This window comes from Corvus moneduloides, chromosome 5 (assembly GCF_009650955.1).
Source record: "Corvus moneduloides isolate bCorMon1 chromosome 5, bCorMon1.pri, whole genome shotgun sequence".
In the NCBI taxonomy this organism is placed as follows: Eukaryota; Metazoa; Chordata; class Aves; order Passeriformes; family Corvidae; genus Corvus; species Corvus moneduloides.
Window position 1 is genome coordinate 21,830,783 of NC_045480.1, and position 72,089 is coordinate 21,902,871.

The following is a 72,089-nucleotide window of genomic DNA, read 5'->3' on the forward strand; positions in this document are numbered from 1 at the left end:
GTGAGTAATAATAAAAATGAATGTGTGGCTTTCAAATGTGCTAACCATCAGAGTAAAATCATTCCAGACTATGGTACATATATAACTGGCTAATATACATTAATGATGATAACATTGTGTCTGCACTGCTTGAACTTAAAATAATAGTGTATTTACTGAGAAGACTCCTATAAGCCCTACAAGCACTGGCCAATGTTAGTTTTGGCATAGCTTCTAGGGCTGCACAGTAAATAAGCTTCACTCTGATTGCATTTAAATGTGATACTGCAATTCAACAATAATAAAATGCATAAAAGCATGTATATATGCACATGTAAGTATGAACCGTGTTATGGGCATGTATTGGATCTGACTAAGAGTACATTTTTCCTTAGCAGTGCTGTGCTTTGCACTGGAAGCTGGAAGGGTGTTGATGACTGTCCCGTCCCACTGTAAAAGGGGAGTCGGGGAGGATTCTTTTTGATAGATTTCTCGGGCAAAGTTAAAGCGCAAACGTGTCAATAATTTGTCTGAGAACTGTTTATTGATAAAGAAAGATAAGTGCTCCTACCAAAGGGGGGATGGAAAGGGAGCAAAGAGGAGAAAAGAGAGGCCGAAGCAGAACACCGGGGCAGAACACCGGGGCAGATCGGTACCGCTGTACCCCGGGCGCGCCGGCAGCTCGGCAGACGGAGCGTGTGCGCCGCAAGCTGGGATGAGTCTGCGCGGCTGCCGGGCCGGGCGGGCGCGGTTCCCAGCCAGCAGCCGGCCGCGTGTCCCTCCCGTCGGGAAGAACAGGCTGCCGTGGCCACGGGCGCGCTCCTGCAGCAGCTGCGGCTCTCGGGGTCGGGGCACGGCGGCCGCGGCCGCTCCGTCGGGGAAACAGCGGAGCACTGGGGTGCCGTGGGGTCGAGCTGCCTCGGGGAAACGGCGAAGCAGGGCAGGACACGTGCGGACAGGACAGACAGCCAGGGAAGAAGCAGGACCGCAGGGAGAAAAAGGCGAGGGGGGCCAAGCTGAGCCTCTGGGCAAGCCCCCGCTCCCTCCGAGAAACCCAAATGAAATGACCCCGGGTTGTGGTGCAGCTCCCTGCTTTTGTGTGCTAAAGCCGCTCCCAGAGCCCAGTTTCCTGGGCATTTTTTCCCGGGCAGCCGGGGATCAGCCCCACCAGCAAGGCGGGGTCGCTCGCAGCCCGATCGCGGAAGCTTTCTCTGCCCTGGGGGCTGCCAGGCGAAGCCTCCCCGGGGACAGGGCTCCCAGCACGTGTGCAGCCCCTGGAGTCATTTTCACCTCATGTATAACACATGTTGAGGCATAAAGAAAAATCAGATTGGTCCCTCTCAATGACACACAAGTGTTTTGGTTACTGTGAGCAGCTCTGTCCCTCTAACATGCTTTCCCCCCCACATCAAGGGGCTTGGAATGTGCAAGATCCTGGGAGGGGACACAACCAGGCCAGCTGACACAAATTAACCAAAGGGATAGTCCATACCAAGTGATGTCTGCTCAGATACAAAAGCTAAGGGAGAGAGGAGGAACTGAGGGGTATTTGTTACTCTACAATATTTGTCTTGTGGAGCAACCACTGCGTGCAGAGGCCCTGCTTCCTGGGAAGTGTCTGAATGTCGATTGATGATGTGAAGTGGAGAATAACTTTTCCCTTTGTTTATGTACACGTAGACTTTCGCTTGTCTTTTTTTGGTTTAGCAAACTGCCTTATCTCAGCCTACTAGTCATTTTCCACCTTGCAGTCTCCCCTGTCTTTCTGGGAGGGAAGTGATAAAGTGGCTTCGTGGGCACCTGAGACCAAGCTGAGGTTAAACCACTACAGGGTGATTTTTTTTTTTCCCTCTCTTGAGAATAGAAAATTTTTCACAATGCAACAGGTTGCATAGAGTTGTCGAATCTCCATTCTTGGAGGTATTGAAAAATTGACTGAATATGACCCCTGAGAAACCTATCTCACTTGACTCAGATTTTTGCGGAAGACTGGACCAGATGACATCCAAAGTTCCCTTCCAAATTAAGCCTAGAAAGCTTGGGGTATATGCAAATTAATGAATATTTTTCCGTATTTGGGATCTACTGTGGTAATGTCAGTCTCTGATGTGAAAAAGGAAGGTGAAAATCAGCGCCTGCTACAAAACACTCAAGTAAATTTAGCCTTCCTTCGTTATATCCTGAGTCACTAAATCAGATGATCTGGTAAAATTGTGCCCCATTCCATTGTAGAGAAGAATTTGGTGGGAACATAAAAATTAAATTATACAGAGATTTATGGGTTTAGTAATTTAGAAATTAAACAGAGGTGAATAGAACTTTGAAACAGGTTCATATTTGAGACTGGAGGGGAAAATCAGGATGATTGCATCGAAAATAAATCAATAGATGTTAACTGAGAGCAACTTACATCCCTATCCCACTGAAGTAATCACTACTCTCATTAGCTGTTCTTTGTATAATGCTTATACTGTGGTTTCATTAATTTGTGTATTTGCCTGTAATCTAAAACTTTAATGCTAAAATTGTGAAATCTAAATTGTGTTTTACCTCTGTTCTTATTTTGACATAAAATTTTGGAGCAGGAATATTCTAGCTGTATCTATAAAATCAGAAATCTGTCTCACACAACATATTCTGAATTAATAGTGTTCTTCACTCCTTGGCCACACCTCTGCCCTAATCATATCCTAACAGAGATGTTGCCTTCCATTCACTTTCATATAACCTAGTTTCAAACAGTTTGGGAATTATGCCAGAAACCATTGATTCTTAGTGCCACTTTTTGAAGTCAAATTGTTCTTTATGATAGAATGCCAGATTAAATCCCATTGGACCCTGTATTTCTTGCCATCAAATTTCTATTTTGACTCTGCTCCCTGCTAATTCCTCTAAAATAATTCATTACTTATTTCTGAATGAGTTTGTGGATGTACATGCAAATGTATGTATAGCTGTTCCATCTTAAATGATTTATCTTCATCATTTATCTCTAATTGTTTGGATTTGTACTCTGAATCTGAAGTGCTCTCTATGCACTGTTTCTTACAAAAGTACCCCTCAGTTAAGCGCTGTGTTCTCATATTCATCACTGTCTTAATTGTTTTTAGATGTACTCTATCATCATAGTGTAATGTGATCCAAAAGCTCAAATACTAATCTACTCTATACTCCAGTACAAAACACAGTTTAACAGTTTGAGCTGACTCTAATTCCCAAAGACATTTTATAATCCCTGGTGTTCAAACTGAATTATGTGTAATACCATAGTATTTTAGTTGTACAGCACATGTATATTAGTTAATTTTTAAATATAAAATGTGTAAAACATTTTAAAATAAGAAAGAATTGCAAAAATGGATATGTTGAACATACACTGGACTATATTTAATACAGTGTAATAAACCAGATTGATATAATGCTATGATATCTTATAGTATGGCTGTGAAATTCTGGAAATCCCTTAGTTATGCCAAAACAAATTCTAAAAATATTTTTAAAATTATGTTTGAGAAATAAAAAATTTAAAAATCAACCATTCAAATGTTTTATTGTATTTACAATATTTGGTTTTACAATGTTCTTGCTATTTATTTACACATAATTCTGTGGCTAATTTTTTTTTTTTTTTTTTTAGTTTACTTTGATTGAATTATTCCATACCACTGTTTCCAGAATCCACAGCATGAGTTTCTTCATCCCAAAGGAAACAGAGCCACTAATTGGAAGAGTTAGAAGCCAAAGACAGTCAGTTCTATAGTAGGTCTTCATTCTAAAAATGGTGCACTTTTACATAGATATCCTCATAGAGCCTAAAAGTAAAATTCTGTGGTTGTTTTTTGTTGTTTCAAAACAATTCTGTTTCAGAGCAAATATGAAATACCCTCACCACCACTTAGTTAATTTAACTCATCTAGAACTGACCCATCAATGAAGCAATTTGTTAAAATACAAAATATGATCCTCCACATTGGAAGACAGTTTTTTCCTGAACAGAGCAATTCCACAGCAGCAAGCTGTCTAGAAAATAGCTGCACCTCAGGGTCTCTTTCTTCATGCTTTCTCTCTTTTTTAGGCTAAAGATTACCCAAAGCCCTGACGTGATTTCCTTGACAGATGTACAGCTCTTGATGGAAGTTGCACACAACCTCAACACTTTAGTTTCATTCCTGCTGAAAACCACACAGAAAAAGCACATGGGATTTTAGTTTATACGACAAGTTGTACTTATTTTCAATAAATACTATTTAAAGACCTTTGGAAATAAACTTTTTTTTCAGTTAATGTTCATTGGCTATGAATAATGGGATTCATAAGTGTGACTTAAATAAATAAATGAGTTTAAAGTGCAAGAATATTCATAAACATTGCTTCCAGCTCTATTTAAACTACTTATGTCTATAGGCAACTTCAATGTATTGTTATTATAGATGGAGCACCTAGACTTCAAAGGTGTTTTGCAATAACACTTCAGTATGATATATAGATTAAAAAGAGCAATTCGGTCTTTAATATGTGAACTAAGTATTGTAACAATGAATCCATGGTGACCATTCAAAATGAATTTCAAGAAGAAGAACAGTTTATTTGCTTCATAAAAACCTGTGAAGCATTCAGACTGGATAACATAAGCAGAATGCCGAAATATAAATCTTCTTAATTTACATTCAGGGTTTCATTATGCACATTTTATAGCACTCCACAGAACTTTAATTTACAGATTTTTGGAACTTTACCAACCCCAAAGGAGTGCTAAACATGCCTGTTGGAGCATTTAACCAAAGTAAGTCACAGGAGATTTCCTTAATGAGTGCAGAATTATCATTTATTTGCATTCTTAGTAGATTTAGAGCAGTAAGGCCTATTAACAAGATAATGGTAAATGCTATTTGAATGTTAGTCTTCAGCAAACTATTCACTAAAATGAATAACTCAATGTACAAATTTCATAGTATGTAGCTAAATTGAGCCAGCATTTGCTCAGCTCATTTAGGTAGGTAATTTGACTCAAAATGGCCAGTTACTGAACAATGTGCAGCTGAACAGACTCAAGCAAATAACTCAAATAAAACCTCTGGAATGCATCTCCAGTCTTCATTGACCTTTACTGTTAATTTTCCTAAATATCTAGCAGTATATACGGAATGAACTTGTCATTAAAACCTCTGAATATAATTTGAAATATTTTTGCTCCTTATGACATATCAGTGTATTTAATAATTCTTTTACAAAACTGCCCACAGAAAAAATTATAGTCTAATTGTGCATTCTAATTCTACAGATCAGAAATGCTCACTTTTCATTTCAGGACTAGAAGCTACAATGTTTTCAAGGGCTTGGGACAAAGAAAAACATTAGGAACATAAAACCTGATATCTGTTGATAAGACAATAGTTATTTCTATAACAATATTTAACACTAGCATATGTCTTAGTGAAATAAGCAACTTCTCTGAGCACACGGGTACTGGACTGACTAGTGTTTCTTATGCCACACGTAGCTGAGTAAGTCATTTTCATTAGGAGCTGAAGAAGAGATTTATCAAAGCAAAACAGCAGTTGCTCAGAAAACTGTTAAAATCAGAATTAACTGGGCAGCATTATCATAGAATCATAGAAATTTGGGTTGGAACTGACCTTAAACCTCATGTAGTTCTAATGCCCTGCAATGAGCAGGGACACCATAGAACAGGTTGCTCAAAGCTCTCTCCAACCTGGCCTTGAACACTTCCAGAGATGGGCCATCCATTGCTTCTCTGGGCAATCTGATCCAGTGCCTCACCACTTTCACAGTACAGGATTTTTTAATTTCTTCCTAATAGACAATAATTAATTATTAATGTTTCTTCCTTCTCAGAAGAGTAAGTTTTATATTATACTGAAAGGTAGGATGACACAAAACATCTGGCAGTCTGGTCCCAGTGTGTTCCACAATATCATGGAAATGAAAATGTAAATAGTATTGTTTGGATTTTAGTTGTTATTATGGTTTTTTGCCCTTTTTTTCAGACTTCACCTTTTGCTGTACTGAAACCATTGGCTCTCAATCTCTCTACAGTGCAAATCCAGATGACAAGTTCAAGGAACTGGGGGAAAAAGGGATTTGGTTCTCGTTTTTCTACATGTCTTCAAAGAAGGCAATAAAGATCCTAAAGACCGCCTCATCAACAGAGTCATCATCTAATTTAGGAAAGATTTCTTTGTGTTGATTTATCCAATTGCACTATAGCTTTGGATCTGAGGTGGCACAAGTTAAATTTGTACTCCACAGTAGCTGCAGTCTGGTATTTAGGTACAGCTTGATTATAAAACAACACAACTCCTTTTCTATTTATACAACACAAGATATCTTTACATGAAGGGAGGAAATTGTAGACATGTTCTACTCTTATATGCAGTTGGGACAAGGCCAACGTCTGGATATCAGGTTGCAAAAGGTCCCACAAAATGTACAGGCTATTCAGTATATACCCGGTCACTGTACCAAACACTCAGGCCCCATGCCAATACTGAAACAGCTAAATTCCAAAACAGACATTAGTTTTGAAAATTCTATAACTCTACATCCATTATATATCTAAACACATACCTAAAACCCAGCAAAAGTAATGCAAGAAGATTTTCTTACTGATTTAAGGATATTTAGCATCTGGCATGTTTTAACTTATTTTAAAAATAGCTCATTTTGGCAGTGTAGATGAACTTGAATGCAATGATGCTTGGAAATTTTATCATGACATATTTTGCTGGACCAGTCTATGAAGCTATGTCATGTAGAGGTTAGAATTTGCATAAAGATATAGATAGCTTTAAAAAAAACCCCAAATCAAAAAGCATTAACAACTAGATCAGCTACATTATATACTGAACATTTGCAATTTATTTTTAAACTGTTGCTATCTGTAAACAGTGGGGAATTTATGAAATATTTATACAGTTTATAATGAGCGACCTCTAAAACTCCTGATTATCATTTTGTTGCTCAATAACCCTATTACTGTCTTCAAAGACAAATGCTGAAACATGATCACATGCTTAAAGCTTTAGTATACATTTAGTTACAAGGACCACATACTAATATGAAGGTTAAGTTGATGCAGAGAGTATAAAAGTTAGTGAAATGCTCCTAACTTTCACTATTATGGACTGGACCAGATATATACAATTTAAAAGTAGGCAAGGACATAGAATGAAGAAAATGCAAATGCAAAAAAGTACCTCTAATAAAGGACCAGAAAAATATGTGCAATTCCTTATTCAAGTATGTAAAAATAATCACTATGAATAAAATTTTAAAAATGTGACCAATAAAAATGAGAAAAAAGATGAAGATACCCTGTGAAGCCTAAATTAATTTTGTCAATGTGTTAACTCCAAACTTTTATACACAAGTGTATATTTTTCATCTTAAAAAATTAATAGATGTGTGAAATTGTTAACTGTCAAGCAGTTATTCTGAGATACAAATTAGGTTGTTCTTTTACTTTTTAAGATTTTCCCCAAAAATCTTAGTATTTAATCTGCATAATCTTACATCTAACTCAGAAGATCAGAAAATAAAAATATGACTAGAAAAACAGAAGAAAGAGGAGGAATTATTTAAAAGAATATAGTGTTGGGAGAATAACTGGCAACATGAATGGGGAATGTTATTCCCATTACTTCTTTTATCTGTTTGGGTATGTGGCTGTATATGCATGCATATGTACTGCCTGTCTACCTCATGACATTTCTAGAGCTTTTTCATCTACGACTGTAACAAGTTAATAAACATTTCTGCCCTGTATTGGTGGATAGGACATTCTTCAGTTACATACTAAATTCACAGTGTTTTATGCTCCTCTACAAAGCAGTTACTGATTTTCCTTCTTGCTGGATACACTTTTGGAAGCTAAAGAATTCCAATACAATCAAGGGTCTAAATGACAAGTACCTTTGTATAAGGTGTTCAATTCTTTTGTAGCATGTACCATTGGATTTATCTTATGTTGTCAGAGGCAGCAGCAGGCAGTAAGTTTTACTCACCATTAAAAATAATATATAAGATATTCTTATATAATATAAAAGAATGCTGCTTTTTTCTTTTAATCTGACATTGTGTTACCAGGAGAAATTATGTCAATATATGTTTCCCAGGCCCAGAATAGCTGTAAAATAAATAAATCCATGCTATCAATAACTCTTGCACTACTGCTGCTACAGACAGATACAAACACATACAATGCTAGGTCCCTGAGTCAGCATTAATAAATAGTGCAGCTTACCACACTTGGTTTCCAGACAGATAAGGTTTTAATTATCCAGCATCAATCACATAGTGTACAGCACCACTGTACTTAGGAGATCCACTAAGATTACTGAAGAGAATGTAATATGAGAACCCCAGGGACAGTGACAGGTGTTTAGACTTTTGAAGATATTTTTAGTCAAATGAAAGGTTTTGTCACTACCTTCAGAAGGATCCATTGACGTAGTGTATTTACTGACATAATGTCATATATGTCGTAGTGTCATATGTCCTCAAGGTGTAATCAGGACTATTCAGGAGACAAGCAGAAAACACAAATTACCTTCCAATCTGAAATTTTAAGTGGAACATACGTAGGGTGTCATCCTTTGAATAAGGATGCATTACACAACAGAGAATTTCTTGGGCTCATTTTTTTGCTGAAGAACTGCATGTCTAATTCTCCTGAAAGAGGTTTTATTTTCTTTTCATTTTGAAAATCATAGTTTAATGTAAAATTAACTTCCAGGGAATGTTATATTTATGTAATTCTCCATTTCAAGCCAAGAGTGGTGGAACGCTGAAATGTGTCTTTCTGATTCCACCCATAGCTGCATTCTGCAAAAAGCATTTGTCTCATGCACAAACTGTTAGAGAATATGTTGAGATTCAGGAAATTTCTAGGAAGACAATGGATTCATTATAATTTTTTGAGAATATTACTCTTTATAATATCCCATGGACTTGGTAGCAAATTGGAATTCTAATTTCTTTTTTTATCCCCAAAATCCTTTTTGTACTCTCTCTATGGGACAGCGCTTAAGCACATAATGAGGGTTATACAAACATACATATTTTGCCATATTGCTAACACACAGTGCTGCAGTCTTCTGCATCTTACTGTAGAACCTATTAGCTTGTTAGAAAAACCTCAACAGAAGGGAAAGACATGGGGAAAAAAGGTGTGTCACAAAGCTGAAACAGGTAGAAGGTCCATTGGCAGTGGAAGACAATCCATCTGGATCCATTATTTTTCCCACAAAGATTATTTTGTGATAGGTATAGAGGGGGAAAAAAAAAGAAAGAAAAAAATTAGGATATAATCTTAAAAGTGTTGTAAGAAAATCTTGATTTAGTAGTTTAATCCTGAATTTGTTGGGAAATAGGGTGCATAATATACTTATAAAGCTGCCTATAGTCTTACAGAATCAGACCCTGACAGATCAATTGTGTAAGATATAGTATGAATTTAAGAATCAAGCCGGACCTCGGAATCCTTTAGTCTGCAACATATTCAACTATGGCCTTTGCTGTACATTCCTGTTAAAAATTACTATATGCGCATCCTCAGATGTTGTAGATATTTTGGTGAGTGGCAAATACTTACTGCATTCTTTAGTCATTATCTGTGATCACTAGAAAAGCCTACAGTATCATGGACTATATAAGCAGGGTTTGCTTCCCATTATGGTGCACAAAGATTTCTTGGAAAGTAACAGCAATAAGGAAGTAGGAAAAAAATTCAAAGAGCAGTAAAGATCATAAACCAAGTGTTTTTCCATTCTAAAATTGTATTTAGAAAGTCTATACTTATGGCTAAATAAAATTTTTTGAAATTATAGTTTCTTAACATTTACCTCTCATATTTAAGATGAATTTAGAAGAACAGAAGTGGCAAATTATGAGGATGAGTATATGTAACAATAATGAATTTAAACTTTCTTTCCATTGACATAAAATTCTTACTGTTACTTCAGGTTTTACATTTCAGGTGTCTACTTGAAGAGATACACCCAAGTCTCTGCATACAGCGATCATGAAACCAAAATTGGAAGCAGCAGGTTTAAAAGACTCTCAGACTATGTAGCTATAAATTAATTTGCCATCAAATTAGACATCTTTTAGGTTAGGGTTAGGATGAAAAACTTTGTACAGAGCAGAACTTCAAGTAACAGGCTTGTGCAGCAAATCACATTAGCGTACTCTTGTTCCATGTAAACACAGCAAGCCCTTTTCTGGAACAGAATTGGATTGGTGCTCTAGTTCTACCCATTTAATACTAGAATTGTGCTTCACAATTTAGGGATCTGAGCTGTCTTAGATTATTTTTTTCTACCATGTAATTACATTTATTTTTACAAAGATGAGAAAGAAGAGATAGTTCCATTATTTGTGGGAAATTTTATAAACATTGATAAAATAATAATAATAATAATAACAACAATAATAATTTTTAAAAACCAAAACTAGAGAGCTTTGTTATCAGGATTATTTTAATAAATAAGCTGTGGGGAAAAAAGATTGTTTAAAGTTACATTTGGCTTTATTTCTTGTTAATATGGTACTAGTGAAATGCAACACGGCTAAATAATTTTCTTTCACTGTCACTCTTTTTAGTATTTTTGTAGGTAAGTTTGTTTTATTTCAGTAGAGTTTTGTGTTTTGTTAAAAATCCCCAAAATTTAGTTCTAATAAAGACAAAATACTTAACCCTATTCACATTTTTTATACTTTTCAAGTGTTCTAACTTTGAAGAAAAATACCTGCTGCTTCTTCTTGATGACCATAAAAAATTAACTTTCTTGCAGTAGGATCTGATTTGTTAGAATAATGCAAAGTTACTATTGAGGGTCTTTCGCATAAACTTTTTTGCAAAAAAGAAAAGGGATAAAATATTTCTTATTTCTGAAGTTACTAGAAAATTGCCACTCATGCACTCTACTGCTATGAAAAGAATATATTTTTTAATTTTTCCCTCTTGTGTTTTAATATGTAAGCTTGTGGGTGATCATGGGCAAGTATTAGGATAAGAATTTAGGAATCTTTTAATATTCAGAGGATGCAGACTTTTCTTTTTCCAGTGTTTCTCTTTACCAAAATATCCTCATTCAGCTTTCCACACCTGACAATATTCCTGTCTTCCTTCCTTGTTAAAAATTATCATTAACTTAAATATTTTAAAGACACCAATATTACAACACGCATATATTAAAAATGATAACCTCAATTCAGAGTTGCTCTTCTCCAAATCCCTCATTACAATAGCCTGAGGCCCTCAAGGCTACTAGAAGAGTTTTTAAAAAATAACAGGATACTTCACACAGCACTGTCAACAGCAAAATTCTGGACAGTTCTGCTACAGGAGATTGTGGAGACAGAGAATATCATCAAGTTAAGAAGGAAGGAAATTTCTGAACAAAAATCCATAAATGTGTATTAAAAGGGCAAGACATGAATAGGCAAATAGGCCACAGAAATTATCTAGGCTCCCATGCTCATCCAAAACAGTGTGTCTTCCAGGAACTCTGAGTCAAAATAATGATCTACATGGATGAGTGGTCTGACCCAGTAGGGTATTTTATACTGTTTTATATTCTTACAAACAACAGCTTCTCATCTCTCACTACTGTAAACACCTTTCCCTCTACATCTGTATATATTGCCATCCATGTTTCATACACAGGCAGGAGTTTTTGTGTTTCCTTCCAAATATTGAAATCACTCTCAAAAGCAGCCCTAGTTTATGGTGACACAGGGAGCCTGCTTTTGTGGTAGGTAACATTAAAGAAGACATTCCCACTGCTTTAGATTACTTGATCCAATGCAGCTATCAATTTCCCAAGATTGTGTATCACAAAAATGAGGTCACTACACAGTTCAGAAGCTGAGTTTCTCTGCACTGTGCCATGAATGGCTAACTTCCAAAAACCCTGCTTTTTGCATATATGAGGGAAAATACTTCAGTCCTAGGTAAAAACAAGGGAGGAGTGACCAAATGATTTTTGCCAGAACATAGGGAATTATGCTTACATTGGATCAAAGCATCGCAAAATAATTCAGGTAGAAGGGACTTCAGGACATTTTAAGACAAGCCTCCTGCTCAAAGCAGGAACATGAAATTATACCAGATTTCTCTTGGCTTGATAGAGTCCAGTCTTTAAAACCTCCCAGGATACAGACTGTATACAATGACAGCTTTGCCCTCAAGTGTGTCAACAGCTCATCCTCCCCTCACACACACACTTTGATGTAATCTGCAATTTTGAGAATAGCACACACCATTCACCTCCTCCAGGTCACTGATGAAGAGGGTAACCAAGACAATTCCCAGGACAGCCTCTGCAGTACTCATCTTTTTACATGCCTCCACGTTGATTATGACCTATAAGCCACTGCCCTCTGAGGATGACCATCCAGCCAAATTTTTAATGTTGCATACCCACTCATAACATAATATTGTGACTTTTATGAAAATATACTGTGGGACATGCTGTTGAAAGCCTTGTTAGAGTTGATACAAATGATATCCACTGCTCTCCTGTCATCCACAAATCCATCATTTCATTACAGAAAGCAATCATTCTGGTCAGGCATGATTTGCCCTTGGTAAATCCATGCTGACTGTTCCAAATCATTTTCTTCTCCTTCATGTGCCCAGTAATGTGTTCCAGGAGGACTCACTCCGTGATTTTCCCAGCTGTGTCAGCTAAACCAGGACATCTGGTCATTTCAACCTAATTCCACTTTCAAATTAAACTCATAGTACAGGTCATACAAGCCAAATACTCACCTTCAGACAACAGCATCTGTCCCTTTGATCAAACCAGGATGATTTCACAAAGCAGGAGGAATATGCATGCATGTAAGTGATAATAAAATTATCTTTAATAAAAAATAGCTACTCTTTATAAGCAATTTCAATGATTGGCAAAGGATTAGGAACACTGATGAGAAGGTATAGACATAAGGAGTATATTGCATTTCAAATTTTATTGAGGAAAATGGAATAGGTAGCTCTTTTAGATCTATATCGTTTCTTAAGCTTCATTACTCTCTATCTATAATCACTTGTTGAAAGTGTACAGTTGTCATAAATGTCATGTAATTATCACTTCATGGTCATAAATTAGACAGACAGATATACACACATTACCAGAGTGCAACTGGGGGAAGTGCCAGTCTCAAGCATTGGACACTTCCCTGGGGATGAGCCAAAGCTGTGCCAGAACACCAGCCTGCAGGTGAGGAAAGTTGACAGGAACCAGGCTCAACACAGCCCTGGGGACGGTTGAGCAAGGCTGCCATGCATGAAGCCAGGCTGAGGCCAGGCCAGGACATCAGCCCATCAGTCCTGGGCTTTGACCAGGAGCAGTGGATGTGCAGAAGAACTGTGGCTTCACCAGGGACTGAGTGCCTGTTCCATGTCCGAAAATAGCCCCCACGGGCAGGGGTCAGCCCTGGCCATGGCCTCCACACAGGACTCCCAGGAGCCTCTCTCCACAGCCACCAGTTCTATGGGACTGCATAAGGCCACACTAGTCCCCAACCCTACTGGCCAAACCTCCTGGGGAATGTGCACAGAGTCCTTACACATATGAACCATAGTGACAACTGCTGCTTCACTCTACTAAAATTTTTATGTGGAGAGTCAGCTGTTGTCTTCCTCTCAGGTGCTATCTATCACAGAATCACAGCATTGTTAGGGTTGGGAGGGTCCTCTGGAGAGCATCCAGTTAAACTCCCTGCCAAGGTAGGGTCACCTCGAGCAGGTTAGGCAGGAATGCATCCAGGTAGGTTTTGAGTGTCTCCAGAGAGGGAAACTTCATGACCTCCCTGAGTAGGTTGTTCCAGTGTTCTGCAACCCTTTATGTAAAGAAGTATGTTCACCAAAAAAGATGTTATCTTCACCATTCTTCATTAGCAACCTCAAGCACCTCCTCCTGAATTCCACAAACACATTAAAAACCTTATGCATAATTCTATGTGTATGTGTTCCACATTTACACAATTTGAAAACAAAAATTCAAGTGGTGTTTTAAGCCTTTGAAATCAAGTATTAAAACAGTATTGTACAGTCGTGCACTGTTTGTAATGTTTGAAAAATTGCCTAGAGGAACTATATCAACTTCAAGTATTTTCTTGTTCCCCTCATTTTCATGCTTCAGCTATGATGGTCCTAAGAAGGGAAGACAAGATTGGAATAATCTATCCAGTAAGATTCATTTGTGTTACTGTTTAATATTATTTCTTGCTGATACTTCGAGACTGAAACAAATTGTTTAGCCTATTATGAAAGACTTCTGTGTTCTCCTGCCTAAATTAGTGCAGTCACTAAATCATTGGAAAGACACGAGTACAGTAACAGCCAGTCTCCACTGTGGTTCCTTTGGAGCAGAAGGATAATGAGTTGACAGTTCCGGTTTATAACTTTTATCTGTAATTATCACACTCATTTCTGTTTTTGAGGAACTTTAACTGTAATTTATTTGAAGCAAATTTCCACTGTATTTTTCTATTTTCTACTCATTAAAATAAACATAAAGGAACCCTCAGTAAAAGCCTACTGAAGCATTCAAGTGCCCTGATACCAAGATAGAAACTAATAGTTGATGTGCATTTGTGTTTCTTTGCATCACTCCAGGTTTTTTGGTAGCATGAGGAATGAAGCCCACTCCTCTCTCTGGGGTTTTTTAAATTTAATAAAGAACAATAGGAGATAAAGGTCATTTAAAGGCAAAACCGACAGCACTGGGTGCATGGCTCATAGCCAGAGGCACACAAACTTACACAAACTTCCCGTTTATATGCTTTAATATGATACATATTAATAAACCACAATGCATATGCATAGTTTTTCTAAGAACTAATTTACACTTTCTTAGACGGGATTAACATAGTTCCTCCCCCGATCCGCCTTTTTAGAGCACGTGTAATGTGATCGTGAGGCTCTTCAGGAGTCTTCTTCGATGAAGGCTCAAGGTCCTCCTTGCATCTGAGCTTTTCAACTTCATCTTCAGAGCATGCGCAGTTATGGTGTTCCTTGATCTTTCTGGATCTAACTGGTTTAAATTCTCCATTTTGTGGCTAATTGACTTTACATTTGCCAGCTTCTCATTAGTACATCCTGCTGCTTCCCTACATAGCTATACTTGTCTATTTTTGATATTATTCACCTGGCGAGTTTCTGTTTATTTAAGCATTAAGTGATTAGTTAACCATATACTAGCTATTACATGGTATAGAAAGTAATGATTCAGAATATATTGGTATCTTATAACTCAAGCTATATAAGCATCTTGTAACTTTGACCCCAGTTATAATTTTAACTAGTTAATATCTGCATAGCAAAGTTATTCTTAACATATTTGCACATAATATTTCCTAACATATTCTGATACATAATATTTCTTACATTTTACTACCCGTGAAAGCCAATACTCTAATAGCCGTTTGTCACATAAGGTACTAGTTTATTAGTCTACACAGCAACAGGCAAAATATGCAAAGTGTAAACTGATCCCTTTTTAATGGATGCATCAGGAATGGAGGAAAGGCTTAAGGAGGGAAAAAGAGAGGGAAGTTTTAAACAGCAAAGATGTTTGAAATGGTACATTAATAGCATTTGTATAGGCTATTCTATGACTTCGACATTTATAAATGGCTTCAAATCAGCATCTCTTAAGAGTGGAAAGGTTTTCCCTACTACTTTTTGTCTAGGATTTTGAAAGACAGACTTTGTGAAGCAACTTTATAACGACTCTTTTGCTCTTGCAGTATTGCTTGAGAATTGAAAGTGCAGCTAGTCTCAATTTTGTAGCCAAATTTCATATTGAGAGAATGTATTTATGAATTATTACTGCTCCGAAAAGCAGATTTGATTTATCATGTGTCCGAAATAGCATTGACTACTGATTTTTGTTAATTCCTTGGTAAGTGGTCCTGATTTCTTCTTAATTCTCATATCTGAAATTTGTAATGTAGCTTGTAGGCAGTCTGGAACTTGCATGAGGCAAGTGATGCATTAAAAGAAAAGCTATATTTGATTGTAATATTGGAAAGTTCTAGGATAGGACAGCAGTAAACTCAACCCAAACTAGAAAAATTAATACACTGAAAACATCATCTTACATATTAGTCTTTCTTGCTTATTGTATGTCACACAGACACACCAAAGTACTTACCTGTTCTACATTTTAAGATTTCATTTTCTGAATCAGAAAGGTATTTAAATGGGGAATATGATGAACATCTGTTTACTTCTTGTTATTACAATTCATGAATGAAGTAAATAATTACAATAGTCTATAAATCTGTGTTAATAGCTGATGTATATAAAAGGAGATAGTTGAGTGCAATGTTCTCATTGCTTCATAATGGATGAGAAGGGCAATAATTCACTAAGATGTGAAATATATAGTTTTTTTGCTCCCAAGGACTTCTAGGGGGCCAATAAAAGACTTGGTCTGATTTCAATCAAAATGAATATGTCACAATAATTTGTTCTCAGAATTACAATCAAATAGCCTTGTTGCTATTGATTACACATGCACAATCCTGTGGTTCTCTTTTACAAGTAGTTATAACTGAAAACAATTCGTTCCATTAGAGAAAATCTAAATATTTGAAAGTCTAATCAACTTTTAATCCTTAATCCTTTCTTGTTTAACAATTAAGCAGAGCTTAGTGACTTGGTCTAAATAACATGATCATTGTGAACAGTAATATTCTGGGTGCTATAACAGTTATGTTTCTCTGAGAAACAGAAACAGATTTTCATATTTCTTTCCTTTGCAATGTGCCCATAAACCTGAAGAGGTCAAGCTTTAAGGCTGCAGTTCTCTACTTCTACTAACTATGCTTATATGCAGGAAATGATGGACAAAATGACACTTTAATTCCATCTTCTTAGCAATTGTCTTTTTCCTGTATTAAATACTTTCTTAGTTTACTTTTCAGGCAAGATTTACAAACAGTTTTTATGTGAAATAACAAGGTAGTATGATCCTCATTGGAAAGGGAAAGCAGTGTTTAACATATGTCCTCAGTGAAGAATTCTCATAATCAGCTTCATTTAGGAGAATTTATTTGTGGAGCTGAGGACTAAAATGAATAAAGGTTTCCTACCTGGTGATAAAAAATTAATCATTTTTAAAGGTGTTCATATGTCATTAAGCTATCCTTCCACAGTGCTCTGACGGAGTTCAGTGAATTTCAATATGTATTATAGAACTACAGAGGTTTTGGTGAGTCATCTTTAATCAGATTTCCTAAAATTACAATAACTCTACTATAAGAGGATACAGGGTTGATTTCAAATCAGAACAGTTCATAGAGGCCACATAAAGAGTGGTCTGAAATCTCAAATTTGGCAATGATTTGGAAAAGGCTGAGATAACATGTAGCAAATAATGTTTGTTCTCTGTAGGCATAGCCAGGCAAGGAGATAAAGATAACTGAAATGGGATGTTTGATGTCTCAGTAACTTTTGAGAGATTTTAATAATACAGTCCCTTTCATCCAAAGGAATGACTTTAAATCACTTCAAAGCCCTTCATACACACTGCAAAATAGGAAGAGATCGAGAACTTGAGAATGTAACGGATTAGATAAAAAGAATAATTAAAGTGAAGTTGTTGTTTTTGGTTTAAAAAATCTATGAATAATAGCCATGGATTGCAAATATGACTAATGAATTTGGATATCTCTATTCTGTACGGCTAACATTAAACTTGTTATTGAATTTGTTTTTAGAAGATGTAAAATCCATGTTTTGGAAAAATGTGCCTTTTTCTGAGACCTAGACTTAAATACTTAGTCACATTTTAAAAAAAAACTCAGTTACCTGGACTTCTCCATTCTGCATTTCATTAATTAAAGGATATGATCCAGACTTCACTTACAGTAATTTAACAGAGGTTTATTTTCATTCTTCGTATAAAAACATGGAAAATATTTATACCTATAAAAACTTAAAAACCTATAAAAAACTGCATATAAGTATATATTCATATAAATGAATAACACTTCTACTTGTATTTACAATTTAAATATTTATGGTTTTGTTAGTACATATTCATATTTTTATTATTTAGTTCAATGAAAAGCAATGATTTCCTGTATATCTTCATATCTGCAAGTCTCATGAGAAGTGGCTGAGGGAACTGGGTCTGTTTAGGCTCAAGGAAAGGAGACTGAAGGGGACTGTCACTCTGTAAACACTGCATTGTCACTGCTAAGTAGTGAAAGCATGAGGGTGTTCACTGCCTACAGCTACCTGAAAGGAGGTGGTAGTGAGGTGGGGCTCAGCCTCTTCTCCCAGGTAATAAGCAAGAGAACAAGAGGAAATGGCCTCAAGTTGCACCAGAGGAAGTTTAAATTGGACGTAAGGAAAAATGTCTTCAACACAAGGGTTTTCAAGCATTGGAACAGGCTGCCCTGGGGAAGTGTATGAGTCACCATTCTGGAGGTATTTAAAGACATGTAGATGTGGTGCTTAGGGACATGGTTTAGTGGTGGGCTAGGTAATGCTGAGTTGGACTCCATGATCTAAAAGATCTTTTCCAACATGCATATTTCTATGATACCTCATGTTTTCAAATGTAACAGTATTCTTATTGTAGCACCCAACTATCAGAAAGCAAAGTCTTAACATAAAGATACTTTGAAAATAAATATCACAGTAAGTGCTTAAAAAGGGACACATCAGGATAACAATTCAATCAATTTTCAGTTTCAAATTCAATCTTTTTCAGTTGCACATTAGACCTCTGAGACTAGGCATTGCACAAACCATGATAAACATAATGTACTTCCTACTTTGCATTCTTCTCTCCAAATGACCTGCAAACATACATAGTTGCATGGACATTGCTGGTTCTGGAAGTAACAATACAGTATGCCTAGTCTTTTCCCGATGTACATGTCAATGAAATAATTTGGGGGTTTTTTTTAATTAAGATTCCTCATCAATGCACAGAGAGTGCTTGAGGTGGATTTATGAGGACTGAGAACGTACACAACCCTAAAGTTAGATTGCTAGAAGACTGCATTGGACAGTCAATTAGCTGTTAAGCAGTTAGATGTCCATAAAACTGCACCTGAAATATGGTAACTGCTATGAGGTTTCCTAATTAAAATTAGAGTATGTTTACAAAAAGGATAATGTAAGTATCTTTTCACACTGTCCTGGACTACTGTAGAAATTTGTGGTAGTTTCAATTTTCTAGTTACCCACTTTTCCTGGCTTTTAATGAATTCCCTTATCAAAGCTGAAAGTATTTGCACATCTTGCAGAATTCTTCAACACCAAATTTATCCCAGAGGTATTTTGGAATTAATTTTAATAGATTTTTTTTGTGCTGGAGAAATCATTCTACATTTCAGCACTCTCCATCACATGACAGTGCTGCAAAGTGACATTTTTAATATTCTCTCCAGGTATACCCCCGTGGCTACTGCTAAGACTGCTTGCTCTACAACTGTTCCTGCTGGGGGAAAGGTGTTGCTATAGCTGGAGGCTAATAGTAACTGCCACTGCTGATTTGATGCCATTTAGTCTGTATCTGAAAAGTCAAGAAAAAACTGTCTCTTTATCTACCCTTTGCACTTTTGGAGCTAATTACTTTTGCTCATCAATACCAAAATATTTACATTGTTTTTCCTGATGGAGTAGGAACACAAAAACTCACTGCTCAAATTCAGATCCTCACAACCATACATTATGTTGATGGTCACATTCAGACATACTTAAGGAAAAGCACAACAATATACAGAATTTCAAACTTTAATTAACCTCTAAAATATGAGTGAAGTGAAATTATGAATACTTTGTTTAAAATGAAGTTTTTAAAGCCAAGAGAGGGAAAAGGTCGAGTTAATGCACTTTACCGTCAATACAGTGAACTATTTTTTCTCATTCATTTTGAAGTTTATAATAATTTGACTGATGAAACAGGATCCAATTCTCCATTAATAAGCCATGTCAAGGCCTAAGGTTTACATATCATATTGTGCTAACTATTTTCTTTTTCTTTTTGATCATTGCCTAAACTCCACCCCTTGTGCTGAAACTCAGAAATACTACCATACACTGTCTTTTTGTGTCAGGACTATATAATAGTCCCCAGAGAAGTTATGGATGCCCCATCCCTGGAAGTGTTCAAGGACAGATTGGACTGGGCCCTGAGCAACCTGATCTAGTGAAAAGTGTCACTGACATGGCAGAAGGGTTGAAACTAGGTGATATTTAAGGTCCCTTCCAATCCAAACCATTCCGTGATTCTATGAATAGCTCAATGCAAATTACAGTTATTTTCTTGTTGTACAAGTTGCTCTTAAGCCCTTCCTTAACAAGTCATTTTTTCAGGCATAGCAATGTTTTCTGCACTTTCACCCTTCTCTTTCTTTCTGTTAAGAAAGCTCTTCTTACTTCAGGATAACTACTAGCAGCTATCATGAACTTCAATTTAGTCAAAAAATATTTCAGTTTACTGGGAGGCAAGATCACTAAGGTCAACTCTGCTACCACGTGGGGTTCAGCTCAGAAAGTTCACTTCAACCTTAAGAGCTACACACTTTTTCTTCAGTGTGGGGATATTTCAGGTGGTTTGTGGTTTTTTCTCCTCCATGTATCTTGTTTCTTTGAGGTTTTACACTACTATGATCTGTCAATGCATCTGATTTATGCTTAGATTGAAGTTACAGCTTTTTTAGGAATGAAATCCTGAAAAGTTATAAAACTGACTCAGACCACCCACAGCATGGTATGAAGGCTCACTGCCCCTAAGCACTGCAGTTGACAGCATTAGTGATCTATGATGATGGAGAAAAGTAATATTTGTACATAATCCTATATCATTTTGTGTTCATATTTAATTTGCATTATGCAACTTCAAAAAACTGCCTTTATTTTGAAGACATTGTGAAAACATCAGTACATCCACTAAATGAATCATTCTAGGCCTAGTACAGGTTAATATTAATTTGTTATTGAAAATTTAGTAAAACTTCCATTTCTCTCCTGTCTTTTCTATAATAGCGTATATACACTATTCTATCAGAATAAACTCATTGTGTTTAACCTCACTGTGCCAGAATTCTATTAGCACTTCCATTTTATAATTCTGTTTCACCATTTAATTTATCAAAGGAACTGTGTTTCTCTGGCACAGTGAGGTTAAACACAATTTTTACATGTAAGAAATTTCAGTCACAATGAACATATATGAATTAGGATATGGACTATGGTGCGATGATCTCTAAGCTGTTACTTCTGCACACATACAGAAATATTTTTCAACCCTGTAAGCTGTCTGTTAGTCATGATGCAGCAATCTGTTTCCTACTGTTAGTCCTAGCTCATAAACAGGCAGTTTAAAAATATTTGCAATATGGTCAGTTCTCACTCCAGTCCCAGATCTAGCTTACACAGAAATTGCTTAGGATTATAAATAGTATTATTTGAATTCTGGGATTACAGATTGTAAATTTAACTCCTAGATTTGAAAAACATTCTTCTAAATACTCTGAATGAACTGAAGGTTTTATGCAAGGATTTCTTGGGGGTTTTTTTCTTACATTTTTATTACAAAAGATGAAAATGTGACCTTTAAACTGCTCAGTTGAGCCACTGCATGGTATTTATGTAAAATAATACATAATTATTGATTTATGTAAAAAGAGAAGAGAAAATTAAATGTTCTCAAAAAAATGCTGCAGCAAAAGACATTGGATTGAAATAAATGTAGAAAAATACACAAAAGTTGAACAGCTGATCACAGGTGTGAAAGTATGAAGGGGACTGCATGCCTTCTGTAAGTATCTGGAGTTGCGACACAGCGCTACTGTGCCAGTTTGGCCAAACTTAGAAATACATCCTCTGAGAGAAGGCAGGCTGCAACCAGCCCTCCCCCACCAGGTTCGGGAAAAAATAAATTTTCCTCAAAGAAAAGTAAAAGAGATAAAAGCTATTTATTTAACAAACACACAGGAAAAGGATAATAAGGCTAAATAATAGAATCTCTTTCTGTGGAGAAAAACCTAGGAAAGTGTCAGAGTCCTCCCTTTGGTCTCCTTGAAGCTGGGACTTGGCCCAGGGCCAGGCCCTCTGTGCTCAGTGGAAAGTCCTCCCGATGTGCTCTGATACTGAAGCAGTCCAGCAGAAAAGGGAGAAAATCTAAAATTCCAGGGGAAAAAAAAATTCAACTCTCAGTCTCTCTCTGGAGAAAAAGAAGCTGAAAAACTGGCCAAAATCTGGCTGGAAAGCAGCAAGCCGGGTGCTTCCTTGCTCTCCTGCCACAGCTGAAAAAAAAGTCTCTGTCTCTGTGTGACCTTGAACAAACTGCAAACTGCTTTGAAGAAGTTTTCTCAAGTTTTCCTCCCCCCTCTCAGGCTCAGTTTAAAGGCATAGAAAGGCACAAAATTAATCCCTTTCATAGGGAAGCGATATGGGATACACATCATGAAGTCACCCCAAGACAACTACAAAAACATTTAATTGGCATTAAATTCCTTCCTGTTACTCACTGTTACGTGACACATTTTCAGTACTTAAAGAATTAAATCTTTACTTAAATATTGCTAGTGAAATTATGAATTAAATCAAAATATTCCCTATAGGAGGTCCCATTCCAGAGATGCTAGAATCTCAACCAAAGACCTGAAGAAGAAAGGAATGAAGGAGAAACCAACATACGAAGAATTTCAGGTATTAAAATATTACAGAGGGCCTCCTTGTGAAAGTGACTTGGGTAAAACTACAATCAATATTATTCCTAGGTACAAGTCTGAGAGGTAATTCACAGTCAAAGACAAAAGGTTTCTGAAGTCAGAGCATCTTTCACAGAGGTTCTAAAGGACAGGTACAAACAGTATCGTAAGATGGAGTCCAGAGGTTTGACCCTCTTGTGTCTATTTGTGGCTGTTGACTCTTGCCCTGCCACCACGGACCTCCATGAGGGGCATGACTCTGCTTTCTTGGTGACCTGTTGATAGGTACAGCAGCCTGCTTTATCTCTTAAAATCCTTCTCGACACCTCAGCTCCTCTCACAACATCTAGTCCCTGACCAGCTTTGCGGTCCTGTTAAATTAATTCTACACAATACATGTCTTTCCTTCATTGGAGAGCCCCAAACTGGATCAGGATACTAAACCAAATGGATGCAGGATACTAAATGTGGTCTCACAAAGCTGACAAGAAGTGTACAGATTAGTACACACCTGGTTGTTCTCAGCCTGCTCTGTTGCCAGGACACGCTGCTGCCTCCTGTTTGGCTTCCCAGCTGCTGCACTCCCCAGGTTCTCAGCAGAGCTACTCTTCCCTGCCAGTCGCACTACATAAGAAAAGCTTTGCATTTGTTTTGGCTGAATTTCAGAAGGTTGATGGTGATCCACTCCCAAATACCATCTAGGTCACTGAATGACAGCCCTGCCCTGAAGAGTATACACTGGTATGCCTCCGCCCTGCTTTGGTATCATATGCAAAATATTAAATGCTATTAAATCATATGAAGTTTATTATCGTCTAGGGTTTTTTTTTTCCCCTGTAGAGTATTAAAATCACTCTGGAATTAGTAGTGATTGCAAGGTCATGAAGTCCTTGTGGTTAAAAAAAACACTGTCCAAAGGATAACATTTTGTAAAAGATCACCAGAGCTAAACGTCAGCATGTTCTTCAATCACAGTTCAGCTAAAACCCTCAGTGTTCTGCACCAAAAAACGACAGAGCAGATCACAAACCATACCATTAAATGACACTAAACCATTACACAGATTGTCCTGACACCCTCACACATTACACTAATTCACCTGAATACTTCAAGGAATAAGGCTAAAAGGATCAGCATTGCTTAAAAATACACTAACATTCACTCTTCAAAACATACTGTCAGAATGCAAATTAAGAAGTCTTCTGACAATGTTACAAAACTGCAACCAGAACAACTTTTTCAATTAAACTATTTCAGAAGAAACAACTGAGAGGATAACATAACTTCTCATCAGAGAACGAAAGAGGTTATTCAGCCTGTCTAAGTTCATCCATTCTTAGTACTTCCATCCCCTGTGGAAGGCATCTCATTTTTCTCATGCGACCCCTGTGTTTTTGCCTGAGCAACTATGTCTGACAGCCTGTTTCACACATTTATCATTCTCTGCATGAAAAAAGTGCTCCTGACACCTCTGTTGAATGCGATTATTTTTCTTAAATCAGCACTGTTTTTCTTATTTATTTTATTCTGAAAATAAGTCAAATTGTTTCAGTTCTTTGCATTTTCCACATTTTACATTTAAACTTTTCTTAACAATTTTCTTTTCCTCATGTGGGAATTCCTAATTTTAGGTTGTCCACGTTTAGCCACATTTTATTGCTGGCTTTAATCATCAGAGTCAATATGTTTGATATAATATTTTCTTATTCCTGCCGTATTAGTGTCCTGCAAGACAATTCATAATAATTTTTTTTCTTAATATTGTCATTTTATATAAGAAAATCATACAGAGCTGCCAAAACCTTCCCTGGGTTTGATGAAATGCATTTATCAAACAAATTCACAGCTGATGTAGGATTCCAATTTTCCTAAATTTCAGTTATGATGATTTAGCTTAGATCTGCCTTAAAATATGTGGAAATGGAAGAAGTCTTCTTCTGATTTATATGCTTGCACACTTTTATTACATTTAACACATTTAAAATATTTCTGAAATAAATTGTACTCATTCCATAAATCTCTTTCACTTTGGCTTCAATTCTGTAGTTGTTGTCCTAATACACCACTCTTGTCCAGGACATTTTTCAGCTTTTTAAAATTTTGCCTTGGTTGATCATTGGAAATGTCCTCCTATTTCAGAGTTTCCTTATACATGACAATGTCTTTACAAAAGTCTAATCAACACATAAATTAATTTCCTGTAGACTGGGAAGTGTTGTAAACCTTTTCCTTGTTATAATAAAGATCAAATAAGCGAACAAAACTCCTCTGAGACCTGATTTCCTACCAGTACTGCTTTCAAGATGGAACTCTATAAGAATGAGAGTGGAAGCATAATTTTTACCACCGGTAAAATATATCTGTGCAATTTTTAGATTTAGTTAACAAACATTCCCAGACAAATGAACGTATTGATCACTGCCTATTAAAACTGTTCCTTAATAATATAAACAAATTATTCATGATGTTTTCTTTTATATTTCTGATGTATGCAGTATAACATATCCTGTGATGTCTGTTTCACAGATTTTGACAGCTGTCACTAGACAAATTTGCTTTACCCTAACAGTTTAATTTCTATTTGCTTTCTGCTGTGTTATATGTATGAACTATGTATTTAAAAGTGATTTACTAATTTTAAAGTGCAAATGTAGCACTTTAAACACAGTTTATCATCTCACCTTTTATTAAAAGCCAGTGGAATTTCTGGAATAACTAGACTAATCAGTAAGTTGATTAGTCAACTCTTGAGCAGTTGGGATCTATTTATACCAAAGAAGTGAGTTACAGTGCCTTTAGTCCATTGGGTTAAATTCCAAATTCTAGAACAAGGGGCAGATATTCTAGCTCTCCAGTTTTAAAATTTCACTCGAGCCTCAGAAGAAACAGTTTTAAGTGTTAACTTGGGAAAACATTACAAAACCTTTTGAAGCAGAGAAAATACTCCTCTCTCTATTTTTGCAAGGAATGCTTCTTGTTGAAAAAGAACTTCAAATTTACCCCATGGACTTACAGGGAAAAGAAAAAAACTTAAAAAAAAAGCCTCCACTGTTTACTAGTTTTATCCTTTGCTTCAGTAATTCCCATGGTTGCTCATATACATGCTTTAATATTTCAGAAACATTTTCAAGGGCAACTATCCACTGTTAAAAGATTCTGCACTGCAGCCACTTTTCTGACAAGTTGACTAGTTAGGTTAAGGGTCCTCTTATTTACATTTGCTCTTGAGCTTTAGTACCTCAGATATTCTGCTTCCACAGCTGGAGCCACTAAATCTAATGTACAAGACTTTCCAGCAATCTTTTAATTCAAATACTCATTTAATACACAAAAATCCCATTCAAAAATCAGCTTTTGTATAATAGAAACAGAATAATAGAAACATAATAACCACAAAATACCATTCAAATTTTAACTATAAAATCTAAGTCAGAAGGAAGTTCAATCTACTGTAATGACCTGAACTTTAACTTCCGCATGTTTTCCTCATTCACTTATTTCCTCATGTATTTAAGTTAAAGCAACTACTATTATGCTTTTGAGGAAAAAAAAAAATTAATTGACAGGAATAAACCCCAGACTTGGAAAAGCATACATGGTTTCTGTCCAGTATCACTAGCCGAATGCAATCCTCAAAGATCAGTCATTCCTAAATTTAAAATATTAGTGTTCTTCCAAGATCATCAACTCTTAGTTATCTATTAAAGATTAAATCTGTTACACTATGTAACTTTTGGATAGATAAGGCAGGTTGACTGATACATTAAAAAATGGATCCAGAAGAAAGGAGACCATTCCTGTCTCTTCTTTCTCTCTACCATCAGCCTGAACAAAGTCTGTCTTGGCAGCCTGAGGCAGAATTAAAAAAGTATTGTTGATCACTTTAAGAAGCAGTAATGTAACAAATGAATCTGGCTCATTCACTCTAGGGAAAGGTAATATGCATGTGTAAACAAAAAAGGCAGAATGATCATATTAATTCTGATTGTTTCTATGGCTGTAAAAGGCCCTCTTCCTTTCCAAGGCTTCTACAGATTTGTTCACTAATGTCAACAGCATATTTACAGTGCTGAGTTCACTAAGTTTGACACGGTTTCTGATCTTTCAAAAGGTATTTCCTTAGAGGATCATTTGAAAATATCCATGTCTAGCGTTGGTTTGTGCCACTAATGTCTTACTATCGGACATAATTCAAAACAAATTTCTTTAAGTAGTAACTTGGAGGTGCCAGACAACACATCATTAATGTGAACAATCACCCAGTGAACATAATTTTAAAGAGAACCTCTTACCTGCAAATGTGGAAAGAGCTTCTGGTATAGAAGATGCCCCTTTTAAAATTCCTGCTGTCTCTCAAAGAACCGCATCAATTCACCACATTTGCTGTTAGTGGGATACAGTCTTTTAATTAACCTTGATTGCCTTTAAAATAAAGATTGACCTTATGATTTTCTGGACTGGCAGGACTTTGCTCTGATTCAATAGCCTTTTTCTCATTTTGATCTGCAGCCTTTGTTTCATTATCACCTTGCCTCTGTTTCCTAGATTCTTGAGTATATAAAGAAATCCAAAGACCTTTCTCTGAATAAAAACAAGATTTAGAACCATAGAAAGATGTGGGTTTTCTATGATTCTTTCAATTCTCTTTTCTGTGTTCTTAGCCATTATCAAGCACAAAATGTTATGTTTTGTTTCAATACTGGAAAAAAGAGGAATAAAATACAATACATAATTCAACAGTCCCAGAACCTCAAAAGTAGCTTTTTTGACCTCTTAGCAGATTCTCTTCAGTCAAAATACATCTTACAGAAGTGCTTGCATTCTCCTCAGTGCCATGATGATGGTATGATTGGCACTCGATGGCTTTTTCTGTGAGTTAGCATTCAGTTCAAGGTTTCACAGCTTCTTGGGTGAGAAAGACTGAACTGTGGCCTGTTGCTGACTTTTGTCAGTTTACACACCTGTAAGATGCACAATCCATCTAATATGAAACATTAGGAAGAACTGAGAACATCAGCCCATATTGCTGCCCTCTAAGTTCAGTAAGTCTCCTACAAAGTGTGAAAGTTCAAATCATACTCTTGAGACTACATGAATTATGGATGTCTCCAGTTTAACTCATGTCAACACCTGGCTTGTATCCTGTCTTAAAGTTATCTTTGTTTTCTTGATTCCTGATACATGGAACTGTAACACAGACCATTATTTTTTTCCTATGCTTTGGTATTGTATTTTATATTTCTGTTAAATTGTATAGATAAATGTGTAGACAAGTAGGCTTACACTGTAGAAGACATCTTTCCAGAAATAGGCAACAAATCAAGACTGATGACTTCTAGAAGAGAAAAATAAGCAATGCAGAAGTGAACAGCAAAAAAGTTTTGAAACCACGTAACAAGAGAGATCCAGAATAATAAAGCACATTTACAAAAGTAATTTCATCTTCAGTTTAAGCAATGGCCTTATTGATTCTGTGCTTCTGATGCACAGTGAAGCCAACCTTAACTGTGTTCCCTGCTCCCAGGCTACCTTCTTCATCCCTAATTTTAATTTTCTTTTCCTGCTTCTCTTCTGTTTTCTATTGATCAGATTCTTTATATTGCTCACACATACTTCTACACAGATCCATTTGAAAAGCTTTTGCCTGCTTTTAGATGTGTAAAATTTTCATCTCTGTGCCTTTATATAGATGAAAATATAATTCTTTAATAAACCCAACAAAGTAAAGAGCAGCATAGCTGATACAAGTATTGTGTATTTCATGAACATTCAATAAACTTGAATGTTTTGTTTCTGTTGTAACAGGGGGCAAATATAAATTCATAGAAGCATATAAATCTGCATTTATTTAAAAATTGCATCCCTTTCAGCATTTCCTTATGGATAAGTTAATTGAAACACTTGGAACTGGCTCATTTAAACACAGAATTGCTGTTAAACTACATACTAAATTTAAAAGTTGACATTTAGGGAAACTATACGTGGAGATTGTCCTCACTGAGACTGTAAGTTCTTTTAAACAATACTTTATGGGTCTGGAAGGCTAATCTGCTGTCATGCTGCACTTATCAAGGTCATGTGGCAAACAAACTGTCATTTATAGTCTGTTGTGGTGGTGTGACCCTGGCTGGATGCCAGGTACCCACCAAAGCCACTCTATCACTGCCCTTCTCAGTGGGACAGGGAAGAGGAAATATTACAAAAGGCTTATGGGTTCAGACAAGGACAAGAGGGAGACACTCACCAGTTACCATCACAGGCAAAACTGACTCGACTTGGGGAAAATTAATTTAATTTATAACCAACCATATCAGATTAGGATAATGAGAAATAAAAACTAATTCTTAAAATTCCACTTGCCCCTCCCTTTCTCCTGGGTTTAGCATCACTCCTGATTTTCTCTGCCTTCTCCCATCAGTGGTGCAGGGGGACAAGTTATGGTGGGTGCATTCAGTTCATCACATGCTGTTTCTTCTGCTCCTTCCTCCTCAGAGGGAGGACTCCTCACACTCTTCCCCTACTACAGCATGGAGTACCTTCTACAGGTCTACTTCTCTAACATGAGTCCTTCACACAGGCTGCAGTTGTTCATGAACTGCTCCAGAGTGGGTCCCTTCCAGGGTGGGCAGTCCTTCAGGAACAGGCTGCTCTGGCATGGGTCCACCATGGGGACCTGCTCCAGCATGGGCACGTCTGTCAATGGAGACACAGCTCCTTCCAGGAGCCTGTTCCAATGAGGGCTTTCCACAGGGTCACAGCCTCATTTGGACATCTACCTGCTCCACCATGGGGTCCTCCAGAGGCTACAGGTGAATCTCTGCTATAGATTAAAAAATATATATGATCCCCTGATTTTATATACTTTATAAAACACTCTAAATTTTTTTCTGATTGAGGCTGAATATATATGGATTAGTTAGAGTATATCACCATTACTATATGATTCCTTTCACTGTCTAGAACTACAGTCTTCTTGGAGTCTGTGTAAGTGCAATGAGTTACCAACCATTACCCTTAAATTATCTGAGACAAAGTTAAACACAGAAGTTTGAAGCTCTAAGAATTGTTGTGAAAAAAAAAAATTCTTGTAACATGAAAACGGAATCATTTGCATTTGTGAACACTATATGACTCCTTTGTTTTAAAGTTTATTCTGCTTTAAAAAGAAAAAAAAATCCTGGTTTTAAAAGAAAGAAAAAGCTGATTGTAGCAATAAGCTTGTATGCAAAATAACTTTTTTCCTGCTTTATGGAATAATCTATTTTAATAGCAGATGTGCTGTGGTTTGGTACATATATATGCAAACACAAATGTAGGCTATAGTGCTTTCTATTAGCAAGCACCAAAATATAGAAAAAGACTGCTCAGTTGAACAGTGCATTTTCTGTTCCAGAAGACCCTTTTCCAACAGCCAGCTGTCTTCTGTTCATGACATTTCACTGTGAATTTGGAAAAGAGATTCCAAGTTTATCACATAAACATCAAAGTGTTTATATGATTGTCTCTCCAATAGAGACACCTATCCAAGAAGGGCCTTCTGCTGTTGCTTAGAGCATTTTCACATTATTTGTGACAGTTCAAGGAACAGGAACATCAGGTAAGGCATGTTTCCATCAGAAGATTTTGGATGTCTTTTTTATCTTCCTCCTTTTCTAAACCTTATTACTTTATGCTTTGAATATGTTTGGGTTTGCATCAGTGCAAAAGAAAAAACAAAATTTGAAATCTTCAAAGTTAAAATAGGTCAAGAAAATATTTCTACCCACAGCTCTGTTGAAGACTGATATTCAGAAAAGACGTGAATTGCTGAAGTTCTTGTTGTAGAAACATGTTTTTTTAATAAAAGCACTAGCAATTTCTTTTGTCTAAAGCTAGTCTAATGCCCAGCTTGTCAGCCACCAGTGTTGTTTATAGAATACTACAGAGTGGATTGGGTTGGAAAAGACCTCTGAGATCACTGAGCCCAACCTGTGACTGAACACTACCTTGTCAACCAGACCATGGCACTGAGTACCACATCCACCTGGCTACAGCCTCCTTTCAGGCAGTTGGAGAGAGTGAGAAGGTCACCCCCAAAGCCTCCTTTTCTCCAGGCTGAACAACCCCAGCTCCCTCAGCTGCTTCTGTCAGGACTTGTGCTCCAGACCCTTCACCAGTTCTCTTGCCTTTCTCTGGACTTGCTCCATCTCCTCAGTGTCCTACCAGAACTGAACAGAATTCGAGGTGTGACCTCACCAGTGCCAAGTACAGGGAAAGAAGCACTTCCCTGGCCCTGCTGTCCATACTATTTTCCATATACAGGTATTAATTGCTAATTTGTAACTGCAGCAAGAATTTACAAAAGTCAACAATTTAATTTTTTTTGTTCAGAAAGAAATATTTTTACTTTAAATATCTTTAAATATTTAAATTAAATAGAAGTCACTCTCCAAATACCATCACAGGCAAACCAGGATAGAATTAGAGATATTATCTGAATTTATTACTAACAAAATCAGAGCAGGATAATAAGAAGTAAAATAAGTCTTAAAAACACATTCCCCTCACCCCTCCCTCCTTCCCAGCTCTACCTCCTCTCTCTCTCCAGCACAGGGAGACAGGGAGTGGGGGTTATGGTCAGTCCATCACATTTCTCCCACTATTCAGGGAGAGGAGTCCTTCCCCTGCTCCAGTGTGGGGTCCCTCCCACAAGAGACAGTTCTCCATGAACTTCTCTAATGTGAGTCCATCCCATGGGCAACAGTTGCCCACAAACTGCTGCAATGTTGGTCACTTTTCCATGGGTGCAGTTCTTCAAGGACAGGCTGTTCCAACATGGGTCCTCCATGGAGTCACAAGTCCTACCAGCAAACCTGACCCAGCATGGGCTCCTCTCTCCATGGGTCTGCAGGTCCCTGCCAGGACCCTGCTCCAGATGTGCTTCCCACAGGGTCGCAGCCTCGTCTCAGGCATCCACCTGCTCCAGTGTGGGACTCTTCCATGGGCTGCAGCTGGATCTCAGCATCCCCGTGGTCCTCCATGGGCTGCAGGGGCACAGCTGCTTCACCATGGTCTGCACCATGGGCTGCAGGGGAATCTCAGCTCCGGTGCCTGGAGCACCTCCTGCCCCTCATGCTCCCCTGACCTGGGTGTCTGCAGAGTTGTTCCTGTCACACGTTCTCACTCCTCTCTTCTCTGGCCACAATTACATCCGCACAATACCCTTTTTCTTCTTCTTCCTAAATCTGTTAACCCAGAGTAATTACAACAATCTTTGATTGGCCCAGCCCTGGCCAGAGGCACATCCATCTTTGGAGCTGCCAGGGATTGGCTCTGACAGATATGGAGGAAGCTTCTGGCACCTTCTTGCAGAAGCCATCCCTGCTGACAAGATATGGCCCCATAAACCCAATACGATATTGGATCAAGACTAAAACAATAATTCTCATATCCTGTTCACATCATTTACTTTTAAAGATTAACCTTCATGGAGACCGATTTGACTACATTAATTTAAAATGTCGATACAAATAACAGAAATTTGGCAATTATGGATGAACATAAAGAACATTCTAAATTTGGAGCCTATGAAGATAAATCCCAGGATCTCAGAAAGAATGTCTTTGCTTTAGTTTTTCCTAACAAGAATTCTTTCCTTCTGCTGTCAGGTTCTGATAGCTGAAATTTCACTTATTGTACAAGAATGTAAACAATAATAGGAGCTCATTAGAATGATACTTTCTTCCCTCACAGTGTTTGTTCTCAATGTGAATTTAATTGGCTGACTGACAGATGCAACAAACACTAGAATCCTAAGATATGTGAAAAGCAAAGGCAGGAAAGTTCAATTGGTATGACAGTCAAGCAACTGAACTAAAATTCTATTTAATCATGTCATTGTAGAGTAGCCTCATCACCTTATTTTTCTTTAGATAAAATGGTATTTTTTTCATTCATAGCAAACTGTTCTGATGAAATACTATGGCAGTTTACTTAACCAGAGTTAAACACGTCTGCAGGGAAAAAACCCGCCAAATTTATGGAAAATATGCAGCAATATGCAAATTCCTCAGCAAACAAGAAAATTTTGGGTTTCGAAAAAGATATCATTTATTCACTAGAAGATCTTTTTCTTCTATTTTTATGGACTCTGCACTCTTTAGAATATGAATGCACATGTCTGGGAGCAGTGATGAGGTTCACAGAAATGAAGGATAGATAAGAGTACAGTGCTATCAGTGGAGGACATAAGTATCATTTTAGCCTCCCATATGTGTATTCATGTCTTTGCCCTTTGATAATGAGACTCTCAATATTTGCATCACAAACTTGAAATAGCAGATGATATGCAAAACCCAAAAGACTACTTCCATTTATGTCACTAAATCTCTGCCCCAAAGATGGTTTTCCCAGAGCTGCCAGCATATAAGCAGCTCAGATGCATAAGCTAGAATCCTTAGAGAATGGTACAACAGGAGAACCTTTCAGATTTTTAATTATTTGTCATTATCAGGTAGCACAGTTGCACATGACACAGTAAAGCCCCAGGTATGTGCGACAGATACCACATTTGACTCATTAAACTAATCCAGTACAAGCTAGGAAAGAAATTAAAGCATAGATTAATTTTGCTATGTAACTTTTGCTAGCTTGTGTGTCACATTTGTGGTGGGAAAACAGAACATGTTAGAAACCATTATAAAAACCATTCATTGACCTCCGGTACAAAGAATGCCAGTGAGACTAGCCTGGCATCACACAAGCAGCCAAGGCATTGCTAGCTTCTGCCAGCAGTCTGCTTTAGAAAGTAATAGACAGTCAAAACAACTGCCCTCTGGCCACATCCATGATCCTGCAGAAAGGTGAGCCAGAGATGCAAGAGCTCTGTGTAGCAGTCCAGGCCACCAGCCAGGACTTAGGCATACTGAGCAGCTGGAGTGAATGTCCTGTGTCCTGAGTCCATGGTGCTGGTCAACACTTGACCAGAAGGGCTGGGGACATGATCTGCCTCAGACTGCTGTGAAAGTGCCATAGGAATCTTAGAAAAGGAAGTCACAATCTACTACTGCATCCATCTTTTAAAGTTAATCAATTTCAAATGACATATCGCTCAGTGTTTCTATTTTAGCCTCCACTCTACATAGAGGTTCTCCTGTGGCACACAATTATTCTTACTTTCTTTGAGCTTTTAGACCTCCAAAATGATAAATCAAAAAGAGATGGTGGAAACAACCATGGTGAGAGATTATAAGAGGTCAAGTTTTCACTAACGAGATAGAAGGTAGGAACACCAAAGAAGAGGTAAAACTGCTGAGTCAAGAAGCTTCAGGAATTAGCACTCAGTTGAGCACAGAAAGAAGTTAAATACTCACCTTGGATTCTTACATCTTCCCTGTCACTAAGCCAGGGCTCATTATTGTTAGAACATGCAATGAGTTTATTTTATCATCTTAGCAGGTTGGTTTTAACAAGGCGGAGAAACTATAAGTTAAATTATGAGCTACACATTTAAACAGTCTGACTAAAGTCAACATAAATTTAAATAATCCAATTGTCAAATTCAGATAAGAAGTCAATCCTTTAAAATCAAATAATATTCTTAGGTTGAGCTTAGAAAGATTGATTGCCTTCTCTCTCTAATTAACTGAACTTTAATATTATGAGCTGCTTTTTAGGAAATCATAGCCAGCTGAACATGGCCATGTGATTAAAGAACACATGAAGAAGATACCACATAAGAAAGCTGTGTGGTAATTATTCCAGTCAATTAATTGGCGAAAAAAATCAAATGCTGCTATCTATTTAAATTCTATTTACCAGCCATTAAATACTTTAAACCAGAATACAATTGGCACTGTATTCTGTGTATTCCTTTTCAGGGAAGTCAACCGTGTCATGACTCTAAGGTCACTTTCTGTTTGAATACTTAAAAACCTATAATTCTGGTTTACAAATTATCTGTTGAACTAATGTTCTTTGGTCAAAACTATTAGATAAAAGCATATCCTAAAATGAGAAAAGTATTTTCCATTGTTCTTTTTTTTCAGAATTGATTTATGCACTATGAATTCAATTCACACAAAGGTAAGTAATCAGATTAGGAAGATTTTAATTGTTTCTGAGGTATTCTTTCTATTTCCTATCTATTCTTTACTTTCCATTCTCTCCCCACCCCAATTGTTCTAGCCATTATAAGATGTAATGTGAAAAATCACAAATTTTAAAAATTGTCCTAATTTCGACAAAAATGAATGCAACATAGGTATCATTTAATTTTAATAGTCATTGAACTGAAGGATAAGCTGAGAACGGAGCCCTATTTGTTGAGCATTACAGAAAATTCACACCTCTTAAGGATATATATTTATAATAATATATACTGCTTCTATATTTTAAATGGCCTTTTCAAACTAAATTAGTATCTGGGTTCTCGAATTCACTGCAATACTTTCTGGTTTTGGTGTATTTTCAAAAGCTGAATTAACTTTTATCCTTTTTTCTTTATTATAGCCTTATGTATAATAAATAGCAGCATTTGAACATCACTTGGGTTTTTTAAATTACATTCCTATAGCTAATAGTTTTTCACTGTGCTCTATAATACTAATATTTGTTCATTCTTTTATCTATTTTTAATTTCATCATATTTAGATATTTCAGAGTAAATTCATAATATCTATGCTATCTATGCTATAAAATATTTACTAAATCTAGATTATGTTTATGTATACTAAATACATGTACTGTAAACATACACATATACATGACAAACTACTTTAAACATTGATTACATTTCTATCTATAATTTATTCCAAACTACTTTATAACATGTCTGTAAACAGCTTCTGTAGCATTTGCAAATATTTTATCCTTGTTCCTTAATTGTCTTTGGTTCTTAATTCTAATGTGCATGGGGTTTTTTTCCCCTCTGTACTCGTTTTGACTTTTTAAAATTAGCTACTTTTAACTCTAAAAAAAAAATAGTATTAAACTTTGTTTTCAATACTAAAAAACTGTTTTCGTTACTAAAAGCATATTCCATATAGCTACAGTTTGAAGTTAATCTTGTGTTATTAATGAAAACTTTGATTTTAACAAAATCAATCTATTTCACTGATGATCATAAATGTTATCAAATTTTGGTCTTTTTGCTTGACTTTCTCAAATTCTCCTTCTAAGTGTTTCATCATCCTTTTGAATGTTTTAGCAATAATTGTCACCATCGAAATTCCATCAAAGAATTTGGGAGTTGTACATTTATCAGATAGAAACTAGTTCTCACTACACAGGTAAATGTGAAGAGAGCATTAAATCAGATGTGCTCAACCACTGAAAAGCCAAGGCTATTAAAATGCTTACAGAAATAAAACTGTTGAAATGTGGCAAACTGTAGTTGTTATGGTTACTAGGTCTTCTTTTGAAGTGCTTTAATATTAAAACTAAAACAAAAATAAAGATTAATTTGGAATAAGGCCCTCATGCTTTAAAGTGTCACTGAATGAACTGAGTACCTATTAACTTCAATGAACAATAAATGTATATGACACTTACGCAGGATGAGGTCCTAAACCATTTACATGATAGTTGTGCTTCATTTCTGGATGCTCACTAGCCCTCATTTTCTTGGAGGCAGCAGAGTTGATTATTCTAAATAGAAGCATTAGTAAAAATTGACCTTGTAAGGTAGATAGCTTCCGTAATTATTGTTGCTGCCTTTTTGCTGAGGTATGTAGATGTAACTGAAACTCTGGTTCATTGCAGTAGCTGATAGAAAATTGTCACTCTATTTGTGGAAAAATACCCGGTATAGCATGAAGTAAGGTAACCATGATGATTAAGGAGTTTAAAAAAGTCTCATATGGAGACTAGGACCTTTTCTTTTTAATCTTAGAAAGCAGAAGAATAAGGACACACAACAAAATAAGAAAGTACAGTACAGAAAGAATAACATGCAGAACATTCTATTCATATCTCCTGACAGAAAGGGAGAAAAACAGCAAAAGGAAATTAAAGAAGTTTAATTACTGTACTTGAGAGAGAAACATTAAAAGATTTATAAAAGGATTGGATGTGCACTTTCAAAATACACATGTATTTCACAGAAAGAAGTGCTGGTGGGGAACTCAGTTAAATTATTGAGGTCTTATGCCAACTTTTCGTTCCCATAACTCAGGAGAGGGCTTTAACAGGGCTGCTTTACCCTAGATATTTACACTGCCAAATACTTCAGATATTCTTACATGCAACCATCAAGTTTTTCATCATCATCACTATTCATAGTTGGAATATTGGACTATAGGCACTACTTGACTTCTCCACACTAGGGTATTTAAATCAGCTTAGAATGGTTTAGAAAAAAGAACTTCAATATTAATTTTGCCAAATCTTCCCCCTCCATGATGATAATTACATTCTCTAAGAAGGTTTTGATGAGAGGTATACCTGCTAAAAATTTATCACATAGTGGCCATTATGAAGGAAATGGCTAGCAAGCAATTAATTACCAAATTTAAGATTTACAAATCACAGAATCACTGAATAGTTAGGATTGGAAGGGATCTCTGGAGATCATCTAGTCCAAGCCCCCTGCCAAGGCAGGGTCACCCAGAGCAGGTGACACAGGATGGACATCATCCTGGACAACCAGCTCTGGGTGGCCCAGCTTGAGCAGAGAATCCAGAGATACTTTCCAACATCAGCCATTCTGAGATTCACTTATTCAAGGTTCAGAGGAACACTGATATCCACAGAAAATGCCTGACTACAGAATCACAAAAGTTAGTAAGTGCACCAAGGAATGGCAATTCTGTGCTTTTATTATATGAAAAGAATGTTACTGGCAATTATGGAAGCTAGAACATGGTATGTCAAAGATGAAAGCTGATGCAAATAAATATTATCTATTTCTGTAGTATAAATGTCCTTGTATCTTTCATAGCAGCTTCCTAAAATCATGTCTAATAGCTAATATAATGTGAATTACCTTCTCTTACCAAAGAATTTTGCTTTTTATTTTGCAAAATAGAGTGAATAACAAAATAAGCATTTAATCTATGAAGCCTAAATAAAAAAATGCTTGAAAATTGTCACTGATTATTTACTAAGGTAGATTCCCATGATATAATTTCTTTTTTCAGTGTGAAGAAAAAAAATAGAATACCTGCAGTCTTCCAGTCTTCAATGGAACATGAGGTGAACTCTGAGGATTGCATAGCTAGTACACCAGTTGTGCAATTTTACATTTGTATAAAGCACCCCAATGTTTTTATTATATACATAGAATAGGAACTGGCAGTTATTTAGTAGATTATGATGTCTTTATAATAGAAAAGCATTACAAGATTATTTTAGCTATAGAACAAGCAGCTCCTATACAAAATGAAACACAAAGAGGAAGCCAAGAGAGTATGGAAGCAAGAATAGGTAGCCTGGGAGGAGTCGTAGAATAACAAAATGGTTTGGGTTGGAAGGGATCTCAGAGATCGTCTAATTGCAACCCCCACCTCTGTGGAACAGAGAGAAATTGTCAAAGCAGCCAGGGATCAGGTTAGGAAAGCTAAAGCCCTGATAGATAGAATTAAATTTTATCTTTAATTAATATTAATTCTGTTTGTGGCAAGATAAACTTGACCTTAATTTTTATTCACAACAATATTAAGTTTTCTGGGATTCTTCTGGTGTGTTCTGTAGTTACTATTTTAGTTTTCATCAAAAACACTTTCTTTTTAACAGGTCTTTAGAGATTTTCTTTATGGCTATATGATAGTATAAAAATATAATGATTAACAATCTTTGGGGATTGTGGATAGAAAAATGCTGCTAGCAAGGATTTTCTTGCTATTTTCTAAGTCCATGAGAGACTTTTCTCTCTCACAAAAGATAGTAGCAGAGTTCTGTAAACAACCAAACCATCTGCAACCTTGAGAAGTCTTGTTTATAGTATAGTAGAAAAATATTTTGACAATGGATGTTTTAGGATTTTAGCCAATCACCCCCAAGGGGTGGCTGATCCTTGTCCAATTAGACTACGAAGAAAAAAGTCTATAAAAGAGTTTGTAAAATAATTAAATAAATCAATCTTGCTGCACAATTCCTGCCTGCTGGATCTTCTCTCCTCCTCCCTATGGCTGCGGGACACGGTGATATACCCTAGGGCATTTTAATAGGGGATTAATGTGTTTTTTTATCAATGTAATTGCTTTTTGTGAAGGAAAAAAAAGTTGGAGGAAAACTTGGAAGCTGGTTATGAGTATTCTGATTACATTTTGTTAAGGGATTTAAGAAATGGCCCTTGCCTCCAGCAGCTTTAGGTTGTTATTTATATAAGACACTATTCCTGCTGACCCCTGGAGTCCAGCCCAGAGACCAACAGACCTCCATCCCTGGTCAATGGATGCAGCTGCTCCTTTGTCCTTCACAAGTCCAACAGTAGTGATGCTGAGCATGCATTCCAAACACACACACAGAGGACACCAACACAGCCAGCTACACAGGCTGCCACAGGCAAGGAGCTGCCTTGAGCATCACCTACATGCAGGACATGAACACACGCACAGGCAGCCAAGTCCCCTCCCCTCTTCAGCCAGCAGAATCTGAAGCTCAGTACTGACAGCACACACTCAACACTCCCAGCTCACACTCACGTGCACTTTAGTGGATCCCTCAAACACCATCATGACCCTGCTCTCTGGCCAACACTCCTGAACAGTAACCAGGCCCTCTTACCCTCACTGGCTGCTCTGCCTTGGGGCTCACCAGCAAATAGATGGATGCTGTAGCATGCTTGTCTCACAGGTACTGCACTTTCTGGCTTGCCCAGCCAAACATCAGCCTGATAAGCCTGCCCAAACTCACAACCTCTTACTTGATGGCTGATGACATAATAAGTTTTTGTTGGTGATTAATTTTCATTTTTGTTTGTGACAAGTATGGTGTATCATTACTTACTATTTTAATTTAAATTTAAAAGTACTAAATCCTTCTTTATTATCCAAGCTCTCTGACACCGTATATCAGTCAGTGTAAGAACACAGTTGCTCACTTCTGTGCATTGAAATATCTTTCACTAAATCTCAGGCTTTTACTTTTAAACATGCTCTTCATTACCTTGGAGGATATAGTTCTAAGAATATTCTGGACTTTGTTTGAATATGCTGTCTTAACCATAATATTTAAAAACAACCACTAATAACTACTCTTTTCCAGGTAATACAGGTTTCAGATGCAATGATGTCTGGTTAAATAGTTCCATTTGATTTGTCATCTAGCTCAATACTGAAGTGGAGGAAAAATTACTCAACTAAAAGTGCAAAGGGAAAAAGCAAAATATGCTGTAAAGCAGTTATGTTTCTGTACCCTTAAGACACTGTTCCAACTAGGCACCTCTTTCTAGGGTGGCACACTGTATTTTGGCAGTGTCTGAATTGTTTTGAACATCTAGAGGAAAAGAAATGATGGGGGAGCAAGGCTTGATGGCTATTTAACAACAATAGCTTCATTTCACTTGTGTCGAAATTTTAACTTTTTTTTTAAAGTAGCATAAATCCATAGCAGAAACTTCATTATTTGTGAAGATCTATTCTTGAGCTGAAAGAATGGGGTTTGAGGTACTTCAGGAAAACAGGAGTAAAAACATTTTGAAGCAGCAGTAGTTACATTATTTACAGCCCCTATATATAAAGCAATGTAATAAAATTGACTGGTGATTCTAGTATGCCTTAATTTTTTCTAGATATAGTTGACATTTGCATTTGTATTTTGCTTTTGTAGCATCTTTTCAAGATGTTACAAAAAATTTGCCTGCCTAATCCTTAAACTGCAAGTACTAAAGTTGGAGAAAGTAAGTCTGAGAGTAAAACAACTTCATGGCTAGTGAATTAAAGATTTAATCAGAATAAAAATTATTTGGTTTTTTGCAGCATATCGGGGTGCAAAGCATGGTCCCCAGGCAGTGATAAGGCCGGAAACATTTATTAGAAAAGCACACAGTTTTTATAATATTTTTACCATCAGATTAAAATAACATCCCTCTAGACAGCCAATAGAATAAATGATTTGAGCATCAGACCATTTCTTTCAGACCAAGCGTTTAGTTATAGCTTATTGCAAACTACTGCGGTTCTATCTGTTGCATTTTAGAAACTTTGCTACATCTTCTCCCTGGCTCAGCGGAATAAGCTTCTTTTATTTAACCAAGCGGTCTTTGTTCTTCTTTTACTAAGCCCTCTTTGTTTTCTCGTCCCACAGTTTTCTTAATGGCTTCTAATGTCATGCATTAAACATCCCTTGAGTCCTATGCCAACCAATGGTATGAGCATCAGGACAATTTTTTGGTTTGTTCAGTCTTGATTTCCCATAATCTTTGCAACAAATACTGCAGCTATAAGCATTACATTTGTATACTACAGACTTCATTTTTGAATACAGTCTCTTTGTGAATCCCTTTACAAGCTCACATATATTTTCCTCACAGATGGTATAATATTAAGACAAGCATAAGACCTATATTATAGAGATTTATTGCAGAAAGCATCCTTTAAGATATACTTATGTCTGTATGAAAGATTACCAAGGGAGTTTAAAATTGCTCCCAATTCAGTTTCATAATAGTTTGAAACTCATGAGGTCTCTCTTCTCTTTTCCCATATCACGTTATCACTGTTTTAAGAAACATGTTGAAATCTTAATAATTCAAAATTACATCCTGAAATCTTATATGGAGAGTAAACAAAGCAAACTTCCCTAAGCTTTCTACAGGTAATAGATTCTTTCTTGATATTCTACTGATACACAGCCTACATTGTCCAAAATATTTGCTTTTCCATTTCTACCACAGAAACAAAAACAAATGAACCAAAAAAACCCTTCATCTTTGCCAAACTTTAGGCTGAGCAAAGCACAGGCTGTAAAAAACAATCATTTCTCATGTTCACTGCCATCTTAACAAATACATGTAATCACTCTGTAGCCTAAGTCTGTAATTACAGTCTTAAACAGAAAAATAAGGTTAATGCAACAAATCTGAATGACAAAATATGTACAGGACTATCATCAGTCTTGTATGGCCAGAACCCAAATTTCTGTAATGTCCTACACTGTCCTGCTCTCTAACACATGGCTTCTCTCAGTCTTTGGAACTTCTGGCAAACAATGATAATTTATTTTCCACAAACCTAAGCAAAAGATCAGAGATTTTCTACAATATAATATTAGAGAATATAAATATAAATATTAGAGAACTTGCAAAAGAGGCTGTTACTAGCATGATGTAAAAAAAAAAAAATCTGAAAACACACACCACTGCTAACATCCCTCCACCAGTGGATATGTGACGGCACCTTATGAGTTAATTAGACTATTAAATTGTTTATGCTTTGCATATCTAGGAAGCTAGAATACAAAGAAAACATTCTGCTGTTTACCATGCAGGGCATATTGCAGCCTATTTTAAGAAAGCATCATAACATACAATAATTTTGTTTCGATTGTAATGTCTTACTTATAAAAAAACCCCCAGAAATATTATCCCAGGAGGCATATGTTTCATATAAAGTTGATAAATGTGACCAAATTAAAATATCGTACAGGCAAATTACAGAGAAAATTAAACTGTTTTCCAACATGCCTGAAGGGAGCAACAGATTTTTGATTCCTATAAATCAAGGCTGGATTGCTTCCTAGAAGGCATTTTTCTGTAGACTATGGGGTCAATGATGAAATCCTATGGCCTATGCTGTCTCCGGAGTAAGATTAGATGAGCTACCAGTTTCTAGTCATCTATGGACCTGTCAGCTATATCTAAATGAGAACTTTCTTCATATGATACATCTATAATTGGATGTGGCTGAGGATTGCCTTAGACTACCCAAGAGCAAGACCAGGTTATATTTAGATGAATACTCCCTTTATATGATCTGTCTATAATTGGATGTTGTTGAAGGTTGCTTTAGACTCCCCCAAGAGAAAGACTAGGCTATATAACAATAAATTTTAAATCCTTTATGGCAATAATAAAGATGCCTCAAAGGATGGTACCAAATGAAACTAACAGAGCTAAGCAGATACTGCTCCTGCTACATGGGAGAAGCTACTGCTCCTCATGGCAGATAACTGAGCTGGCATGAGTTACTTGATTGTTGACCTTTCAATTACTTAGAAAAAAAAAATTGCAGGTTTATTTTTTCATTAAAGAAAGGAAGAGATGGCTATGCAGACAGAAGATATTGGGTAAAAATGGCAAGATAATTAGATCCTCCAAAATATCACAATTTACAGTCATCAACCTATAGGGGCATTGCACATTCATGGATATGCGAACATATATGTGAGCTGTGCATGCGCAGCCCAGCGTGCCCATGTGTATGCAGTACTAACATGTCCCTCCAGCAGAAACTTCATACCCAAGCTTCATTTCCTCCTAAAGCTAAAATCTTCTTGGTTAAACTTTCCCTTGAATTTGGCATATCTGTCATAAGAATTACTTTTCTCAATCAGAAAATGGACAAAAAGCTTGTATGGACAAAAATGTTGAATGTTGGAAGACATGACTCTTACACATATTAAACGATATCCTTTTCATTGAGCAATCCCACTAAGATCATCACCTACCCCTAGAGATTTTTTCAGCTCATTTGGATTGTGTCAGCAGGCAGGAAGGGGAGCCAGTCCATTAAGGGTTCTCTGGAGTTCCAAAGTAGAGACAGATTGATTATTTTATTTCAAGGGAAATGTACATTTTTTTTCTTCCTGAAGATAGTTCAACTGACCAGGTGTCTTGGGAAGAAGTTTACAATTCTATTTGTCAGTCATCAAGCTCTCATCTATATAAATATCCAACGAAATGAAGATCGTAAAAAAAGTTCTGTTAGTGAGAATACTCATCTGTCTCCAAAGTGTTCTTAGTCATAAAGAAATAATGTGCTGAAAGACTGTTTCTTTGTCCTTTGCCTTTCAAATATTTTAACAAAATTCAGTAGCAGCTTTTGCGGTTAAAATTATAACACAGATATCAGACCTATCAAGTGTAAATAACACATATAAGAATCTACAAAAATAGCCTCTCTAGGGTAGTATATAATCCATCCTTCTGGAAACCATTTGACAATTTTATCTGCAACTTCAACTTTACAAGTTCTTTGCTTACAACCTAGAGCCTGGAAATACTCTACTTTGACAACAATGCAATTACATGCTTTTAGTTTCACAAAATAGAGTGCAACATACCTCCTGACAAAATAATACTGCTCATGGATAATGATTTTGTATGAGATTAGCAAAATGTTCAAGATATGTGAAAGATCAAAAATTCATCAGCAATATGAAATAAAAAGTCATTAACCACTTGGGATGTTAGAACTCAGAGTGATACATCATACAGTGATACTGTGTGGTATTTTGCCTTCTACTCTGTATTGTAATACACTATTGTAGAAAAGAGAGAACACTGGTATTTCAGAAAATTACGTAGCCCACAGTATCAATTTTCTAGGTCTCTTTCAGTGTCTCCAGTTTCCTACACAAAACTTTAATCTATCCACAGGTTCTATAAATTTTCATATCTGAATGTTCTACCTTTTGATCTCCATGAATGTGGAAGGAACATGACTTTAAAGTCAAGGATCTATCTCAGTTAATTAGTGAATTTTGGTTTGCACCTAAAATGGACTCATCTTAATTCATTTTAAAAGCATGTCTGTAGTCTAAGCCAGACATATAGTCTTTTTCCACAGTAAGAAGATAGCTAAGTATCTATAGCAGTCTGTATGCATCCACACTCATAAAAAATGTGTTTAAGGTAAATGGGAAAAATCTTCCATTCTGTCATTTCTTAATTATAAGGAGAGCCTAGACGAGTATCTTAAATTTAGGCCTGGTATTTATGTCACTGAAGTTAGGTGATGTGAATTCACATGGAATTCATTCCCCATGTGGAAGATAGAAATACTGTCACACACAAGACATTAACTGCACAAAAAAAGATAGTAAAATTTTATCTTAATGCTAAACTACAGAAGTTACAAGTTTATAAACAAAAGGGAGCTGTAGACAAATCCCTACACACCTAAATTCACACCTCTTCACAATTCGCACTGTTTACACAATTCACACCTATGCAACATTCACATTTGCTTTTAGCGTGTCACAGAAGAGGCTGTCTCATCCTTGCACCAAAAATTCTGACTTATAAAGAAAAAAAAAAATGTTCAACAAGAAAAAATAAAATAACACACTATTTCTGAGAGCAAAGTCAAATGCAGATCTATCACGGAGATTTTCAGGAGGATCCCAAAGCCAAAGTGTCTCAGACCCACATTGTGCACAAACCACAAAAAGACCAGAAGAGAAAACTGAAGTCTTCCTTCCTGTTCAACACATCTCCAAACATACATTACACCAAGTATATATGATTTGAGCAAACTGAAGAGAATTTTTAAGACCATGCCTTCAATCAAAACTTCTATCCTCTCTGTACAAGCATATTCATCTGCATAAAAATACAATTTTTGATATGACTAATTTTCAATTAGTCCCTGCTGGACTTTGCAGAACAGGTAACTTGAAGCTACATTATAATTTTCCCACATTTTGTGAAAGCTTTTCTGTCTTACTTCTTTGCTGTTTCAATTAATTTGTGCATGTTGATAAAGACATGGGGCAGTTCTTAAAGAGAATTAATATAAAATTGAAACCAGGGAGTAGTGCTAGACAGTGCACATTTGCAGATATATTCAATATTTATGGATTGTGTGGGTTATGCTCATAGCTTTAAAGTTCCTCTTAAAGTTAATTTAATCTAATCCACTCAGATGTCCCAAGAGATAAAGTTCCTCATTTAGTGTCATGTCAAAGCTTGGTCCAGCCTTTGCAGTGTCACTCCTTTTGACATATTGCTGAGATAGAACCTTTGAATCCAGAGGTTGCCAAGTAGAAACATGTCACTGAAATGATTAATCAAATTATTGGGAGGAGGAGAGTAAGGAAAGAAAAAAAAGATAAAAGAAAATCATTAATGGTCTTCCTTGAATGAGAATTAGAGCAAAATCACCAAGGACTTGCTCATTTCATCAGCTGAATGGCTAAAGTCACAACGTCATTTCTCATCAAAGTATGCAAAAGAAGTATTGGCAATGTACTTTTAATATTTTATTAGACATGATAACTGGTTTATTTACATAGGAAATAGTTTATAAACTTATATTATCGAAAACAAATATGATTTTCTGCAGTCATTAGAAATTTGTAGTTCAGAGATAGAGGATTCTTGTTATTTGTTTATTTATTTATGCAGATCCTAACACAACAAATCTGTAAGTGTACTTTAAAATCGATGCCCATCTTTGTTGTGTTCAGATTAATGTATCATGCTGAAAATATTTCTAACAAGAAAAATAGGGCCTCTTTTTGTGTTCTATTAAGAGAGGGAAGGGCTTGTTCTCTGAAAAAAGCATACCACATTATATTATGCATGTGTTTGACATATTTAGAATATCAAATTAACAGACAGATTTTGTCACTGATTTCAACAATAAGCCTATTAACATTTTTACACTGTACTTTCCTTTCAGAACTACTAGTAAAGATTAATGGATCTTCAGCTACTGTACTTAAATGGCTGGTCTACAATGTGTGGTTCTTGAGCATGAATTTTCACAGTATTGTGCCAGTACCATCCCACTATTTCACATGTGCACCTCTGGGAGCTAATCTGCGCTTTTCCAGAGATACTAAAAAATAATGCTTTTTCCTACCATGCACCTGTATGGTTTCAGATCAAGCTTGTCACCTTCAGGCTGAGTCACTCATACAAGAAAAGAGTCAATATAGGATGTCTTAACAATTACTAAAATTCTCTCACTCAGGAAGCACTCACAAAGCTTAAATCTTCATCAACCCATTGACACCTCTTGATCCAGCTAACAAAATTAATCTCCTTGGAAGAACTATGCCAAAAACCACTGATGGTTTAATTTCTCACAACCAAAAATCATGAATTGTGTTAATAGAAATATGTGGAACATTAAAAAAAAAAAAGATTAGAGATCCTTTGTCCTGAGACATTAACACTTAAGAAGTGTTTAGATCTGTCAAGTGTTTACGTTACTTCAATCATTAGCTTTTATATATGTGATTAATTTTAATTGACTGAGACAGCTCTCTGTAAACTGGTAGCAATGGGATCTACCCTTTTGGTTCTGATATATCTTCTACTGAAAGCTGAACCAGCTTACCTCCTAATAACCCAAAAAATGCTGCAAAAATGTCTGTGAAAGGACTTCCTTCTTTGTGGAACAACAAATACCAACAATACTCTGAATTTCTAAATGTGAAGATATTTAACAGCAAGCCAGTGCCCACCATCTTAGGCTCAATCTTTCAGATTTTTTCTGAAAAATTTTCAATACTCTCATGCCAAGTAAACCCATAGTTCATGACACAACTGGACAGCCTTTAACAGTGAACGCTGCCAGGCCTATTCTAACAAGGTCCTCCACATACTGAAGTGTCAACTCTTTCTGAGAAATTCAGATGTATATATATGGTCTAACTTTTTTCAGACAAGATGAACATTACCTCTTGACTGTGGCTCTGGGAGGTTTCCTCTCTCTCAAAGTGAAAGTACAAAAAACCAGCTGCTTTGCCATTATCCGGTCTCAGTATGCATTCTACCCAGAACATAATACTGTGTCATAAAAAAATAAAGCAGAAAAGCCCATATCAACCCCAGGACTCACTGGACATTTGCCATCTGCTTTTTAATCATGTGGGCCACAAACTGATAGTCACATACACAGAAATTAATTCAGCTGTTAGCTGACTTCTGATATATCATCACTGACATGAGAAGAGTTATGGTCCTCATAATACGTGCCTGCACATACCTTTGAGCCCAAATGTTCCCCACAGGGAATCAATGGGTCCAAGCGTACCTTCAATTCCTACTTCCTATTGACCTCCAGCTGTCATAAGGAAATCATGGAGGGAATGTCAAACCCTTAAATACTCCCCGGATCATAGACAGTCTACTTTTATGTTCACAGAGTGCTGCTCCAGCATCTTACACAGCCCCACCAACATGTACTCAAAGTAAAAGTGCCCCAGAATCTCCATTGCCATTTACTTGTCTACAAATCAATCTGTAACTGTCTCTTGGGCTGCTGGGAAGCATCACACTTTAGTTCCCACAAAAGTTTTTCTTTCTCTCTTTTTGCAATATCTACATTGCCACCTTGAATGTGTAGTTAAAAGATTAATGCTTTCCTCCATTCAAATTGTTTCTGAAACAAGAGAGGATGAGCTACCCAAGGAATCCCAATTTCTCATGTAACATTCCGATTTCAGCAGTTAGCTGATTTTTTCTCTTATGCTTTGGTCTCTAAAACTGTAGGTGTGTTGAGTGAACAGAAGTACAGCATAATAAATGCACTGCCTAGCACAAAGAAATACTGCTTCCAGAACTTAAAACCATAGAGAACTGAATCATGAGCCTGAATGACAAAATAGAGTTTAGCAAGCCACACATTAAAGCCAGAAATTCTAATTGCTTTCAGGCTAAGTATTGCACTGAATGTGGCTATAATTTTAACAGATCTTCCTGCAGAAAGAACAGGCAGTAAATTACCTGAAAGCCACCTGCCATCTTTTAGACATCAGATTCTGAATAAAAATAGAATGATTCCTATTTTTTAATTTATTGAAAAAATGAGCAACTCTCTGTATGGTCACTTTGTACATTTTTTTTTGGTTATCATTCAACCAACTTCTAACTCAGTTTCAGATTTCTACCAGTAAAAATGGCTCATAGCTGCATCACATCACACTTCAAAACAAAGAAAGAAGAATGCCATATAGCACTTCAGTCACTAATTCACTAGTGCACTTCACTGAATGAAGCAGGCTGGGTTCTATATAACAATCTGCTGTATGTTAGGTCCTCCATCAAGGGAAAGAATATCATCCGAGGACTGTTTCCACTCCCCAGAGCAGCTGAAAGGCTGGCTTGCTAAATGTACTGTAGATGAGTCACTGTGCTCTGCACGCACTTCTGCCACAGCACGGCATTCAGCCCCTCAGTGTAACACAAGCCATCCTGCTTACCGCTGTTAGAAATGCCCAGTCTCGAAAGAGTAGGAATACTGACTGCAGTCTAGCACTCTGATTGCATTTGGTGTGTGCTACCTGTGGTTTTGCTTATGGATTACCTCCAAAGAGGCAATGAGTTTGTAGGATTTTTGCCAGTGATTTGTCAGAATGAGAGATTCTTTGAAAAATGCAAATACAATTTTCACTTGCTTGTTCTTATATAGTTGTGTCTTTTGCCAAACATATGGAAATCTGTGGCCAAATAAAAAGTCTTTTCTCATGCTCCAATGAAGTCATCCTGTCTCAGCCATATTTGGTTGACCAATTTGGCTGTCTTTGTTTACATTAAAAGCAACAGAGAGGTGGGAGAAGAACTATTTTAGGGACAATGTTATAGATTTTATTATGACTTGGTAAGAAAGCCTGTGAGCTCGTGGAAAAAATATTTATAAGGGCAAGTAAGAACTGAAAATGGAGTGTTCTAAAATACAAATGTTTGATTTGTTGGGGAAGATGAAACAGGAAAGTCTTATAAATATGATTGCCTGACAAAAGATTTTGGGAATATGAAAACTACAGGCGACATCGAAATGAAAGCCACTTTTGAAATACCAAGTCTTAGTTACTGAACAACTGGAAAACAATGGTATGGCCAACTGAAGGTAATCCCCTCTTGATTGAACAATACCCTCTGCTTGCAGGCAGGTCCAAGGGTCAGAGCAGACCCTACTAGCTCAGCAGAAGGGGTCCAAAGAGTAGTCTTTAGAAGTTAAGATGTAACACTCTATGGTAATATAAGAACTCTTATAGGCTGTATGTAAATGCTATAGGATTTGTATCTTGTATTAGATTGGTTAGTGACAATTAGAATATTCAGTACAGAAGATGATTTATTGTATTGTAACCAGGACTTCACGATTCCATTCTATTCTCATCACTTCTTCTTCACTCTCATTTCTCTCTCTCTCTCTCTTACCCGCTTACTCTCTTGCTCTCTTGGGCCTGCTCAGAGCTGCCAGCTGCAGCTCTGAGCAGTGCCCCTATACCCACGCCCTTTGCAATAAACCGCATGTTCCAAGATCAGACTATAGAGATCTCTCGTCTCCATCCGTCCCGACCGTCCAGCCCACCCCAAGCACCCACATGATTAATTAAAAATTTCCCATCTATAAAGACAGCTTAAACCACAGACTTAGTAAAATCAGTATCTCCCTTTAAAAAGCTTGTGATTTGGCTGCAGTTATTGTCACAAGCCATATACATTGTTTGGAAATACAAACCTCCTCTTCCCATACATTTCTACATTAAATTAAAGAGGGAAAATCATAACCATGAGAAATGGGTTAATCAACATCAGATTGCTTGCAGAAAATGTAGCACATAGTTTTTTTCTCATTTTCTTTCTCAAAAGTAAAAGCAGCAATAGCTCTGCTAAAATTCCATTGACAAAATAGCACATTAGAAAAGTCCCATTCAATTTTGTAATTGCTAACCTTTCTCCACCCAGCACAGAAATTGTAAAAAGGCAATTCAAACCCATGCGACCCCCAGCTGAAGGATATTCTTTTAAATGAAAATGAACATTCAGAGAGACCTCATACTCCATGTGCTGGGTCCTATCTGCTCGAAGCAGAAACTCCCAGCTGGAATTGTGCAGCACTCTCCTGGACAGCAAACTGGCTGGCCATCTGCCTGCATCTGTCTCTTCTATGCTATTTCCCAGTTCCCAAAAGTATGCACTGCAGCTTCAATTCACTTCGCAGTTGGCTGTACCACGTTTAGAAGTTATTTGGCTGGTACGGACACATCATATTAAAGAAATATAAATCATTGAAAGTAGGTGAAGAAAATGACTCGCTCACAAGCAAATAGTAATATAAAAATCAAAATCAAAACAAAACAAAAAACCCACCAAAACCAAACAAGCAAACAATCAAACAAACAAAAACCAAAACAGAAAATAGTGCCGGAGATCGAAGAATGAGAACACACCTCATTTGGCTGACCTAGAAGATTCAGCCACTGGCCCAGCAAGCTGCCTATTCTGCTGGCTGTTGAGGATTCAAACGAGAAACAGGAAGCAGACAGAGACAACCATCTGTTTTACTCAATGTTATTTTACAAAGGAGAGATATTTTCCTATATTGTTAACATTCAGGGCAGAGAAAATGTTATTTTACCTCTGCAAATAGATTGTTCTACCTTTATTTGAGTGACTAAATAAACTATTAGAAGAGTATTTCCCACCCTCTGCCCACCACCTCACCCCACAGACTAGTGCAGCTAATGTATATAAGGAAATGTATGTAATTACTGTGCCATTACTGATTGAAATAAATTCTAGAAGATCTGTCCACACTAGAAGAAAAAATACATATGACTGAAGTAAAATCCACAGCTCTGTGCTCTTAGAAACTATGACGATCCTGACCTGGATGAGAAGAAAACTAGTGCTAGTGTGTTTGTAGATATTTATTTAACCAGAATTTGTTTAGGTTGCCCAAGTTAACTTTGACTTTCTTATTAGTGCCTAGGTTTATTATGATTCAAATTCAGCTGTTGAAGCACTTAATCCTGACATTCAAACCCACTGTCTAAACAACATTAGCCACACAAAGAGCAGAAATCCAAACAAATCCCATCAGAAGACATATTTTGCAGGCATGTATATGAGAAATACAAGCATAATGTTTCTTCTGAATGCAACACTGGACTGCCTAAATCTCCAAAAAGTTTTCAAAAAAATTGGAAAAGGTTCAGACAAACCTCGTGAGACTGACTCGAACTCTGCAGTTTGAGATTCAAAAAGCTCTGTTTACTTAACTTTTCAAAGACAAGGGGGTTTACTCTACTAAACAAAGGCATAACAATATCCAGTGACTGCAGCTGAAATTGGATAAATTTTCGTCTATAAATAAGGCATGATTTTTATAGTAAAGATAATTATCCATGAGAAACCTTCTAGTAAGTGATGTGCTCAATTTCTCCATCACTCAAGAGCTTTCAAATTAAGAACAAATATACTTCTGAAAAACATATAAAGCTCAAACAGAAGTCAGAAACCTGCTACCAGAAATTATGGACAAAACACTGTTCTATTTTGCTGTTGTTGGGTTTTTTCAGGTTTTCTTGGTTTGGTTTTTTTTCTTTTTTTTTTTTTTGGGTTCTGGTTTTGTTTTGTTTTTTACTTCCAGAAATTCAGGTTATTAAATGTAATGATGTTGATGCCCTCTCCCTCCCATGTGGTCCTGGGAGAGGGACCCTAGGGGGGAGACACGGGGTTTCCCTGGCCCTGGTCAGCCTCATTCCCCATTGGTTGGTTTGTGTTCCCCTGCATGGGCAGAAGGACCCTCGGGTCCTGTGACTGTAAACAGTTCCTGGGCAGAGCCCCGGCCATGCGGCTGGAGAAATAAACATCTCTGAAACAGCTATCAAGAATCCGTCCATATATATTTCTTTTCCACAGGCCTCGTTGTTTGATACGCATGTTGCAGTATCCCCACTGTAACATAATGACATCTTCTTGCATTAAAATCTGTAAAATTTGTAACAAAATAAATATTTTTATTCCATTTTTATGGCATCATTTACATTAAGGAGTAAAATGTTACTGAAAATTAATCCTATTCTAAGTATCTGACCAACCACCAAAAAGGCAAAGAAGATAAAAAGTGGGGTCATGCTACCTGCCCCAAGACATACATGATCTTTATGCATGACCGCCAGTGTCTATCAATTGAAGGCAAATCTTGTAAAATCACTTATTTTCTTCCTCATACCCTCCATTCTGTTCAGCTTCACTGAAGGAAATCCTAAATATGAGAGAAGAATTTCCAGCATCACTGTATTTGTAAGTGTTTGGTTATTGGTACAGCTATCCGGAGAATAAATAATTTCTTCACGGAAGAAAAAAGGATCTAAGGCATGTTTCTCTATCAGCAGTCTGGGGCTTGTGGGCAGATACTGAGCTCCTGACTCCCAAACCTCTGATCTCAATAGACCCAAGAGCTGTCTCTCACAGTAAGCTTTTGTTTTTAAATGAGACAAAGACATTCAATCCCCATTGAGGTCTGAGTTTAGCAGAAGTATAGAAATGCAGAGAAACAAAATTTTGCATATTTCCTTCCCCCACATAAAAACTGCTAGCAGCTAATTCAACTCTCATGAAGTCCACACAAGTGTAAACTCTCTTCACCATTTGTAAACTGTGAAATTTATTTCAAAATAAACTTTGTTCTTTTATTTGGCATTTTTATCTTACTGTGGTTGACAGCCACCTGGCTCAAAATTACTACTTAAAAGAACTTTAAACAGATGCTTTTTAAACACCTTCTAGCCTGATTTAATGCAAACATAATTAAAATATCAACTTGAAAACTAAACTATTCATTTTATCTCTGCTAATAGGAAATTCTACTTAGTACATAACTGACTATGGAAAAGGTCCTGAAATGTACCTTCTTTCCAAAAATACACTGAAATCTTTCAAGCTTGATATTTCTCCTTGTCTGAGACATGTTCCCATAACTTGCAGAATTATATATCATTCTCTACTGGGATAGCCAAAGATCAGTGGAAAGGAGGGCAAGTATTTTCACTGAGGTGTTATTTTTCAAGAAGTGTTAATGCCAGGATAGACTGGATAATTTTTTTTTTCTTTTTTTTTGTAAAGTGGCAATCAGGCTTATTGTTGGAATTGGAATTCTCCTCTGGAAGTTGGAACATGCATTGTAAAGATCCCCAGTCTGTATTACTTTATTATTGTTAGGTAAAGCAGTTTCACCAGCCCAAGAAAAATCTTCAGAGGAGTAGCTTGTTAAGGTTTATTTTTTAATTAAGGTTTATTTTTCAGACTTCTCATTTGTTAACAGCAGCAGCTGATTTAAACCACCAAAATCATTATAAGGGATTTGGTGGGTACCTGTCTTCATAGCAGTCCAAAAGTTGTTGTATTTTGGATTTGTGGTTAAACCACAGGGGATAACAGTATGGCTGACAGTGGTTGCACCTGCATCACACTTTCTCTTTTCCCCACCCTCCCTGACTTGGAGCAAGAACACTGAGAGTGGATGTAGTGGTTTGGCCCAAAATACTCATTACTGTTTATCTTCTGTGAGATAAGAATTAGGAGAAACGCAAAGCAGGCACCAAACTTGAAAGAATATAAAGAAGTTTATTAACAGACCTAAAAGAACAGAAAAAATTATACCACACCTTCAGGACTCTCCTCCTCCCCCCACCTTCCTCCCTTCTCCCACTGACAAGATAAAAAGACAACCCTTAAGATGTTCAGTCTGTTTACCACTTCCATAATAAACTTGTTCAGTCCATTTAGAAAGAGAAGTCTCTTCTTGCTCATGCTATGAAAACATTATCACAACGAGACAGCCGCCCACTTCCAAATATTGTTCAGTCCATTTAGGAAGAGGAGTCTCTCTGCTCGCATGTGAGTCCCTTCGCCCCAACTTGCAGCTTTTCCCACAACTGCTTTCGAGGGTCCACTCTTGAAGTTTTTTGGGGTACAATTTTAAGGTTGAGCTGTTCAGAAACAAAAAACAGAGACCCTTCTCCTTCCCTGGGAGCAAAGGGTCTTCATCATCTTCATCTTTAGGACTATCTCTGGGAGCATCTCTAGGAACTGAGGTTTTCTCCTTTCCCATTTGGAGCCAAAGTCCTCATCGCTTCCATCTCTCCCTGTCCAAACTTCTCATGAAATTACAGCTGCATCAGCATCTGCCTATCTCAGTGCAGGTGCTTTTGCTTACGAGTTGAACACTCCACCCCCCATATCTTCATGAAATTACAACGGGATGCTCTGATATATCATAGCTTCACAACCGAATTTCAGCTTTAAGCATCTCCTCTCTCTCTTCCCTCAGGTTTTCAGCTCTTCACAGCAATACAAGGGTTAATCTCACCTCGGCCTTGTAGCTTTGCAGCTGGAATGTTGAATTTTTCTTATCGCAGTGGAGAGGGGGGAGAGCCGAGCCGCTCCGGCTGCCCACGGCAAGGCAGTGGGGGGGGGTTCCACGGCTGGAACAGGTCCATCGAGCAGGGCCTGGCCGGGCCCGGTGGCCCCCACACGGGGCCCGCAGCCACCTGTCCCAGCGCCGGAAACGAGAGAGAGCTTGGAGGGGCAGTTTGTCTATTCTTAAGTGTGTATCACAGAGGGGGTCACAACTTTAAGTGGCTTAAAGAATTGTCCATATTCAAACTGGCCAGCTGATAGGTTCTATCAGGTCCCAGAGGAAACTGTAAGCACCCCTTAGCAAGGACATCCCTTCCGGGACTATGCTTGCTAACCTATGACAGTGGACAAGAAACTGGGAGGTGGCGCAGCTGGGACAACTGATTCCAACTAGTTAAAAGGATATTCCATGCCATGTAACATCATGCTCAACAATAAAAACTGGGAGAAGAGGAAGAAGGTGAGGCTTTTTTGGCTTCCAAGGTGGCTGCTGTCTGGAGATTATCTGAGCATTGATCTGCTTGTGGGAGGTGGCATGTGACTGTCTTTGCATTACTTATATTTTTCCTCTCTCCTCCACTTATTAAGCTGTCTTTACCTGAACCCACAGTTTTCACACTTTTGTTTTTCCTGTTCTCTCTACTTCTAGTGGAAGTAAAGTGTGGAGTGAGCAAGTGGCTGAGTGCTTAGCTGCTGCTCAGGGTCAATTCACAACATTCACATTCTTCCACTATACAAGCACAACACAGGACTAAATATTAGTTTGTTTTTTTGTTTTGTTTTGGGTTTGTTTGTTTGTTTTTAGGTGGTTTGTTTGAAGTTTTTTTGCTTGTTTTTTTTTCTTTAATCAAATAGGAACATAAACATAACACATTTCTAGTCCTCAAAAACATGAGTAATTATAAATGATAAATTATATAAGTTTCTGTCATAGTAATGTCTAAAGCTTAATACAGTAGTTTGCCCCGTATATCCTAATACTCCAAATTTGCACAACTATAAGCAACAACCATTGTCCAGGAAAAAAAAGGCAGTGGCGAGTGTTTTTCTCTTTTAATTTTTTTCTTTTCCAAGGAAATGTGAGATTTGCATTTACTTCATTTTACAGTCAGTATAAACTTGCTTGCTGTTAATTGTTTGTGTTTTGCACTTCGGTTGCAGAAACTCAGGATATGCCTATGATGCCACGAAGATTTTTTGCCTTTTCTTTTATACCCCTGTTATACCTCTTTACAACTTTCTGTATTCCTAGTGCTTTTTCCCTACATTCTTGGACTTGTTTGTCAAGCTGAGAGACTAAAAATTTTACAAGCTTTGTAGCTAGGGATCAGTGTGCCCCAGACCCCAAGGTCCTCTCCAGAACACATTCTGTAAACTAAGATAGAACCATCCAGGGGAAGGCTCCTTGGGGAGAGGGGCTCACTTGAGCCTCTCATTAGGGAATCTTTGATAGATATGCTAATTAATAAAACCTATAATGTTATACCAGATCTTTTGAGATATATTTGGCAGGGTGCATCTCGATGCATATGACCTAGATGTGTGCACCTAAGGATCCTTAAAATAAATACCAAGGTAAAATCCCTTTTCCCCTTCTAGCCGTGTATGACTCTTGATTTTAAGACCAGGAAAAAGGCATCACCTATTAAAAGCAACATTAAATGTTCCCTTGAATAGGAAGATGCACTTAACCTTATAGAGCTGTATTGACAACAGATTTCTAATATCACCTGCTTGCATTCCAGCTCTCTAAAAATCACAAAATTGTGTAGAACAGAGAACTTCTCCTCTTGTCCCACAGGTAGTAGAGGGTACGATGGTAACATTCCTAACAATTTAAAACTACTTCTCAGCACTTTGGACAGAATTAGGTGTGTGAAAACAGTCAGTGTAGAATTTCACTGAGCTCTGTTTAGGTATTTGTGTCCCCTCATATGAGGGAACCACTTTGTTATTTTACTGTGTCATTCTCACCTTCAACACTGTTCTCATGAGAGTAAAGAATCAGGCAACAAAATTAAGCTTAGACTTTCCTTTCTCATAATATTCTTCTTCACATACCAGTGCACTAATTGTAAATTTCACTGATGTTTGAATCCATCTGTTTTAATTGGAAGCCATGTAACATTTTTATGCCTATCTTAAGAGTACGCATTATAAGGAAGCAAAGACTTACAAAATATAGACACATTTATTCTGATGATTTCTTTGACTTCCAGCAAGCACTCCACTCATGGAAAGATGAACTTTTTTGAAAATTCCATTTTACTACACAATCCCGTTTACTCCTGCTAGTCATAAACAAATTAAATAACAGTCACAGACATTTTGACAGTGCTAAAGAATTTGCAGGTAATTTTAATGATGGAAAACATACTTCATCACGCTTCTCAGAGTTCCAGATTGACCTTGCAGTGAGGCTGATAATTTGATTGTTCTGTAATGTACAAATGCATAATTTCAAAGCAGAAATCATTTTACACAGAAACTAATTAAATCTAAATGAAGTCCTTGTACAGGATGTTAATACGTAGTGATATATATAGTTATAATTGAATAAGAATAATAAAGAATAGCTCATCTAAATATCCCGTTTAAAAATGACTTTCACATCAAAACAACTACAGTGGTATGATGTAGGTACAAAAATGCTGTTAGCGAGGATTTTCTTGTTATTTTTCTAAGTCCGTGAGAGATTTTTCTCTCTCACAGAAGAGGTAGCAGGGAATGTAAACAACCAAGCCACCTGCAACCTTGGAAAGTCTTGTTTATAGTATAGTAGAAAATATTTTGATAATGGATGTTTTAGGATTTTGGCCAATCACCCCCAAGGGGTGGCTGGTCCTTTGTCCAATTAGACTATGAAGAAAAAAGTCTATAAAAGGTTTGTAAAATAATTAAATGAATGAATCTTGCTGCACAATTCCTGCCTGCTGGATCTTCTCTCCTCCTCCTCCCTATGGCTGCGGGACACGGTGATATACCGTAGGAACCAGGCCTGCGGTAATAGTATGATATAGTCCTCCGCATCATTAATTGGAAATATAAGATATTAAATAAGTTCTTTGCTTGCTTCTTGCCATCTTTCCATTCCGTCCTAATTTTAGGATCAAACATCTTTTATATTTATTGTTCTCAATGGCACTCCGATTAAAACACAGTTAAGACACTGCCTATCACACAGGTAGACTACACAAAGAAATGAGGTTCTGCACAGTAGGTTATAAAACTTATTTTAATGTTTTACTTCAAATTACCAGTGGACAAACTTAGCATTCATTTTACATTGTCTCTTATAGAATGTAGATTCCATATTTTCCCTGAAAGGGATGCATTCTTTCATGAGCACTGTGCCTCAGGGCCATCCCTGGCAACCAGGCCCTGCGGGGAGACGTGGACAGGCCCAGCCAGCTGCGCAGGATGGTGCGCAGCCACGCTCCGGAGGCTCTGCAGGGACACAGGATGAGCAAGCAGCTGGCATTGTCTAGGCCTTGGCTGGATTAAGCCCAGCCAAAAAGATAGCACAGAACTCAAAATCTGTTCTACACCTCTGCTGGCTATGCAGTAATCTTCCATGGAAATTCTTGAGTATTGTCTGGAGTTTGGAGAGTAAATCACAGAATCACAGCATATTCTAAGTTGGAAGGGACCCAAAAGGATCATCAGTTCCAACTCTTAAGTTGATGGCCCATATGGGGATCAAACCCAAGACCTTGCTGTTATGAGCACTGTGCTCTAATGGACTTAGTCAGCATTTTTGTAATTGTGCCTGGCAATACATGCAATTTTATTTGCTATTTTTTGTTATCTCAGCATTTTGACTGTTATTAAGATTTTTTTTTCTCCTGGTTTTGCTCTCTCAGTGATCCAACATCCAACTTAAGGCATTAACTATGTGTAATTAATTCCCTGATTTTTTACTTTTGTTTACTATGAGGAGCAATAGAAATTCATTCTGATAGGAAAGATTTGTAGTAATCTTAGTACTCAAATAACCGAATCAGGGGAATATTTAATAAAGGCAGTATGATTACACTCAAGTGTAGTCTGTAATCAGGTGTAATAATCCTGATTTAACTGATCAGGGAAAAAGGAAGAAAAAACAACCCTGAATCAAGAAACAGTCAATGTTACAGACCAGAGAGGAGATGGAGCAATTTCCTGACACAATTCTTTTACTGTTTCAAAATGCAAAAGATAGCTGAGGTTCTTCTGGATGAGTTTAGACAGGATCAATCAACATATGTTGTCTTCTCTTTCTTTCTGATTAATTGCTGTAAGTGTCACATGGTTATTTAAGCAGAATCATCTGTATGGAGTTAATCTGTTTATTGATTAGCAGAAAGCAACTGTTAGCTGAATCTCATTTGATACAACATGGTGGTCCAGTATACAGAAATACCCTGCAAGGAGAAGAACCTCCCTTTATATTTTCTGTATCTTTTCTAAATGGCAATTCACACATTTGATAAGGATTTCTATAGAGAGCTAACTTTTATAGACTGCAAAAATTGTTCATTTATGACAAACTGGCCTGAATACCTGTTGTAAAGATTGTTTTATTAAAATGGCTTAGCATTACACTTATTACAAAAGTAAGTTCTAGCCAACTACTTACACTAATTTGACAAAGATGTAGTATCTATTTTAATGCCAAATATTCGTTAATTTTACTATAACTTTAAAGACATGCATGTATTTCAGACTGCTCAGTGTTAACTTTATTGTGTGAATCAGAGTATTTATCCTAAATTTCCTTTGCTTGGAATTGTACAGAACTTTAAAAATACAGTAATAGATCAGCTAAGTACAAGCAAATAGTCACTGACTACTCTGGTATAGGTAACAGCAAATGGAAGTAACTGTAAATTTTTGTGGACTATTGGATATATCTGTAATAACAACACCACATCTTAATTGTTTGTTCTGAAAAGTTGCTTAGGTACATAGTTAATCCTGCTGAATATATTGAGAAGTGCTTTGAAAAGATGTGGTTACTTAAAGTAAGACAGGGAATTTGCTAAGAAATACCAAGAATCCACCAGTGGATTCTGACTCCTGGAAAACAATATGTAGATTACAAACCACAAATAATGAACTCATCTATTTATCAAGTAATGCTAACTGTATTAATAGATATTAATTGTTCCTGTACCAATAAGGTAGAAGAAAAGATACTCTTTGAAGCCGCAATATGAAATCAAAGTCAGAGCAAATGAGAATCATCATGACATCTCACAGGTGTATTAAAAACATGATATGGTTAAGTGGGACATTTTTACAAAAAATAAACCGTAAAAATCAAAGGTGTGGCAGATGCAAGAAAAATACTGATATTAAAAAGCAAGACTTAATTTTCTGTGACTGATTCATTCATGTCATAACCCTTCCTTCAGTCAAATAATGATGACACTGGGAAAAATGTTTTAAGACGGTAGAACTTCACATTATATCCTGGAAATACATATATCACAGAACAGTTTAATGTATTTTTAACTTGCTGTTAGCATCTCTATTAATTTTCACAGTCCTCCCCTTGTTAATATTCGAATTTTTAGATAATCCTCCTATTTAGATTTGCTTCTTTAGCTAACTGCCCCCATGCATGTCTTCAATGGGGAATTCAACTGGTAATTTAACAGCCAGGACTCTTCCCTAATCCTGTTGATGAATTCCCAATAATTAACATTCTGTGAACAGCTGCATTGTTGGATGTCCAAATAGATTGCACCAAAAATGATCATGTGTATGTTGTGGGCTTAGTGGACAAAATGAAAAAGGATTCTTTATTGATAACTAGAGGTTTTGTTCATTTTATGAGTTAATAGGGTTCAATTGCCAAGTTTTGAGCTTCTTGCACATGTCTCTGGAGCTTTGGAAGAAGAAAGTTTAATGAATGGTTGAACAGTTATCCTGATACCCTAGTAATTAGGGAACGGGTAATTAATGTGCATCTGTGGTAGACTCTGGGGTACTGTAAATGACCCTGCAGTGTGGCAGAAAAAGGAAATTATGAACTTGGCATGGGAATACAGCTTTTCCTATTTTCTTAAACTTTAGATCTACATCTGTGTTTAATTAAAAGAAGAAATGAATTACCATTAACACTATAGGCAATGAGCTCTGATCAGTTACGGTCCACACAGACTTTGAAACTTTTAGAAACTTGGGAGATCTGAAAAGATTTTTGGGGATCCTTTCAAGTGTCTGAAGGACTTTTCACAGAAGATAGCAAACATTTAGGAAAAAAAAAGCCTAAAGGCTGGAAAGCATGCTAGTGGAAGACATCTGTATTTCTGTACAACTTCTACTGTTACCGATTTTACTTTTAAATTAGAGTGCAGGTGCCCCAGTCCAGGCAGTGGGGGTTGCAGGGCAGCCTCTGTGAGGAGAGGCCAGGGCTGCTCTGTGCTGCACATGGCCAGCTCCAGCCAGAAACCGGGGGGAGAGCAGGGCATGGCTGAGCCCCTCAGCCAAGGTGGTGCTGCCTCTAGGAAAGTGCATTTAAGAAAGAGCAGAAATAGAGGAAACACCAACATTACCAGGAGGAGGAGGTGCATAGCACCAGAGCAGGTGTTCCCTGAAGCCTCTGAAGCATCCATGTTGGAGGAGAGGAAAAGTGTGAGGAAAAAGTAGTGGTGGAGATGAGCTAATAGGGACTGGCTGCAGCTCCCTCTCCCAGTGATGCTGCAGGGACAGGGTGACACATGCAGGCAGAGGAGTTGGGAGTAAAGTTAAGCCTGGAAAAAAAGGGTACTAATGGTGTGGCTTTAATGTTTTATTTTCGTCTACATGAATTAATAATTACGTTTTTATTTTGACTGGCAATCAGTTAATTTTTCCCTAGTAAAACCTGTTTCGCTGATAATGGTAATCGGTAAGCAATTTCCCTTACTTTCACCCATAAGCTTGTTTCCTGTTCTTCCTATTTTCTCCCCTGTGGTTTTGCCCAGGGCTAACCTTCCACAAGATGTAACAACTGTAAATACAGTGAGGTAAGATCTGTTCATAACAATTGCAATTTAGTCTTATTTAACTTTAGAAGAAATACAAAATCACATTTTTTATTAAATATTTCATTTGTACAAGTCTTGTACAAATTAATAACACTGAAGTACACTTATTGAAAGATAGTCCTCACAGATGTTAGATGACTAGGTAAGCTGATGCAGTAGTTTCTAGAGGGATTCTGAGGAAAATTGCTTTTATCTCCTGAAGCAAAATAGCATTCCATATTTCACATGATAATAAAATGTATCCTCAGGGTAAGTAAGTTGTCTCTACTTTTAAAACAAAACACAATTCAATTAGTATGCAAAAGTAAAGTACTATTTTATAAGAACAAGTAACTCTCCCGAGCTTACTATTTTAGCAGATTCTAATACCTTTTGTAACAGTACACTAGTTCCAAATTAACACTGGCTGGCCATAACCAACCAGATTTATAAGACTCATTGAAATGTTAAGCATTAACTCATAGTTACATCACTAGAAGTGATTTAAGAAGTTCCAAGATGTGGCTTTTGTTAAGATAGAAATGCCCTTCAATACAACTAAACTTTTGAGTATCTGAAATTTTCATCTTCTTTGGAATACATATACATATATATATAGATAGATAGATAGATATGGAACAGTTAGTTTAGCCAGACATGTAATTTACACACGGTTAGCAGAAAAAAGGAAAAAAACAAAACAAAAAAACCATTTCACAGCTACATTTGAAAGTATCTAAACATGAGCTCAGCTGTATGTATTACAAAAACACTTCAAAATAGAAGTCAAGAATACTTAAGGAAACCAGTCATAGATGAATTTAAAGCTTTACCTTGCACAAGCAATCCAGATGGAGACAATACCCTAACTAAATTTAAGCATCCTTTATTTTTTGTTTTGCTTTTATTTTTTCTATTTAGTTAAATACTAGTCAGTCATTTTAGATGTATTTCCAGTAAATGTCAAACATACCACTTATACAAACTAGATAGATGCAGAACAATTGCCTAAATAGAAGTTAATTTTGTTCTGTCTCTCTGGTAAACAGCAAGTTGAAAAAAGCTGCTTGTGTTTGCCCACATAGACACTTCTCAAACATTAGTTTCAGGGCACTACAAGTCAGAACATTTTTAACATCAAGGTATTTTATTGATTATTTTTGTGGTTTAACTCCAGCTGAGAACCAAACACCCCACACACACTCACTCCCTCACCTCTCCTCCCCACCCCCATCAGGATGGGTGAGAAAATTGGAGAGTAAAAGTGAGACAACTCTTGGGTTAGAATAAAGGCAGTTTAACAGGTAAAGTAAAAGTTGTGCATGTGAGCAAAGCAAAATGAGGAATTCATTCACAACTTACCATGGGTTTAGCCATTCCCAGGAAAGCAGGGCTGCATGACCCGTAATGGTGACTTGGGAAAATAAATACCTTCGTTCTGAACATCACTGCCTTCCTTCTTCTTCCTTCAGCTATATTGCTGAGCACAATGCCATACCATATGGAATATCCTTTTGGTCAGTTAAGTCAGCTGTTCCAGCTGTGTCCCCTCCCAACTCCTTGTGCACCCCCAGCCATCTCGCTGGTGGGGTGGGGTAAGAAGAGAAAAGGCCTTGGCTCTGTGTCCGCACTGCTCAGTAATAACCAAAATATTCCTGTGTTATTAACACTGCTTCCAGCACAAACCCAACACACAGCTCCATACTAACTACCTTGAAGAAAATTAACAGTCAAAATCAGCACCTTTGTGTAAATAGGTTGTTTACTATATAAATAGGATATATAAATAGCTGGAGCAGAAGAACTCTGCTTTTTAACCAAAACCTGGTATATCTCTAGAGCTGGTAAAACACTGAAAAGGAAAAATTGTGCAGGTGAATGATAGAGCAGGCCAGGGTTAGAGGAAGATCTGTAGCAATGTCAACAATAATTTCCACAAAGCAATGTGGAACTTTATGAAGTAGATTGATTCTTTTCTTTTTTTTTCCCCCTAATCTTTCAGAAGCTTTCTAGTTTCCATTTCTGTCCATCTTATAAAATGAATCAGAGACAAGAAAAAAGAGATTCTTAGTTCATTTAACCTATACCTGTAGTGTCACATAGAACTACAGTATCTTCAACAGCGCTGGAGTAGAATGTTTCTAAAACACTTATAAACATCCTTATAAACTTACAAAGCAGTCATAAGTGGACAGAAGTGTATCTCTGAGTGTGCTTACATTAACCATCCTGTCAAAAGGAATGGGAACGGTCCAATTCAGTTCTAATCTTTCAGATTAAATAGAGACTTTCAAAGAATAAGTGAAGAAAGAAAAAAAAGGTCATGAAAAAATATTAATTTAGAGGGACATAGTGGCACACAGCTTATCTTCAAGAAATTTGATCGGATTTAAGTTGCCATTAGGGAAAAAAAGATAGGAATTATTAGAGTCATAAGCAACAGGAAGACATGCTAAACTACAACTCAAAAAAGGCAGCACTGGTCTCTGGTCTCACAGACAAGTGGCTATATCCAGTAATGGTTTTGAGAGTCTTCAAAGCATTATTTAGTAGATGCAGGAATTAGCATCTAGGCATGATGTTGCAGTCACAAACCTGAAGTTGTCTAAGGCTTTCTGGAAGCCACAGGGAAATTTTAGTTATGTTGTAAAACTGATACACAACGCATACACTAGAAGCAGAAAAACCCACACTGTAACAGGATGCTGAGAATAAACCCTGCCTGATCCTGGAATTTAGAAGCCATAGCTACACAAGTGTTCCTACTTACTTGAGATTCTTCTAAAAATCTGCTCTTGAGTGTTAAAGCTTATATATACCAGCATCCAAATTTAGTTTTATACTTTTGTATAATTCAGTCACAGGTGATGGTGCTGCTTCCTTGAGGTAGCTGAAGTAGAATTCCTGTTTACTTAGCAAAGAAGACTGCATACAAAATTCTATTTTCTAGCAGTATTTCATTAACAGCCTATTCAGAATTTCTGTCTTACATGGAAGACTTTTTCTGAGTACTTCTGCAGGACTGAGTGACTCTGACTTGTTTTCCAAATCCCCTTCCAGTCTCACCAAGAGAAAGACAGAGACCCACTAAACTGGAATCAGTCCAAGCCAGTAGATCTGTTCACTGCTGATTAGCTGCTCAGACAATACCACATGATAACGTATTGTCCAGTCAGACAGTGAAGTACTGGACCGTATGATCCAGCAGTCCTAAGTACTGATCAGGGCTAAGTAACAATGCAGGCATTGAAGTCTTAAGTCAAGAGCCTTTTTCTTTTTAACTGAGCTATCTTAAATTTTTTCTTACTATCTAGATGGCAATAAGGGCTTTCAAAAGATGTTGCTCAAACAATACCTTGGTCATTTGTCTCCTGGCGACTCACATAATGCCTGTCTAGGGGAATCAGCATTTAAGTGAATTCATGAGTTCGAATACACTATTCAAGCAGAACAGGAGCAGTGTTCATTCAGAATGCTACTTCTACTGTCCTCTTAATTTTTTTCTAGTATTTCTCTCCATCAATCTTCAGGATTCTATACCAGTTCAGGAGATTGAGATGATAACTTTACAGCAGTATTCAAGGTAAAACACATTTTGGGTTGATGCCATGTTAATGGCTATCTTTAAGTGAGAAACAAGTCATTTGCTCACTGGAATTTAGAAGATTAATGACACTTCTATATTATCCTGCCAAGAGAATTTAGTTTAAATATGTATGAACTTACACTTCCACACAAATGCAATAGTATGCCGTTCATAAAAAGAATGGAAATAAAGTATGCAAATAATGCTGTGTAAAAGCCTGGTGTTATATCCACTGTGCATTAAAATTCTTTGTCAGCAGTGCATTTCACATTGAAATAGCTTATAAATAAATGAACAAATTAGCAAACAGGATTAATGTCTTTAAATATGCAAGGTTCCTGACAAAATATCTGACAATGAATTCTTCTCAATATAAATTTTGTATAGGTTATTTATAGTAACCCAAATTATGTTTTCATCCTCACATGTTCTGTACATATTGTGTGTAGCATTTTGTTCCACCTTTTCCCTATAATTTTATTTTCTTCAAAAATAAATTAAGAAACTGTCAATGTGTTTGCCAACAGGTTTATTGTATATTGGCCTTTCTCATAAGAAAGATACTGTCTGTTAAAAACTGAAAACACAGTTTCAGAGTAATTTCAGGGAAACTTCACTGCCACAGTAAATTTTTTCTCATTGCCTGCAAAGGTATTTCATCTGTGCAAAGGTGTTGTGCACATTTGAAGCAATAAGTGTCATCTTTGGAGGTCTTTGAGCATGGTGAAAGAGCTAAACAATAAGAATTAGGAGGTTCTCTGGAGTGAATCTTCAGTACTGTGAGAAGAAAAGCATTGATAATGCAAAAAATCTGCCACTTTTATTTTCAACTTGGAATGCAAATATCTCCCTAAAGGTATTACATATTGATTTCAAAGCAAAAAAACTAGCTTCCTTAGGTTAAATTAAATGAAAATAAATAGTTTCTCATAATATCTTTTTTAAGACCAAGTTATCCATAAGAAGAAAGAGCAAAACAGTGATGAAAAATTAGAGGGAAGGAATTGAAAAAAGAGAGTAGGAGACAATGAAATTAATTAAATAATCCCTTTGTTGATTAAATGTTTTTATGGATTTCTTCAGTACCTGAAGTACCAGTTTTCAAACTAACCAGCATACTCTCTGTCATCTTCTATATTTGTTTACACACGTCTTTTTATCACATAATGGTTTTCCTCTGAGATCGGCATATTACAGACTTTCTGCATATGTGACATTTAATTGTATATACAGCTCTGAATGACATGCTACTATTAGATCAAAAGGTGAAGACAAAATTCGAACATGTTTGCAGTTGCTGCAGTTGCAATTTTTGTTGCACTACCTGGGTTTATTGTCCCTGTTTACAAATGGTTTTTTCCACAAAATAAGATAGTGATGTTGTGAACTTTATGGGCAGTAGTTGCCCTTAATTGAAGACAAATAACAGAAGATTTAACATAAATGCACAAGTTTAATATGTGAACCCTTCAAGCCTTATCAATCCAATTAGTACAATCCAATTAGATCAGTTACAGAAAACTGCAGCTTCTTCAAGTTTTGGACATAGAAAAGGATAAAATATTTTTTAAATTTTCATCTTTGGGGAAGGCACATGCTTATATCACATTCTACAATGAAGACCATGGCCTAAAAAGAAATAATTACATGCCTGAGATGAAATACCAGCAAAATTGATTTTGACAATAAATCAGATACAAACATATGAAGTATTATGAAAAATTGCCTACAAGGAAAATAATTCTAATTATTCTTATATTCTCTCTAAAAGCTTGGTTTAAAAAGTAATTTCACTGATTTCAACATTATTTTCCCAGAATGATACCACCATAAATGAGGGGAATTTGACCTTTGTTTATGGAGGACTTGCTACACTAGAATGTGGAAAATAGTGGAAATCTTAAGGTTAAGATGATGTACAGCACAGAGTATAAAGAGTAAATCAAGCAGAATTCAGAATGACTTTTGAAGAAATAGAATAACCTTTAACATAACCTTTTATAAAAGAGAAAGCAGCTTTCTAATCCTTTGTTACTTACATGAAATAAGATTTCATTTAATCACTTGTAGATGTTGTGTTTTCATTACATCCATCAAGTTACTTAGTCAGACCTTTTATTTCCTTCCCTACAAAACAGAAGGAAACCTGATACTGAAAAAATAAACATCCCTTAAAAACCAACCCATCTAGTGATAGATTTAGTTGGAGTTTTTTTAAATTAAAAGATAGAATGCATTTTTAAAGTCAGCTCTTTTTTTACGTCAAGTCACAAAAGAAAGCTAGTCATTACAGTGAAATGCTTTAGCATCTTATCTCCAACAATGAACAATGTGCACTTTAAAAATCTGTAAAAGCTATGAAATGGATAATTTGCATGATATGTCAAGAAGAAAATTTACTCCTATTACCAGACATGTCATATTTGGGTAATATCTTCATAGAATATTCTAGACTATACAAAAAATCTTCCATACTTATGCATAACATATTATTGTAGTATTCTCAAACTGGAATAAAAAATGGATTTCAAATACTGAGAAGCTCTGTTAGCCATGTCCAAAAAAAAAAGCCACAAAAATCTTCCATATCATCAATACTTGTAGACTTTAAATTAACTTGACTCCATAAAGTTGGATACTCTCCCCAGTGACTAGGGTAAAACAAATATGTCTATTATTCATGCTCTGGTGCACAATATTGTTTTCATTCTGTTCCTTGTTTCCTTCCTTCTTCATGGGGAGTTTTATTGGTGTACCTAGTTCAGGGCAATGGAATTTATGTATATGTGTATATGTTTTTAATTTAATTGTTGATGTTGCAGAATTGCCATAGACCAAGAGACTTTTTTTTGAAGATTTGATGTTTAAATGGTACCCGAGTGATAGATTTTTTTTTTTGGTATTTCACATTCTGTATGCTCAAAAGTTTTAATATTTTATTTCTATAGATTATTTTTGATGAATACTCAGAAAGTGTTCTTTCTATATATATTGTTTTATATTTTTTAAATTAGTTGGGTTTTTCTTTTTTTTTTTTAATTATAGAATTGAATAAGTCATTTTTCATATGCATTTTTACATTTTCCTGTTCCGTACATGAAGCTTCTCTCGATTTTGTTAAATCAGATCACGCAGTCTAAAATAACACTTACTGATAAACAAACTGAAATTATTCTTGTCTACTGCATCATTTTAGAAATGTTACTTGAAGCTTATTCAGTTCTTATATCTACCTATTTTTATTTGGTATAAATTCTAGTTATACATATGGACTTTGATCCTATCTAAACAAAAGCCTCATCACGGGCAAAATTAAGTCCTCGTTTCTATTCTTATAGTAATTTTTGAACTTGGGCAAATGTTGCATATGTTCCATGTTTACTTTGGTTTTAGAAATAATTAAAATGCCCTTAAATTTTGCATATTTATTTTCTTGTGAGGTAGACTAAGTATCACACAATTTCCATCCTAACTGAATACTACATTTCATGGCATCAAAGGAACAAGGTCTAGGGCTAAGGAAATTTTCAGAGAAATCTAGCTAAGACTTCAGGTTTTCTAAAACCAAATAAAGGAAATAGCATTGCTGTGTCACAGTTTGCATTAAACAAAATTTGCATATAAACAAAATTGCAAAAAGGAATCACAAACAACATCTCCACAAAACTTTCTCACTGCAGTCTATAACTGAAAAGAAATACAATGATAGCTCCTAAAACTATTTCCACAAAATGATTTTCCATCCTCTGTGGTTGGGCACATTCATATAGCATGCTTATTGCTCCACAGCCACAGAGACACAAGTCTGTATTCTTTCACTGTCTGGCTAATTAACATATAATCTATCTGAAGAAGTACTGTTTGTCTAGAACACCAAGTTCTTGGCTCACTAGTTAAGTATTCTGATAAAGATGCTGGATTCTCCCCAAGGGCTGGAGAACAGTCTTTGTCCACAGAAATGCCTGCTGGTTCAGCAGTGTCACATCTATTTAAAATATTGTTCATTCATCAGTGCACACGGTTATTGGGAGAAGCTCATACTTTTTCTGAAAGCAGCATGTGACGTTACAATATCTGGTAAAATGAAGTGGGGTAAAGTAAGTTTTTTGTGATCGTCCTTTTTTAAGAAGTTTTACTCTAAGTGCTACTAGAATTCTAACAGTAGGTGGTGATGTGTTTAGTGAAAAATACTTTCATTGTGGATGAATTCTAGTCGTATTATTTTATACCGGCAGATGTTATGCAATCCTAATAATATGTCTATTAACAGTAAAAACACTCAGTAAAATATAATAAATATTTGAAATTGCCATAGTGTAATATCATATCATGTATCAATGGGGAAACATTTACAGTGATACAACGTTGATTGCATTAATTCTACATATGGTGGTTTCAATGATAAAAGATTATTTAACATAACTTTTAACAAACCGATATTTAGAAACTATTTAAGCTATATGAAATCAAAGTAGCTAATAGAGAACAAAGGAAATATATGGTGGGAAAAATCTGCATAATATTATTCTTTGAAAACATTGCTTAACAAATTTCTTTTCTTCCTTGCCGACCATCACTTATTTTGTATGTCTACGAAATACCAGCTTGAGGGAAGTCATGCAGTTCTACAAATACACCTGCTTTGTGACCTTTTAATGTCAGTGTTATACTTAGCAGAGGAGTACTCTAACATGTTTTAAATACCAGAAATCCATTAGACAAAACATAGCGCCTGAAAACCACCTATAAAACATTTTGCTTACTTTAGTCCAGATCCTCACATCATGTAAACAAGGATAATTGAGAATTAATGTTTATAGCTGTCAGTTGCTATCAGAAATATTAAATAATTAGACTGATAGCTATAACCTTGTAAGTGTGTGTTCACTTAATAACTATAACATTACATACCTTGGAGTGATTGCTTGAATATTTATGTTACATGGCAGTTCATTGTAGTGCAATCACACATATAGTTAACTTGAAACACTGTGAACTCCTTGAGTATTTTTCAAAATTAGCAACAATTACCATGAAGTCCTGCTTTATAATTTAAACTGTTATGCTGACACATATGTATACATTTTTTCTCATAAAATGCCATTAAAGTATTAACTAAATTATTAAAACACTTAGAAAGTAGGTAAAATCTATACCCAAGCACCATTTTAAAGACCTGAAATTGAAAATTAGTCCATTCCGGGAATTTTAGCAATTAAAGCAGAACCATCTATCACCTTTTTTCCCCCTTTTTTTTTTTTTTTTTTTTTTAGTTTAATGGCATACTTGACATTAGTGGGGATAAAATTGGAAAAGTTTCAGAAAATTTACTGCAGTACAAAAAGCCTAAAGAAAGTACCTAGGCCCCAAACCTTATTATCTCTCTATACATCTATCAGTAGTATCCCAACATTACACTAATAGAATATGTCAAGTTACCTAAGAATTTCTTGTGATTTTGGTATATTAAGAACATGGAACAGGTTTTTCTTGGCCTGCATTCTCTGCAGCTATTCATCCTGAGCATGATGATTTTCATACCACCCTTGCTGAGATGTTTTAAGCAAGTATGAATGCTGTAATCTATTGACAAAACCTGTGTTTCTGAAAATTACAGCAAGACTGATAGAGAGACCAAACTGACACCAGTTTTTATGTTCATTTGATAAAAATACCTGGCCTTTCTATTATAGAATAATTCTATTTTTCACTATCGGATTTAGCAAGCATAATCTTGAAGAATGAGGGAGATGTTGTTCAGAAAAACTTATGCAAAAGCTTTTTTGACTGGTTCTTTCATAAGCAATCTATTTTTTCCTTGATACAGAAGGAGATTTAAGCTTGCTCTTTTTTCTCCTTTTTTAATTCTTTTTTTTCCCTATTTTCTTTACCTGCATGTATAGAATCTTTTTATTTTCTCCTTCCCTACCTTTTTACTGGTAAATACAGCAACTAGTACTTTACTAGTACTTTAAAGGGAGCCCATGGATTTCAGCTGAAAAAAGATCATCTTCTTTGCCTCAGTGGCAGTACTGAAGAGGATCTGGAAGATTGAAAATTCATTCTGTCAGCTGGAATAAAATGTTTTTGTCACTAAGCTAGAAATCATATGATTTGAGCATTTGTGTTTGAAACAATAGACTTAGATTGATTTTTGTTAATCTGTATTTCTTCTGAATGAAGGAGGCAAAATTATATTTTAGAAATCTGTCCTGGCTGTAAAGTAGAACTTCATACCACAGCATAATGTCTTACACCCTGCATGAATAATGTAACTGGAAAAAAGTTCAGAAGTGTCTCCTTTGCTCTTGTGACTCTAAGTCATAGGGATATTTTTCATTATTTTCTGTTAGAAAATCCAGGGTTATTGTTTTATATTCTCCTCACCCAAAAGAAAAAATTACTAATTCATGAATGTCACAGTTTAAAATAAGAATGTAAAAACAGAATTTCACTGTTGAATCATAATTACTACAAAACATGACACACTGATATGACATCACTATCTCTAATAAACAGTCTCGATGTTTATCTTCTTGACCAGACTTTTTTTCTATTGACTTTTATAGATTATTGATACAGTCCCTTGTCACTGTATAATAAAAATTCTAAATAATGATTCAAGAACAAAGTGCATCATTGACCACTGCCAAGTAACACACAATGGTTTCAGGATAAAATAAAACTGTGATTTATATATGATAATCTAGCATGATTTTAATTAATTCTTTATTCAATCTTATTTTCAGGAATTCTGAGAGCTACGTCTCTCAATGCCTCCAAAAGAAGT